Source organism: Oreochromis aureus, linkage group 17, assembly GCF_013358895.1.
Source record: "Oreochromis aureus strain Israel breed Guangdong linkage group 17, ZZ_aureus, whole genome shotgun sequence".
In the NCBI taxonomy this organism is placed as follows: Eukaryota; Metazoa; Chordata; class Actinopteri; order Cichliformes; family Cichlidae; genus Oreochromis; species Oreochromis aureus.
The window spans coordinates 20081937-20135468 of NC_052958.1; the positions used below are offsets into that span (position 1 = coordinate 20081937).

At 41.0% G+C, this 53532-nt stretch overlaps 2 protein-coding genes across 6 annotated transcripts; one reads left to right on the forward strand and one right to left on the reverse strand.

Moving 5' to 3' along the window:
• Positions 1 to 666: 666 nt before the first annotated feature.
• Positions 667 to 11910, reverse strand: LOC116318214 (F-box only protein 15-like). 3 transcript variants are annotated; one of them, XM_039600924.1, is made up of 10 exons: positions 11636 to 11910; positions 11416 to 11502; positions 9850 to 9954; positions 9280 to 9501; positions 8907 to 9083; positions 6748 to 6871; positions 3294 to 3370; positions 2837 to 2982; positions 1888 to 2006; positions 667 to 1180 (listed from the first exon to the last, which is right to left on the reverse strand). In XM_039600924.1, exons 1-10 carry the CDS (start codon positions 11773 to 11775, stop codon positions 908 to 910), a joined length of 1470 nt encoding a protein of 489 aa, XP_039456858.1. In that variant the 5' UTR covers positions 11776 to 11910; the 3' UTR covers positions 667 to 907. The 3 variants fall into 3 exon arrangements, with proteins under 3 accessions (XP_039456858.1, XP_039456856.1, XP_039456857.1); XM_039600922.1 differs by having other exon boundaries at positions 3294 to 3376; XM_039600923.1 differs by having other exon boundaries at positions 3294 to 3376; positions 11416 to 11499; positions 11636 to 11909.
• Positions 11911 to 19212: 7302 nt separating this feature from the next.
• On the forward strand, positions 19213 to 45533 carry dyrk2 (dual-specificity tyrosine-(Y)-phosphorylation regulated kinase 2). Of its 3 annotated transcripts, none has more exons than XM_031737174.2 (7): positions 19213 to 19352; positions 32537 to 32640; positions 38043 to 38385; positions 38499 to 38662; positions 39254 to 39643; positions 39727 to 39817; positions 40408 to 45533. In XM_031737174.2, the coding sequence occupies exons 1-7, from the start codon at positions 19313 to 19315 to the stop codon at positions 41052 to 41054; spliced, it is 1779 nt and encodes a 592-aa protein (XP_031593034.1). In that variant the 5' UTR covers positions 19213 to 19312; the 3' UTR covers positions 41055 to 45533. The 3 variants fall into 3 exon arrangements, with proteins under 3 accessions (XP_031593034.1, XP_039457090.1, XP_039457091.1); XM_039601156.1 differs by lacking the exon at positions 19213 to 19352 and adding an exon at positions 19393 to 19912; XM_039601157.1 differs by lacking the exon at positions 19213 to 19352 and adding an exon at positions 19873 to 19886.
• The last annotated feature ends 7999 nt before the right edge of the window (positions 45534 to 53532 follow it).

A 53532-nucleotide genomic window follows, 5' to 3' on the forward strand; every position in this document is an offset into this window, starting at 1 on the left:
TGAGGCGTACAGACGCCACGCTTCATCAAATTATTTGAACTGCAGGCCTCAGTCTGAGGGTTTGTCTGCACGCTCCATTCTGCCTCCTAATATCATTAATAAACCGACGAAGCAGGAAGATGTGATGGGAGCACCTGCTGAAGCTGAAGCAACAGCAATAGAAAGCCTCGTGCCTGACCGTGAAACCAGGAAGAGCTTTTTGTAGTTCTTTAAATGCAGCTGACGCTAAACCTTTGACCTCTTGAGGAAATAGAGAGATCAGATTGACTGTACTTATTTTCTCATGAGTAGAACACTTCCCCAGAGATGAGGGAAGCCTTCGATGAGAACCAGTGAATGATGAAGACGTGGAGGTCAGGGGGCATGTCATCTGAAGCTCCAGCTTTTTGTATGGATCTTTAGCGAGTTCTTCACACATTTATACTCCTACGTCCATCTGACTGGCTTTACAGAATAACCCTTTGAGTTTATTGCTCTTAAAGAAGTCTGAAGCAAAAGGAAGACGAGCTGGACTGATTCAGACATGACCTGGATAATCTGGCTGAACTCGACCTGTCCTCAGTCCTTCAGTTTTCCCCCATGCTTTTCTTCCACTGACTGGGATCCATAATTCCCAGTTTCAGTGATTTAGGATAAAATGAAGGGACACATGACAGAAGGTTTTAATGTAAAATTATATTTAATCTGCAAAGTGCTTCTCAAAAATAAAACAATTTCAATGAAATAATGTGCAGTTTATTCTACACATGAGATCCTGTCACATGACTGTGAGTCAAACCAAAGGTCAGAACAAAAGCACTCACACAGTCTCAATGAATAAAATTAACACCAGAATCTCTTCTCTGAAATTAAAATTCAACTTTTATCTTTTAATTCAAAACAGACAAACACAAGAAACTGGACCAGTTCAGCTTTTGTACTTGGTGCTGAAGTGAGCGTTGACTTTGAGGATGGAGACGTAGAGCGTGAGGCCGACGAGGAAGAACTGCTGCTGCTCTTTCAGCCAGACCAGCTTCATCTTCACCTGCCCCTCAGAGCTGCGGTACACCATCAGGAAGTCGGTGCCGCTGTAGTCGAACGACTGAGACTTCTTCACCATGGAGATGGTGACGGGGGTGCTGACGCACCAGAAGGGTTTCTGGAAGTCGTCCAGCAGGGTCAACGTCATAATGCAGCAGTTCTGAAGACAGAGGCAGAGCGAAACATCATGACGCGCTTAGTTATTCACACCAACATCACACAACAACATCACACTTTAACTGCAGCTTAAACTCAGACATCACATGTGTAAAACACGTCTGCACGAGTTCATACATTTGCACACATTTGGTTTCTTTGTCTGTACTGTGCAGAAGTCTTGAGCCAACCCTCATTTCTTTGTAATTTGTTGTTATAATAAGGTTTTTCCTTTGTTAGGGCAATTCACACCACACATACAACTCAGCAAGGAAACCATTTTATTTTATTGTACCTTTGGGCTCTGTCTTTTCTGTGACCAACAGCCGGTCACAGAAAGATCTCATTTGTTCCCATTTGTTTAGTTTAAAAAAAAGTTTTCTATGAAAAAAAGCCAAAGAAAACAGACTGATATAAAACTGTATTTTTGCACTAACAAGGTGATTCCCAGAGAGCTGTTAGGCAAAAACATCTCTCAGCAGGATTTGCAGTGAGTTTCCCAAAAAAAAAAAAAAAAAAAAAAAAAAAAAAAAAAAAAAAAAAAAATTATGAGCAAACTGGACAAGTGGAAGGTAAGGCCTTAAAAAACAAAAACAAACAAACAAAAAACCCACTAGCATTTCAAAATCCTATGTCACCTTGTTGAGAGGTAGCTCGAGACGTTTGCACAGCACTATAAATCTCTGAATTTTGTGTGTCAGACGGCTGTACCTCTACCGAGCCTTCCAGCTTCTCCCTCTTCCAGGGCAGCCGGATGCTTCCAGACAGCGATCGGTGCTGGGACACGTTAGTCCTGCTGATGACCTTCATCTCAGCAAGTCCCTGTTGAACTGACCACAGGCCAGAGAGTGTTGGTGATGTAAGCTTTTTCATTTACTCCTCAGTTGGTTGACTTTAGAATTTCCATAATGTGAATCCACCAAGTGTGACTATCTTCACTCCATGTGACAGGATGGAAGTTACCGATGTGGTTACACACGGTGGAAAAACAGTTGGCTTAAAAAAAAAAAACCCACACACCCTTGAAGGACAACAATAAATAACAATTAAAAAAAAAATAAAAAATTCATGATGTAACATTATAGCATAAAGTAGATCAGAAATCTGTTCACTATTTCTATTACAAATTATATCAGTAAGGAAGCTGACTAAATATTAACTGATAATTTATGGCAACGGGGTGGGATTAAATAAGTGTTTACTTCTTCCCACTCCCTTTCAACATGTAAATTAATCAGAATGTTCTTTGGGGGTGTTTTTGTATGTATTTTGTATAGTGTATATATATATATATATATATTTTTTTTTTTTTCTCTCTCTCTTATTTTCTTTTCTAAATGTACCTGTATATTGTTCACATGTTGAAATAAAAATTACCAACCAACCAACCAACCAACATGGCGCCCACCCCTAGTCTTTAACTTACATTATAAGAACAAGTCAAATGTATAACTCAATGCAGCACAAATGTAAGGAAATAGAAATGAGTGTAAATCCTAAGATCCGGGTCTAAAGTGCAGTTTCTTGGCTCGTTTTAATTTAAGAAAAAAAAAAAAAAGTTACATTTGCTCTTTTGTGAAATCTCTATATAAATTGTGGCACAGACAGTATACGGACTCCCTGCTTAACAGGGAATGTAATCTCATTACTCCATGATTACTTGTGCTGCAGGAGAGCCGGCGAAAGTGTCCCGACATGATCTGGGTCCTGGTATTGTGCAGGACGAAGTGCAGAGTGTAGCCGTGGAGACCAAATTTAGGGTCTGAGTCGTCCACGGGAGGCCGGTCCAAAGGTTCGGAATATGGGCTGCAGGAAGGGACAAATGGTCATTGACACAGAACTGAATATTAAACAAAGTTTCTCTTCTCTTAAATTTAAATCATGCTTTTTATTTGTTTTTAATGTCTCTGTAAAGCACTTTGAATCACCTTGTTGTTGAATTGTGCTATATAAATAAACTTGCCTTGCCTTAAACTCATGACAGACATACAAGTTTGTCTTTTTGTGAATCACACATTTAAATCAGGCCCATTTATTGTTAATATTTGACATCACAGGAAAGCCAGGGTACTGATGCTGGCCTCTGTTTTAAAGCAGGACCACTTCCTTAAACTTACCATACTGGAGATCCCAGCAGAATCTTCTCCACCAGCCTGTGGAAGTGCAGGCTGATCATGATGAAGGCCACATTGCCCTGCCCCTACACACAATCTTCTTTTACAATTCATTTTATTTGAATAAAAACATACAAGTTCATGTTACAGAATTAGAGGCTTCACTGCAGAAGAACTACTTAAAGATGTTCTGTTATTTTAGGGACACTAACAGGAAGAAGTGCATTTAAAAAACACAAATTCCCTCAGGAATTAAAACTAGGGGTGGGACTCTAAAAAAAATTTATCTAATTAGAGGCTTTGTAATTAATTAATCTTGAATAATTGTATTTCATCACACACAAAAATCTGCCCCAAAACTCAATTTAAAATTATATAGGGTTTTACTGGGCAATAGAATCAATAATAGTAAAAATTTCAACATAAAGTGCAGTTTCTCTTTAAAATAAATAAATAAACATAACAAGAAACATAAAAGGGTATTTGACCAGCTTCACCTTTAAACTCCGAGTAACCTTAGCCTAATGTACAAAATAATGTTTGCTAAAATGGTGTAATCATCGAACATTTTAGTGCAAAAACAAAAAAAGAAAAAACTAAGAAAACAACAACAACAACACCACCACCACCCCCCCTCCATTGGACTCACAATACCTCCATTCTCATTTACTGTTCTTCTCTTTCAGCCAGTTACTTAGACAAACTAGCTTGTTCACATTTTCAGAGCTCAGTGCAGTTCTCCTTTTTGTTACCATGTGACTGTTACGGTCGCCAAGCTCTAGAGGCTCTCCCCATGTGAGAGAGCTTTTTCTCCTCCTGTGTTTCAGGTCTGCCTCATAAGCCGGAGCTGAGATGTGCTGCAAATCGACAGACACTGCATAAAGACTGCTGTCTCGAAACACCACACCCCTTTTAATCCTTCCCTTTTCCTCGGGCTGTGAGCTGCAGTGGTTTGGGCAGCGGGTTGTAGCTGTGTATGAATTTATTTCTGTGACTAAAGGTGTGCCTTTACAGAGACATTTGTGAACCACAGTGGAAGCAGGTAGGGGTTCTCTGCTGTTTTTGTTTCAACCATTTTTTTCCCCTCATGTTTTGTGGCTAGTCAGGGAGCTCAGCCATTGTATTTTGTTTTCCAACCGATGGATCTTGGTTTGTCTTTTAGTTAGAAAGGGGGTGTTTTGTTGTTTTGGCCTTGGAGACCCTGACTCAGAGCTTCCCTGTGTTTTATTTAGGACCTAACTAGAAACGTTTGCTTAATTGTAAAACAAATCACGCCTTGCTGACGTTAACTCCATGGCAGTTAATAGTTTTCTTTTCCCTTTGGGTCACACCCCACCTCAGAAAACCTCTTGTTTGTAAGTTGGGTGTAACAGTGACCTGCAAGTGAGAACAGTCTCTCACATGGGACAGAAGTGGCAGGACTAATCAAATACTTGCGGGCCAGGACAGACAGCTGTGGTTGGCTCCCTGCGCGACTTTTCTCTCTCACAGATGGTGGGTTCTGATCCGTACAAACTCAGGGCTCTGTTACACAGGGTTTCCTCATTGGAAGCCGAGTCTGAAGACAATGAAAACAGGAGGCGGCTCTTTGTCTTTGCTGGTTCCTTTGTGGTGGCATCTTTAAACTGCTCCAGCAGCAGGGCCTCAAGGCTGGTCCAAACCTCTTCTGGCTCTCCCCTTGCAAGACACTTTAAATCCTTAAAGCGTGGGTCAAACACAGTAGCCATCTTGAGCCACTGATGGTTAAGCGTAGCTACATGTTGGGATAGGTCCTTTGTGAAGGCAGTCTTAAATTTCACCATGCAGTTTGAGTCATCATCAGAGACCTCCATGGTGTGATGCAGGTGGCAGAAAGCAGCTAAAACCCCTGAACCAGACAAATGTCTCACCTCTAAAAAGCTCAGTCACAAACCTGTAGTAGGCAGTTGAAAAAAGTAATTATTAAACTACACAATAACTCAACTATAGAGCTTTTTGACGAAACAGTAACAATAAGATAAAAAAAAAAAAAAAAGAAGTTTTATGTACCTCCATGGCTCACAGTTGCCAGCTTTTGGAGTTTTATCAGCTCTACCAGAGTTAAATTCACCAGTTTGTGCTTTTGTTTGTCTAAAGCAGTAAAAACAGCCTCTTGCTTCTTCGGTAGATGAGAAACCATATCCAGCATTGAATTCCACCGTATGGAAACGTCCTGTATCGGTGGCTCTTCCTGTTGGCCAAGTCTTGTTTGCTCCTGGTATAGTTCCTCCATATTAGCAGGGCTGTGTTTAAAGTGACCCACTATCTTGCGACATTTTGCTAATGCATCACTAAACCCACTATCAGCAAGGCTAACAGTGATGGTTCTTTGCAAGATGTGAGCAACACAAGGCATGTGTTGGAATGGGAAGTGTCTTGTTGCAGCCACCATAGTTCGTGCACCGTCTGTTCAAGTTGTGGTGACCTTTTATTGAATTTCCCATTCCCCTGCCACAGAGAGAAACTGCTCAGCGCAGTTTTCAGCGTAGGTTCTGGTATTTGTCTTCTCCACAGTCAGGGCAAAAGACTGTAGTCTCCATGTCCCGTTTTTGACATCAACAATATGTGCAGTGAATCCCATTTAATTAGAATTACTGACGGAAGTCCAATGAGCCCCAGTAAGAGCCACAAAGTCAGCTTTTTGTCATGCATCTAAATTTGCTTGTTTTTCTGTGTCATAAAGCTGTTGAATTTTACTTGAAATAGTGTTTCGGCACGGCAGTTGGAAAGTTTGATCAACTGACGTTAACTGTAGCACATTTTCTAACCCCTTATCTTCTACAAGTGATAGTGGTCTACAGTCCAGAGCAATCCATTTTGCAAAAGAATTTGTAAGTTTGTCTGATGCTGACTTACTAATTTTGCTCAAGAAGCCAGTCATTTTCATCAAGATTGGGCTACCGACACCTTTTGTTGGTACTCTGACAGCTAGCGCTAACAGCTCCCACAGTTTCTGTGCTCACTGCAACATGTTTTGCATTTAGATCACACCCTAAGGTTGAAGTGCTTTGGTGGTATGCAAACTCCTTTTTGCGCAGTTTGCACAAAACCAGGCTTTTATCAAGGCTTCCGTCGGGTAGTCTTTTGAAATGAAATTTGCCTCTGATCAGTCCTAGCAACACGCTTTCTTTTGATTCTTCCATTTTTGTAGCTGTGTGCATCAGTGTAATCGTATACCGTTTATTGACAAAAGTTCCACTTTGCTTGGAATGTAAAGTGCGATTAAATGTAAACAAATTTTAAACGCGTTTTTTCAAATTAACTGCAATTAACGTGTTAAATTCCCACCCTGATTTAAAACTAATTTAATAATCAGCAGATAAACAAACGTGATGTTAAACAGATGATGGAATGTGCGTTTAAACTTACAACACCTGCACTTAAAACTCCAGATCCACAAAAACATTTGTTCCTTTAAAGAGTTTTGTTAAATATTTACCGTCCAGAAGCCGATGACGACTCCCGGCGACAGACACGCAAGCCTGATCTTTCCATCTTTGCCGATGACCTCATACGGATGGGTCTCCATATCCAGGTTTAAAATCAGAGAGCGCCAGGCCAGCCTGGAGGAGGAGAAGAGCACAGCTGACCTGAGCATCAAATTTAATTACTGAAAGAATTCAAAAGGATGAATGAATTTTATTTTATTCCACAAGGGAAATTGGTCTACAATAAATAACACACTTTAAGTGAAAGTATTACAGGCCCAGAGTGAGGGCTTTATACTACCAGATATTTATATACACTCACACAACAGTGATAAAAAAACAAAACAAATAAAATGAAGACAGTTAAATACAAATAAGAACATTTAACATTAACAGAGCATTGCTTCCATGAGAGTGTTGACTATCAGTTTTCACTTTTTGTGATCAGTTGACGACTGCAGCTCACTGTGGCAGTTTTAGAGGTCAATGATGGTCAGTCGTTACTCTGGAACATGGTCGACCTGCTCCTTAATGTGGGTGGATACTCCATCTAACCATCATCAGAGGTCCACAACCCTGTTTGTGGACCTCTGAACCTCTACCCCTCATTAAATCCATCTCTAGAACTTCCTGCTAGCAACTACAGGACATCTCCAGACTCGGCTCATCCTCTCAGGCACTGCAGCCAATACCCTCAATCACACCTTCATCACCCCCAGCCTGGAGTGCCCTGCCTATCAAAGGCCTCCACATGCTGAACTTGGCTCAGGACTTTGCTTGGAGGTCTTACCTCCCTTTGTAAGATCCTGAAAGATGCAGGAATAAGTAGTAGGATTTAAGAGTGTAACAACAGAGTGAAATAGAAGATGGCAGCAATGCATCTACAAGGATGCCTGCTGCCGTTAAACGCCGAAGAAGCAGCAGCGTCCGGTATCGTAGCTGTGTCCAAATTCAGGGGCCGCATCCTTTGGAGGCCGCATTTGTATGCCGATTACGTTACTGCGACGCGACGAAGGCTGTCCAAATTCGAAGACTCCTCCAAATGCGGCCGACAAATTTTCCCCATATTTAAAGGCCGGGACAGTGTATCCTTTGTGGCCCAACCTATCCCAGAATTTATAGCGCGGCCCAGCCAATACCAGTTTCCAACAATGTCGGCTGCTACTTAGTTTAAATATTACTCTTATTAATCCTTCTGGGTCACAAAATAAACTTTTAAGATATTTTCAGGCGAGAATGTAGCTGTGTAAACTACAAATATCTGCTCGATTTATCAAGACATCACATATTTGCAAAAGCACTCCGATGTTTTCGGAGAAGTCTGTTACCCACCAGCTCAATAGCTAGCCGGGGGTTCAAGGCTCACTAAAGCCGTCAAGAACAATGGACACCCGGCACATCGTTTTCAAACCCCAGCGGTCTTTCGCTACTCAGGTTAAACATGATATACAAGTCACTCAGATAACTTAAAAGTGTTATTGTTTGGCCTTTTTCAGTGTTTTATTTGTTGCTGAGTAAATTGGTCTGACTGAGATTACAGAAGTGTGAGATGGTAGAGAATCCACTCCAGTGTCCTGTTATATTTGAGGGAGCAAGAAGCAGACGGCTGACTTTATTAAACTCCACTGAGACAATCTGCAAAATTCATTAAAAGTTTAATAAACTATCATAGTCTTTTTTTTTTTTAGTTAGCACATACCTTAAACACTTCAAGCTGTAAGGTAATGACAGTTATATAACAGCAGATGCACGCTGGTGCAATAAGCTGTACATTTTAAGTCCAATAGATGCATGATCTGATTAGTCGACTAATCCCAAAAATAATCTGACTATCGACTATCAAAATAATCGTTTGTGGCAGCCCTACTGTCAGTAAACTCCCACATCTCCTTTAAAATCCTTCTCCTCACCTATAAATCCCTCCATGGTCTTGCCTCTTCTCTTACATCCCATCTCAGATTCTACATTCCACAGATAAAAACTTACTATCCAACCCTCAGACTGGAGTCTTTCAGGGACAGCCTTCAGTGCTCTTGAATGCTGCCTGCTCACTGACACCTTTTACTTTTTTTTTTTTTTTTCTATATAAAACGGCCCTGGGTTCAGTTTCGTCTTATTATTATTCTTAAATACAGAAAATAACACCGAGATAGGTCTGTGGCCGTCTTACTTCTCCTTCCTGACTCCGTACAGCTGGATGCTGTTGATGTGTTGGTAGGACGGAAGGCAGCCTCCGCTCCAGTGGACGATCATGGAGGACTCCAAGTAGTACCCTCGGCTCTGCTCCAGCACGACCACCTGACCCCGCTGAGTGTGCAGCATCAGCTCCCAGCTCACATTCAGGTTCCTGCAAAAATCCAGTGAATAAATCTGTATTACAGACAGGAAACGCAGGCCGCCCCAGAGTTCAACCAGGAACCATTTTAGTGACTGAAACAACCATTTATCCAGTTATGGGTCACAAACTCATGAAACCGACTCATCGAGCCTGAAATAAAGAAACAAACACTTTTAGAATAACCTGGAGAGGCAGCAGCTTGTACCTGAGCACCCACTCAGTCTGCTGGGGCAGGCCGGTGAATGGGCCGATGTCTCTCAGCGCTCCTCTCCACTTGTTCATCTCTTGTCCAGTCATCATCCTGAAGTACATCCACTTCCAGCAGCCCGTCGATCGATCCTCCGCTGGCTCCATCTTCACCGCCACGTTCCCCACCGCTTTTGGCTTCCACCCAAACTCTGACATGTAGATCCTGTACCACATGAAGCTGCAGAGAAAATTTTTCTTTTGCATGTTTCTGCTGTTTGTGCAGCAGCTTCTAATCTCACCACCTGGTGGGTAGATGAATCCCGCCACCTGCTGGCTGCAGGGATGTATTACTCCAAGTCTTTCTATGTTCATGTTGCAGCTCAGCAGGTTTTGATGCCGTGAATTTAAAACATCCTCCCATTTTTTTAGGACAGAAAAGGATCACAGAGATCAGTTTGTTTCATTTAGTGACTATTTGAACATTATCAAAAAGTATTAAACACTTTCAGCATAGTTAGAGCCCTGCATCCAGGATTTACTGTTCAGGCCATCCGATGCAAGGCTGTGCAGGTGTGCTTCGTCTTACTCGTCATTGGCGAGCTGGTAGAAGAGCTTGCTGACATGGCTGATGCAGAACAGCGAGGACACATCCAGGTACGACAGAATCTTGAGCAGAATCTCAGACGGCAACCTGGAGAAAAGATGAGCAGAAAACACAGTGAGGCCTCAGAAATTTAGCATTTTTGTTACATGTACCTTTTAAAGGAGCCAGACTGTGCATGATTTTGCATGATTCACAGTCCAAATATCCTCAGTTATGTTATCCTGGGCCTTTGTGCAGCCTGGGAGTGGGCAGATTGATCCAAATATCTACAGTATTGATTCCATTATTGCCATTAGAGTCAATGTTAGCTTCAGTGATGGGAATAATGGCATTAAAAGTAGCGGCGTTACTAACAGCGTTACTTTTTTCAGAAACTAATTACCATTTCTATTGTTACATTGCAGTTACCGTTACTAACAAGAAAATGTGATGTGGACGCGTTACTATTTTTCAACACACAGACGACTGAAGCTGTGGCAGGGGAATGGGGAATTTACTGGGAGCTGAAGACAGCTTACTAGAAGCACACACGTGTTGCTGTTTGGCTGAGGAAGAATAAAGTAGTCATGGCAAAACCAATCACATGACCAGTTTAAGATGACATAGTTACAAGATGCAATGTCAACCCAAGATAACCCTGAGTGTCTATTTTTATGTTAAAAGTGGGGACTTTAAACAGCATACCAGTTTTTAAATTGTGTTGATAAAACCAGAGTTATGATAAAAAAAATATATGTGATGTTTTTTCCTGAATACTATCGTTATGTCTACTGAAGAGATGGGAAAAACTGCTTTCTAATGAAAGCGCTTGCAAGAAATCTCTGCTTGCAACCAAAAAAGGAAAAAACAAAGAGAAAGCAAGAGAGTGTGTTTGGAGATGTGAGAGATTTGTGACACTTAGCATGTTTGGAGTGTGTAGTTAGTGTGTTGTGAAGACGATCGTTTTGTTTTCTGTGTCAGAACAATGAGGTGACTGTTAAATGACACAGCTGCTGCAAAAAAGCCACCAAGACAGATTACAGTGTAAACGCTGTCTCAAGGTGGAAAACAGTACGAGTGATACACCACCTGCTGTCAGGCCTGCAGGTATCAGGCTTGTTAAGTGCTCCTCTGTCTTATAGTCGACAAATTATGTTTTGCAGTGGCACAAATAATTTCTGTGGCATCTTATTGATGCAGAACGCCTGACTGTTCTGTAAATAGTTTGAATGGTTATAAAAGGTTTTTATAGGTATAAGTTTTTAAAATTTACAATTTATTTTTGCATTTCATGTTATGAAAATGACTCTTAAAACATGTTTGTGGTTGTTACAGTGAAAAATAACTTTTTTCTATTCTGATTTTGTGTTCAGTCTGACTTTAGATCATTGTGTTAATACAGTATGTCAAAGTGAAAAACTAACTGTAAATTCACACATGTACATTTGTCCTGAAAAGAATGATACCAAAGAAAAGATAACTAGTTTCTAAAGGTGAAATGAAAGAAGTAGCCAGTAACTATAACTAATTACTGTTTCAAAATAACTTGCCCAACACTGGTTAGCTTACCTTTCCACCAAGTTCTCTTTGGAAACCGAGGACCTCACTTTGGGAAATTCTGCTTTTTCGTTGTCTGTTGGTGCTTCTGGACATCTACTTAAAAATGACGAAAAAAAGAATCATGAAATTTTTAATTCAATAATAAATTAACTGCTAACAAAGGTGGGGGGGACACCGGGGCTCATTCCCGCCACACTGCCTCGGGTTTGGGGGCTCTGAACTCGGCCACCTCCTGCCGCCGGTCTGTCTTCTGCTCGGTCGCCTGGGACCTGGCCTTCCTCTGCCGCGACCCTGCTCCAGAACTGGCTGGTTCCACTTGTTCAGAGCCTGGGGAAAACTGCGGAAAATTTCACTCTTTCTCTCCGCCATGATGGATCCGTTTGAAGCTGTTGGCCGCGTTCACAATGAGGCCGTGGCTTCCGGACAGCTCTCACCTTCACGATAAGAGCCTTACCACTAGATGGGAGCCACGCAGTGTTGCCAACTCCTCAGTAAGGAAAATCGCTATTGGATGTCCTAAAAGTCGCTAAATGACGGCATCGCCTAATTTGCATAATTGGTCATGCTAATGTAATTGTAACCTACGTTGTTGAAGAGAGAAATAACAACGTGGAACGAGACATAGAGTAAAGCACGTCCTAAATGCATTTAGAATTTATTTAGAACTACAAATTAAATTTCTTTTAGCAATTATTGTTTTTTTTAATGTCATAATTCCAACCCTGCACCTTTATCCGCGCTTGGACCGGCAAAAGTGACCCGGAATAGGCACTCTGGTGGAGTTACTTTGTGTGTGTGTGTGTTTACAAGTAGTTTTAAACCTTGTGATCCACAAAACAGCATAACAGTAAAAAGAAAAGAAGAAAGAAGAACTGACTGCGTCAGTGCGGAAGCAGCGGCTTCGCTCATGCGCGATTCATTTGCCGTTTGGGCATAGGTGTGAACATCTCCTGCCCTGATAGCAGCTGGGGGAGGACTACCCTCCACCTGTGAGCGCTTTGGCACGGGTGAGCTGCCCAGGACAGCACCGCTGCTTGTTGTTCACACCGAACGCGATAGAGGCGGCCAGAGCGTCAGGTTTACATGTAAAGTCAATAGAAAGAGCGCGATGACACGCGAAAATTCGGAAGCATATTTGCGTCGCGAAAACGCCAAAACCCGTGAAACGCGCGTCAGTGTACCATGTCTGGCGCGTTTGACTCGCGAAAAAAACCACGCGCATGAGTTTTTGTGTTGCATTTTGTGCATACGCGTGTTTCGCCTCTACCGCTCGAGTTGGAAAAATCTGAACTCCAGCGTCAAATCGCGCCGCGACAACCAATCAGGAGCCTGGTGACGTGGCTGTAGGTCAAAGGGGCATCCAGCCAAAGCCCTTCATTCTTCAATGGAGGGAAGGCTAATCAACGCCGGAGCTGTATGACACCAGCTGCTTTGTGTACCTAGACAGGAATATAAAGGACCGAGCTTGGAGGAAGATATGTGAAGAGATCGGGCAACCTGGTAAGTTCATTCATTTCTCTTTTTACATTTTTCACTGACCCGGGGAAGCCGCACAAAAGCTAGCAAGCCACCGCTATTTTCCCACTGATGTACAAATACCGTTCTGCTTTTATGCATGTTGTCATATAGGAATATGTTTTGTTTATTAATAAACAGCACACAGTGGTCCCGCTCATCCGTCACTGCTTCGCTTTTTCGCTGATTTTTTTTTTGCACAGTACAGCATTGCATTCTGCAGCCTGATTGACAAATCTCCTCCGTGTCGTGTCTCCTGCGCTTGTCAAATTTATCATGTTTTGTTTTGATAACCATCACATCCAATAGATAAAACAGCACAAAAACACCCATAACTATGACCCTCATTCGGAAATATACACCTGCACCGCGAGGGAAAAAGGCGCACGAAAGTGGCAGGCAGACGAAGACAAAACATGGCATAATAATACTTTTACGTTTTGCAATCTACAAAGGTTTGCACTTTGAGAATCAACTTGTGAGAACTGTGACTAATGTTCATGTGGGGGGGGAGAGAGTGTATAAAGCGCATGGCGAGGGGCTAGTTATTCTGACAACCCCTGCTGCAATAAATGAGGGACCACTGTATATACTTTCTCTATGATTATTGTATTCAACCTGTTAACATTTAATATTGTCTTGATAGAACCAACTGATTCTGCAGCAGAGCATCCCCTGTTGCTTCTCCCCAGTCCCTCAGCTCCTGCTGCTGCACCCACAGGTATGCAATTGTAGCATCAGATGTACAGCACGCACTGATAGCTTTTTACTCGGTGGGATTCCCTTGTGATCACCTTTACTAAATATCTACAACTAATCTGATTATATCCTGTTGTTTTTTTTTTTTTCCAATGTTGAAATTAAAATCTAGTAGCAGCTTTCTCATTTCTTTGTGTTTTGTGCTGTTTTACAGGCCCAGAGAGGAGGACAGCTTCGAGGCAGATGAGGGACTGGTCCCAGGACGGTCCATCGGCGGTGGAGCTGGCCATCCTGGTGTCCCTGAAGAGGCCACGCCAGTCTCCAATGGAGCATTTCCTCCTCAGCCTTGTTCCTGCTCTGGAGAGCAGCTGGGTCCTTTTTATTCCTGTCTCTCTGTAAATACTTATATTCTATATTTATGTTTAATGTTTTTCTGTTTAAGAATTTTAATATTATTTCAAATAAATTTTTATAATGACTAATGTCTCAGTTCTACAACACAGCAAATGTTGGCACACGACTTGACACATGTAGAATTTATTTCATATTATACTAATGACATAATATACTAATACAGTGGGATGCAAAAGTTTGGGCAACCTTGTTAATAGCCATTATTTTCCTGTATAAATCGTTGGTTGTTACAATAAAAAAAAAAAAAATGTCAGTTAAATATATCATACAGGAGAAACACACAGTGATATTTGTGAAGTGAAAAGAAGTTTACTGGATTTACAAAAAGTGTGCAATAATTGTTTAAACAAAATCAAGCTGGTGCATAAATTTGGGCATCACAAAAAAAGAAATGGAATAAATATTTAGTGTATATCAATGTGTGTGTCTCCTATGTGATATATGGGGTGCCTTTGTCTGGACGTGCTTCCCATCCAGAGCTCCACAGCAGAGAGGGAAGTTCCAGTGCTCCTGGAATCCCTCTGTGATGGACCGCCAGTCTCCAGGTGAAGGCACAGCCATGAAGTCGTCCACTAGACAGTCCCAGATGGCCGTCGCTACCTGGGGGGTGATCTGGCACACCGTGGACACACAGACTCTGAAACTGAACGCGATGGTCCTGAAGGAGTCCCCGGTGGCAAGGGACCTGGACAAAATTGTTCAAAATTAGTATTATGTGTACTGCAGTTACAAAATACATTTAAATTCCAAAATACTTTTGTGATGTCAGATTTAAATTACAAAACAAATCTTACATAAAACATTATGTAATTATAAGGATAATTACATAATATATATTAGATATAATATAAAACAGTCAGTTGTGTTTTGTTTTAACTTTCAAATATCATAATTTGATTGGTAGCAACTTTTACCACTACAGTGTGCCAATCACTCGTAATTCCTAGACATGTCAATCAGGTAGGAATGAAGTAAGACATTAATAGAAATAAAGAGTTGTATGTTGACATGTAGCCCTTTCCTTGCTTAAATCATTGTTAATATTTTTGAAAAATTAACCTGTGATAAGACATAGCTTATCAAGATAGAATATGCTAGATAGAACCATATAACTAAAGATGAGCCAAACTTCACAATTTCATCTAGCCCTCAGTTTTAAGAAAGGCTGGTGACCCCTGTTATAGAGTCTGACAGCTGCGAGGATTATATACAAATATTCAACTATACCAGAATTAAACCAGGTCTAAAATAAAAAAAAAAAAAAAAAAAAAAAAAAAAAGGAGTATCACTACAAAGATTACCAACAGTGGTCCTCATACCACAGTTTGATATCAGCAAACACCGAGAGCATACATTGATAGACACCACAGCCATGCTATCATTGCCAACACTGATAACAGAATAGATCGAATTAAATCGGTACTTGATGAGACCTTTCGAGTATCACTAGAAATATTATAAACAGTCGTCTCCATACCACAGTTTGCTATCAGTAAACACCGAAGGCATTCACTGTTAGCATACCACATCCATGTTAGCAGTATATAGACGGATGGTTTAGCATATATTAGCACAGGTATCAATAAAGGACTACCGTATTAAACACTTTTACTAACCTCAGGCAGATGGACAGGCGCTCTGCAGGTGGGATTGAGCGCCTGTAGTTGGTGTCTAGGCGGGCGATTCTGGGACCGACACGGGACAGCAGGTCCTCAAACTGGGCAAGTGAAAGACTGTGATATCGCTGAAATCGGCCGTCATCCAGGCGCTGCTCCTGGAGCAAGTGGTGAAACTCGCCAAACTGCTCACGCCTCTGGAGGACTGGACCCAGGTACGGCGAGGACGTCCTTAACGGGCTGCTCTGCTCTCCACAGTAAATAGAGAAGGGAGACTCTCTTCAAGCGCTAGCTCGACAGCTGCCATCTAGCAAAGATACCGTCTGGCACAACTTCCTCCCACATTTCCGGTTCACGTGCGTCAAAATATGCAATTTTGAGGCGCGATGGATTTTTCTTGGACACGCGTCGAGGTGTGAATGTATGGCTTGCCATATGAATGTACACGCGTCAAATTAGGGGCGTTTGGGGCATTTTCGCTCGCGTCTATCGCGTTCGGTGTGAACACACCCTAAGGGCGATACGCGCTTTCACGTCAAAAATTCGTCATAAATATTTCTCCAATAACACAAGAAAAAGTCGCCAGATTTGTCGCTAGTGGCTTTTTAGAAAAAAAAAGTTGCTAAGGGGGTCTGAAAACTCGCTAAATATAGCGACAAAGTCGCTAAGTTGGCAACACTGCAGCCAGGTGTTGGCTAAGCAGCTCCACAGATTCACGCAGCATTTCTTAAAGATTTACCATTACCTGTGCACATGTTTTATCCCAACAGAGATCGCTCTAACAGCCATAAGAATATTTTGTTTTACCCCTAACAATGGCATCCTTCACTTGGTTCTCTGACACCTGTGGCATAAATATACAAACTCCAGTCTCCGAGGGCAGGTGTCCTGAAACCTTTACATGTGTCCCTGCTGCCACACACCTGTATAAATTTAGATCATTAGCAAGACTTTTGAACTTGACTGCTGGCTGAGGTGGCATTTCAGCTCATCAGTGAATGAACATCGAGCAATAAAAATACTTTTTAAGTACATTTTTGCCACCTCAACATGCAGTTAAGTTCTATAGAGTCTTGCCAATGACCTACTAATTTTATTCAGGTGTGTTGCAGCAGGGACACATGGAAAAGTTTCAGGACACTGGCCGTCGAGGACTGGAGTTTGACACCCCTGATGTGCGTTTTCATACTCTTTCTCTTATTTCTCTTTACAAGTACCTCTATTGTCTATTCTCAAGAAAGTTGTATAAGTTCTATTGTGTTAATGCAAAGCTTGTCAAATCACTCAGGGATTCATATTTAATTTATTTTAGAAGTGTATAGCAGATAATCAGGAGATCCACTTCAATCTGATCAAACCACTTCTCCTGGAAGCCATGAATCAACAGCCATCTTGAAACAAATATGGGCACTTATTTGGACAGTTATTTTTGAATGATCCAAATTCAATTCCATTTTTAATGATGAGCAGTGTTGGCTTTCCTTCAAAAATGTGTTTTAAAACGATTCTTCTGGAAGTTCACTCTAATACATCTTTGCATAGTTCTTTGATGGTAACTGATACTGCTCTGCTGTAGGAAGCTGTTTTTTGTGAATGAGCTGTAGTCTGGGATCATGACCTGAATAGCAAGACATGGTCAAAATGAGTAAAGTCAGTGTCCAGAACATTAATCTAAAAAAGTTATTTTAAAACATGAAATATAAATATTTGCTTCTTCATGGATGTCTGATATAGTAATTGTGCTAATTTGTGAACATCATCCAGTAAAGTTTTCAGGGTGCTGTGATGGCTTTCACTATTTTTTACCAAAATTATCTATCAGTATTGAGAATATTCTGGGTGTCGTCCCAGTCTGCTGAATTGACCTATTGTGTGTATGCATGTGTTACACAAGCATGCTACACTGTGTAATTTAACTAAAAGCCATGAAACCTGAGATCACACATGCACACACACACTCACGTAGTGACTGAACAAACTTAATTGTCTACACAACACTGCCCAGAAGCAGCAGCAACAAACCTCTCTTTGTCAGTCACGTAAACATGTTTTTGGTCTCCAAGCAGCTTCATAAACACACACAGCCTGTAAAGTGATGATGTCCTCATATGGAAGACTGCGGATGATGAAGAGCGTCGCTCTCTTCAGCATCACTGACAGCTTTCTGGGACTTACAGCAAAGGAAAACAAGTGGCTCAGAATTACTTGGTGAGTACATGGGCATCACATTTACTAATGTTCACTGTTCCTGTGCTTTTTCATGGATCTATTTTTAACCTCTGTTTAAAGCTGCACATCAATGTACATGAATAGATGCAAACTGGGTGCAAATACTCCAGCTACAAAATGAATCCAAAAAGGCAGAACCAAATAAAAAATGATGACCACAAAGAGTCTCTTTCAGTCTGGCTGTCTCTCTTCTCCTGTGTAAAAGACACAGTGGCTGTGCACAAGGCTGTGCCCACTATCTCATAATTTGACCAAGATTATTTTCAGATTTGTTTCTAATGTTCTGCTTACATGATTAACATTGCACATTTCTGACACTGTCTTTTATGACAGAGCTGTAGTAGACTGCAGCACTGCAACATAGACAGTGATCACTCATGTAAAGTGAAAGTAGCATACAATAATACACAATGTATCTCATGTACTATACCTACCAATAATATGGATTATACACAACTTCACATAGGAGAACAATACATTTATGTTGTATTCATAATACACTCAGAACATTATTGCCACAGAGAGAGAGAGAGAGAGAGAAAGTACCAGGGGCAGAAGGAACAACTGGAGCAGATGTGGAAGGTAAAGTCCAAATAGGATCAGAGGTCTCTGTCCTGAAGAGCACAGGCCTAGTAACAGCTAAGATACTGCACCAAACCCTCAAACTCCCAGGACGTTAGATTTTTTTTAAATTATATTTGCAAAAAATAATACCAAAAATACTAATTAAAAACATAAACAAAAAACAAACAAAACATAGCTATGGACACAAGTTGTTTATTTTTTTAAAATTATAAATAATACATAAACTATAAATGTTAATTTTTTTTTTTTAAGATGATGATGAGAAGACGAAATAACAGTCATAATAGTGCATATTTTTATTATGTTAAATTAAATTGAATTAGATTAGATTAAATTAATGTTTTAAAATGAATATAATAAAAAATATTTAATATTATCTAATATTATTTCACATTTTATATTTCTTTTATACATTTTATATATTACTTTATACTCTACATGATCTTTTTACATTTTATTTGTTTTTTACATGATTAATTACTGTATTTAATAATCATCATCACCAACGTATTATTTATCATTTGAAAATCTAATATAATCCGTTATTGTTATTATTATTATTATTATTATTGTTATTATTATTATTTATTGCTGCTACTACTACTGTAACATATATCGGTGATTTAACAGTAAAATATTATAAATAGCAAAATCAATTGATTATTATTTGTTTGTTTGTTTATATGGGAGCGCTAATGCGCAGGTATTTCAGTTGTTTCGGGGTCTGACGGAGAGGATTAGAGAGAGGAGGAGAAGTGGGAGGAGTAGGTAGAGGAAGAGGAGGGGTGGCTAATGGAGGAAGAGGAGGTGTCCTGCACAGTTGCGTCCAGAGGAGAGGAGCGGCCGCCATGTTAACCAAGAAGCCCGGAACCTCGGTTCTTCCGACGGGTAAGCATACCCTTTGTATCCGACAGAAGGCACCTGAGCCCGGCCACGATTGAGGAGATGCCCCAGTGTTTCTCTGGCTGTCTTTAACGGCAGGTAGTGAGTGAGACACGGAGGAGCAGAGCGGGGAGGGCTGGGAGCTGTGCTAGCTAAGTGGTTCCAGTACGAGCAGCCCTCCAGGCTCGCCCTTTTCGGTCTCTGCTCATTAAATTAAGCATAAAAGCTGGGGGCTAGCTGGACTGACAGCGGGAGAAGTGAAGGAAGGAAAATCAGCTCAGTCCGTCAGGTTTATTTTTAGCAAACAGATGAGAAGTGACAGCAGCAGCAGCTTTTCCCACAGTCTCTCCCTGCTCCGGTTAATTCCTCCTCCTGCTCTCCGTCAAGCTGCCTTTGTCACCGAGCTACTCCTCGGTGTCCTGGCTCTCCTGGTGCCCTGTGTGTGATGTTAGCTTTGCTGGTTTCTGTTTTGCGTGTTTTCCGTTGCTGGGTAATTCTTGGCCTCCGGCTCCACAGACAGAAATAAATCTTCGGTCAGAGGTCAGTTGGTTTGCTCCACATTAAAGGTATGGTTTCCCCCTCCTATCACTTCCTAACATCTTATTTAAGGAGCTTGACAGCCTCACGCTGATCCTATTGGGGAGCGTTACAGCTGATATTCTGCCTTTATATTCATAAAAAGATTCAGTGGCTTTGTGCTAGCATGGAAGCTTTCCATACACTCCTGGTGTCTCTGAACCATTAAAACAAGATTTATTCGCTCTCCAAAGGTCTGACGATTGTGCTTGGTTTATTTTTTTTAATCATATGTTTAATTTCAATAAATACTTTGATGGTTGGAGGCAGTTTCATTTTGCATGATGAGCCTGATTAGTATATTAGCATTGCATTAATGCTGTTAGTGTGAGGAAGTCACAGCAGAAATTACTTGTGGTATAAACAGGTTAAAGGGCGTAGCCATCCATTTGTGCGTGCACTGTTGTTTTGAAGCCTAAAGGTTGGCCATAGTGGTTGTTTTGAAGCTTTATTAGCCGTAAACTCCTTTATTTACACCGATGGGCTAATTTTGGCTGGTGTATTCATAGACTTTTGGACATGTTGGATATTTGGATGGTTTGTGGTCTGCTGTTTTAAAGCCACAGCTTTGGCCCCTTTTGACGTTTTCTCGAAACCGGATGTGGGTTAGAGCTGGGAAATTGTTAGCTTGGTTAGCTATTTGGTTAGGTCCTTTAAAGACTACGTTAAACCTTTAGGTTTATTTTAAAGGACATGACCCTATTTGGAGAAAATTTATAATATGTACAATTTACTGTCTTGTTAAATAGGGTGTTGAAAAGGCATTTAAAAAGACTAATGAGTTGTTAGCTGATGTTAGCGCTTGCTAGCATCATTACATTAAATGGAGTTCTAACTTTTACTCATGGAAAATCTGTTTATATTCATATATTTTTAAAAAAGTTGGAGATGTCTATCTTGTGGTGTGAATAGATCTGTTCGGTCATTATGGGGTTTGTCAAATGTTGGAATGAGCTAGGAAGTTGTTAGCTAGCCAATGTAATTCACACTGTGATATAAAATGGTAGTCTAATCTTGGCTAGTGAAAAATGTGCCTTAAATATACACACATGGTTGTAAAAGCTAATGGTAGCCACAGGAGGGGTTACATAGGGAACTATTCAGCAACTAGCTTGGTTAACAAGGTGATAACGAGGGTTACTGGGTTTTGGAAAACAGGCTTTATGTTTTGCTTATTGAGGTTTTGGAGACTCTTGACCACTAACCATGTGACTTAACTTGTCCACCATTCTAGATGTGTGATAATTAAGGGAAGGGATCAAGTGAATAAGTCCCCAATCACTCCAGTTGTGAGGTGGAAAATGAATATAATGGTTGTGAGTAATTTGTGGAGGTTTATGGCAATCACTGGAAAAATGATTGCTAAAGTCAGTCGCGTAGGTCCCCTGGCAACTCGCCTGTTGCTAGGGTAAAAGACATGGATTCCCACGACTAGTGAGCAAAAAACTTGTGATTGCTGCGGTCACAGTTTCAGTGGAAATGAATTGACTTGTGTACAAATGTCATCCAGCTGCTAAAACACTGAAAAGCATTAAAGCTGAAAAGTGCGACACAAACGCAAAGGTAAACGGAGGTTTACCTTTAAAGTAAAAATTACACCTTTAACTTCATTTTTACTTTTCTTTGTTTTTTGTCAGTGTTGTAAATCTAACAATTTCTACAGTCTCTCATAGTATAAGGCCTTATACATACACGCACTGTACGTACCTATGCATATCTCAATATACGTAGTGATAGAAGTAGCGATACCAAATGACAACAACATCAGGAAGAAGAAATACGAGAAGCTTTAGAAGTACCAAGGGCTCAGAGAAGAGCTGGAGAAGGTGTGGAAGGTGAAGGTAACAGTGGTCCCAGTGGTCCCAGTGGTAATGGGAGCACTAGGTGCAGTGGCTCCAGCAGATCCCAAGAACAATATCAGAGATCTCTGTCCAGAAGCAGTGCTAGGAACAACTAAGATACTGTGTAGGACCCTCAAGCTCCCAGGCCTCTGGTAGAGGACCCAAGCTTGAAGGCCCCCTCTCACTACCCGCAGGGGCGAGAGGGGAATTTTTTTTAATACACTTATATATAGGTATATATAAATAAATAATTTATAACATTAATAAGAGGTCCAAGAATGGATCCCTGTGGAACACCTGTAGTAATTTTGTTAATGTAAACTGAACGTGGTCATGATCTGCTGAATCCACTTATGGCATCTGAGGATAACATAGGGACATGTTGTACCAGGTGAAACGAGTATTTCTTGTTTTCAGGATTTCCTCTTATTAACTTGGCGCAGTGGTAGTAGTTCTTGTGACTTCCTTGATTGGTGTTGGCATATACCTCCATTTTGGTAATAATATCTAGGTTTTGTTCTGCTGCCTGTTTCTGTTTGTTTTTAGATAAAAACCCAACTATTGTTACTGTTAAGTTGTTTTTCATAAGTTTATTTCAATCTGTGTTAACCCATCTTCACTCTAATTCTACAATAAACATATTTAAAAGAAATATCACGTGCTTCATGAAATAAGTAACAGATAATTTAACCTTTTTAGGCCTCATATATCCAGCAAGGTGTATGTCAGGCGGTTGTGCCAAATTTATTTGAAGCTTGTCTTGTGGATAATGTAAGGGTGTTATGTGTAGTAGCATGAAGTATATGCTTTGCAATGTATCATACTATCTTTAGGAACTAAGACATTGCAGTTGAGTTCGATTGCACATTGCTGTATTCAGTTACAGTGATGTAAACAGAGGCAGACAGCCAGATGTAACATAGCTCTGATATTATTGCTGTCATTCGCTCACAGCCAGAGATGTGCTGTCAGTAATGAAGTTTAGACAGTGACTGATACAGAGTATAATTACTCGGTGATCACAGTCATGTTTTTGTCATTTAAACTCTCAGACTTGTAGCAAGCTTTCCCTGCTCATCCCTCATCCTTGTCTAACCACCTGCTTTATAATCAGTTCATTAGCTGCTTGAATCAGAGTCTGTTTCCTGCTGTGTGCTGGCAGTTTGTGCTGGTTTATGCACCGTTTCCAGATCTGTGTCCCAGTTTCTCACTGTACACCGACAAGCACAGGGTGGATGTCGTAATGTTGACACTACGTGCTGACAAATGTCTGTTAAACTGGCTCTGCAGCAGCAGCACACGGGGTTTTAAAAGGTGCTTTTGAGAGGAGGGCGGAGTTTGCGACTGTCTCAGTTATCTGTGTCAAAGCAGATGGTGCCTGGTTATCAGAATACCCACATTCAGAGAGTTTCTGTTTTTGAAAACATCACAGCTGCTTGTTTACAAGCAGTGGTGATCATCACTCTCGCAGATAGATCGACAAACCTCATTAATGTGGGTTTTTACCAGCTGCTGCTAATTAACAGTGATTCTGAAATGGAAAAGTTTGGATGTCATCGGGCTGATTTGGTCTTGTTTTCCATTTGAATGCACTGCTACTGAAATGGTCACATTTTAATCTCTTAATTCTTGTTTCTCAACATGTGTTTTCCCAGTTTCCCCATCCTTATCTTCGTGTATCTGAGTGTGACATTTATTCAGCAGTGTCTGTGCCATAAAGTGACTAGTTTTGACTTATAAAGGGCAAAAATAGGTGAAATTGTGAAATTTCTGATATTAATATTCTTGGTGATTTTACCCAGAAATCCTGTTTAAAAGTCCAAACAGTGAAAATATGGCTAAATTTGTGGATTTAAAATAAAAAGATGTTGCTGAAAGGGAAGTGAAAAGTTAAAAAGGCGAGGCAGCCTGAATAAGTGTGATGACGGCATCCGATTTCCATAATTAAACAGAAACATGAATACCCAGCACATACCTGCCTTGTGAGCAGATAGGTAGATACTTTAGTCTAGCTCTCGGTTGAGCCGTCGCTCTTTAAAAGTCGAGTTTGGATGAATTACAGTTTGAAAAGTCTCAACATGTGTGACTGAACAGCAGCAGTATGAGTCAGTTTACATCTTCATGACTGAAACAGTTTGTTTACCCTCCTGCGTAGTAATGTTAGCACACCACCAAAGGAACAGCAGCATGTGTTGATTAAAAATATACAAGTAATTAATGGCTTTATTGCAATTTTCACACTTTGTAAAGCCACCCAGGTCCCGTTGGACCATTTGGCTGAGCACTTTTGGTCCCCAGGCTGCATGTTTGACACCTCTACATTAGTGGATTGGCCCGACCAGAGCCCTAACAGCCAATCAGTAGCTTCAAAACTGAGGGACTTAAGGGGGTCTTCACTTTGACTCCACAGTTGTATGTTGTGCTAAATTTGGGTGTCATTAACACCTAGCCATGTGCGTCTGTCACACACATGAATTTTTTGTTATTTTTATGATACTTCACTCACTATTGTTAGAAGTAGGGAATAGTGTAGAGGTTCAACTAAATGTCAGTGAGTCATCTACAGGACCCTGTGAGGAACAGCATGCTGTGATTTTGGGAGCTTCGTAGTTTTTTTTTACCCACATCTTTTATATCTCCAGCACCTCTGCTGGCTTGTGACATTGCTGAGCGTCACAGTGCTGACTTTCCCACTCGACCGGTTGAGCAGCATGCCAAGCATGCTCGCCGACTCTCTGGCATTTCCAGCTCGGTGTTGAGTTTGCATTCAGAGCACTGCTTTTCCACTCCGGTAGCATGCATTTGTTGGGCTCGCAGGGAGGCTGTGTGCGCCTTCCAGTACAGATCCCTGTTACACTATCAGTACGTGTTGCAGGAGGCCCTGCAGAGTTGATGAAGGGCTGAGAGCCCAGCAGGACACTGGATGGTCTGAGTTAGAGCCTGAGCTGGTCTGGAGATTTAAGCTCTGCTTTTTAATGCTTTTATTGGCTGATAATTTTATTTTTCTGACTAAAGCAAGGACTTTGAGCTTCTTTCAAATCTGTTAAGTAAAAGTTGTAGTAAAGATTAGGAGTCAGATGATTTCTGTTTTTTCAGGCCTGACAGACACACAGATTATTAGTAATCAGACACTGATAAAAAATATACACTGGCATTCAGTATTAAATCTAATTGTCGACATTCAGAGTAAAAAAAAAAAATGTTTGCCAAGTTTATTACAATGAACTGCAGCTAAACTAAAACGGTTTCCAAGTCAGCTTCAGAAAGTATCGCTGTACAATATCTGCTCTGAACATTTGAAAAACACTACCCATCTTATTAAAATAAAACTGATACTGAAACAAATAAAAATCCAAACTGAAACGGGCAAGCTTGAAACAGAGTTGAAAAAGCAAGAACTTAAAACAAAATGGTAAAAGAAGAAAGGACAGATTGTAATATCTCTAACTGTCAGTGTAAGCATGACTGGTCCGCATGTAGTTAAAACAGAGCCTGCGGTAACCATCAGTGCATTTTCCTCTTATGTTTCATACAGTATAATAAATGTATTTCAAGCTAGGGCTGGGCGATATGACCCAAAATTCATATCTCGATATTTTTTTAGCTGGATGGCAATATACGATATATATTTTTTTTTTTTTTTTTTTTTTTTTAAATCCATAAAGTAAGAACAAATAGAGAGTTCTTAGTCAAAGCTGTGTCCCAGATGTCACACAGGCACTTTTATTAATATACAGCATAGATGTACATGAAAAAATTACTCAAAAATAAATTATGAGCATTTATTAAATAATAATGCTACATAAATAAAAGAAAACTGTTGTTTTTGTGCATAACAAAGAGCTCACAATTGTGCAGTCAAAATGTAAACTAAAAGACGCTGAGCATAATAACAAAGACAGATTTCACAGCAGCTCTATTCCCAAGTTCTACTGCGTGACTGACAGCCTTGAGTTTGAAATCCGCTTCGTAACCATGTCTCTGAACTAGGGCTGCCACGATTAGTCGACTAGTCACGATTACGTCGACTATCAAAATTGTCGACGACTGATTTAATAGTCGACGCGTCGTTTGAAGCTTTGTAAGATCACAAAAGACGAGGAATAAGTAGTAGGATTTAAGAGTGTAATAACGGACTGAAACAGAAGATGGCAGCACTGCATGTACAAGGATGCCAGCTGTTACGTTACCTCGAAGAAGAAGAAGAAGAAGCAGTGTCCCAGAATTCATAGCGCGGCCCTGCTCAGTTTTCAACAATGGCGGCAGCTAGTTAGTTTTAATATTACTCTTATTAATCTTTCTGGGTCACAAAATAAACGTTTAACATATTTTCAGGCGAGAATGTAGCTGTGTAAACCTCAAATATCTGCTCAGTTTATCAAGACACTGCATATTTTCAAAAGCGCTCCGGCGACGCGGAGACGTCTGTTACCCACTAGCTCGATAGCTAGCCGGGGCAAGGCTCACTAGAGCCCGTGAGAACACCGGACTCCGGCAAATCGTTTTCAAACCCACCACCGTCTTTTCGCTACTCAGGTTAAACATATATAAGTCAGTTAGATAACTTAAAAATGTTATTGTTTGGCCTTTTTTTTTTTTAGTATTTTATTTGTTCCTGAGTAAATCAGTTTGGCTGAGATTAAAGTTATAGTTTATACACGGCCGAATAAACGTCAAGCAGACAACTGATTATCAGAAGTGTGAGATGTTCGAGAATATACTCCGGTGTCCCGTTATATTTTAGATAGCAAGGAGTTTATTAAACTTTACCGAAACAATCTGTAAATCTCATTAAATTTAATAAACTATCATCTTGTCTTTATTTTTAGTTAGCACATACCCTAAACACTTAAAACTGTAAGCTAATGTTATATAAGAGCAGATGCTGCTGGTGCAATAAGCTGTACGTTTTACGTCCAATGGATGCATGATCCGATTAGTCGACTAATCGCAAAAATAATCGGTGACTAGTCGACTATCAAAATAATCGTCTGTGGCAGCCCTACTCTGAACAGGTGCCATTTATGGTCCTTATACACACACAATACGGTAATATTCCGTTGAAGCACAGTACGTATTACTCTGCGAGGCTCCTCGGTAGCCATAATGCTCCGACAATCCATCAAGCGGTGCAGCTCCGTAGCTTACCAAAGTCGTACTAAAACATTTGACAGATTTTCGAGCGCCGTGTACCACATAAAATCGTTTCGAGGTCAGTAAACACAACCAGAATTCATACATAAGGCACACGGGATTATAAGGGGCACTGTTGATTTTCAGAAAAATCAAAGGATTGATTTTAAGTGTGCCGTATTTTCCAAACAACACGGTAATAACGACGCCTGCTAGCATGCTCTACTAAAAATAGTGGTTTGTTGTGTATCTGACAGACGAAAGCTAAACCAGTTCCACACCACTGAAGTTGCAGCATTTTTACAAACCAGTTCTGGTTCATCCTTTTCATTTAACGATCCACTTTCGCTCTTCTCATTCTGCGTCGCCACCATGTGCGTAAGTAAACATAGGCACTGCGCACGCACGTTTTACCCATATTCTATTGTGATATTTCATTTTCCTGTCGTTGCCCAAAATTATACCGGTATTACCGTGAATGGTATGATATGGCCCAGCCCTATTTCCCAGTGAGGTATATTTCTGTCTGTGTACATGCTGTCATAATGTGCAGTAAGGGCTCTCTTTGCTCTGTTGTTTCTCCATGCCGCAATGCCTTGTATGCGTTTTGTTTACAGTTTTTCTCATGCCTGGTTGTTGTTGTTCTTTGCTTTTGCTCATTTCTTGTTATTTTATGAGCCAGATGTGATTAAATATGGCTGAATCTGTCACTTTTACATGATGGACTGCTTCTTCTTAGAGAAAAGTCAACGATAACAGTAGTGTTAAAGCACTTTCATTTTCCACTAAGAAATAAAATACCGTATTAAACTTTAAGCTGTTTATTGTGGCTGCCTGCTATCTTAGCCGCTAGCATGACCTTCCATTCTTGTTGTTAGCGTAGCCTTGGCCACTGTGCTCCTTTTCTCTGTTTGTGATAATGCCTTGAGCTTGTTCAAATTGTTTGTAGCAGGAGGCCAAGGGTAGCCCTGGCAGGTATTTCTTCAGGTTGGGTGTGTCTGCCGTAGGGGCTGGTCTCAGTCAGAACAGGTTGTTAAAAGTTTGAGACGCTTCAGGGACTGACGCTTCCGTCTCCACAATAAGGTGCATTCCTCAAGTATTTTTAGTGCAACCTTCATGCAAGTTTGCCACTACTCAAATGCTGTTGTGACTCAAACAGAGAGGATGTCATGTTTATTAGCATCTTTGGCTTCAAACAGCAGCTTCGTTCATTTACTGGAGCTTTTTCAGACTGTGGACACTTCTGCAAGGTAATTGGGTTTTACTCATGACAGGTAACGAATCATGTGGCTCTAAAGAAAGAGAGAGAGAAGCGGTACATCAGCACATTTTAAACCTGCTCTACTTTGCTCCCTTATTCACAAAGGGTCCAATGTTTTTCCGCTGGATATCCTTCCAGACACAGACCCAAATGGATCTGCATCAACTCCTGGGATTGAACCGGAGATCTTTTGCTTGCTATTCTGATAATTGAATGATTTGCAGTTGGTTTGGGGGTTTCCACTGCATGCTGCTGTCAGTACAGTCAGGGTTGTTGTGGTTTCCAGACAAATGTCTGTTTGCAATATTCGATAGAACTTATCTACATCTTTTTTTTCTATCCATGAATCTGCAGGGCTCTAGAGTGCGACCAATTTGGTCACAAATGCAACTGAATTTCTCAATGGTGTGACCAAAAAATATCCTAGGTCATACCAGTGCGACCAACCGTTCGAGTACAAAAAAAAAAAAAAAAAGTCTCAGCAACTCTGAAAGTCTCTGTGTGGCCAACAACAGACACCCATTGTGCCCATATGGTGGTCTAAACCAATCAGAGATGGTGAAGGGCGGAACCTCTCAAATGCCCATGTCCAATTTAAGATGTTCAGTTCGAAGCCTTTGAGTCACTTTTAATTTTGACTTGCTTTTCATTTTATATATCTTGAGATATTTTAAGTTTAAATCTCAGCTCAGTGAAGCACTTTAAGCACGAGAACTTTTTCAGCACTGTTTTTTTTTTTTTTTTGATTTGAGTTGAGTAGAGTAAAGTTTGACTTATCTGACTGTTTGTTTTAGCTTAATGCACATGTATAATCCGGTGCACCTTATGTCTAAGGTCCAAAAAAATACTGTAACTTATCTTTCTTGTAGAAATCTGCTCCAAATAAAGAACTTTGTGTTGACAAGATTGTTAGTTAATCATTTAGAAATCAATATTGTCTCTATGGACAGCAATTTAAAAAAAACAAACAAAAAACAAACAAACAAAAAAGTGAACATGTAAAGCTGCGGTGTTAAGCGATGCGGTTGAAGAACTTGGGTGCAAAAAAGTTCTGTGGTAAAAAGTTAGTCTAGAGCCCTGATCTGACCAAAGTGTTTCTGGCTAACTGATTAAAAGTTTTTCTAATAAAATGTCATCAAATAAGCAAAAATGGCAGATTTTTTAATCCCAGTGTGACATAAAAGTTTTAGTTTTGGACTAACAAAAGTTTTCAGTTTTCTTCATCGTCCTGTGGCATGCCTTTGTGGCCTTGCCAATGTGGTTTCGCCTCACCCTCCATGTTATCCTCATTAGCGGGATTAAGTTTGGATTAGAGGCAGAGAGCAGCAGTACAGACCATCTGCCTGCTTCAACTTGCACCGACACAGGAAGTCGCCGGACGGTGGCCTGCAAGGGTCTTCTTTGTTTATCCATTTATTGTTTCCATGACAAGCCAGCAGAAGATTCTGATTTTCATTTCCAGCTGTTCAGAAAATATTTTAATGATCTGGAGCCTTTTGATTACAGAAATAAGCTCACAGACACGACTCAACATAGTGGGTAGGATAGCTCACTGATCAGCCATCTAAAACAGAGTTTGGGCTGTTTTTGTTGAAACCAACTTTACGTGTGAAATCTGATAAATGCTGATTTTACTTCAGAATGAGGCTTTAAAAATATTTTATCCTGACAAAGTTGAGCCGCTACAGGTGATATTTCCCAGGTAGCACATGGAAGTATCCTGGCCCACGTCCATCTGTGCTGCAGGCATTTGTGTCTATAACCTCCTGAAACACAATCTGAAGCTCACAGCGTAAAGCCCTGATTGGCTGTGCGGAGGCGAGAACAGTCAGCCGCTGAACTTCTCTTTGTTGTTTTGTTTTCATTTGTTAGTCACGTTTCCTGTGAACGACCCAAAGTGGCAGAGAAGATATGAAAACTTTGTTGTCAGACACCTTTTTCCTCTAAACTCCTTTGAGTCCTGTCACCTTTTTCGGGGGTTCAGATCGGAGCTGTTTGAACTCTGCGTATAAACCCTGTGCAATCAGTATGTGGTAATGTTTGGCCTGCTCTTACTTATATCACTGGTTCCCCTTTAAAAGTGATGTGAAAGTGACTGCTTTGCTCCCTCAGAAGCGATTCTTAAGTTAACAGACTCTGCTGGTTGCTGAGTTTTGATTTCCTGCTTCTCCTTTTTCACGTCGTCACTGTGAGTCGGGCTGTGAACCATTGACAGCAGCAGAAGCTGATAAAAGTGTTGTTTAAAGTCCAACACGCTTTATCACCCAGCGGCTGTTAAACTTTTGGCTCTTCAGTTAAGATACTCGTCCGCTGTGACCTCTGACCCGTGCGTGGTGTTGCTGTCGTCATGTTGCTATTAAAAAAGGTGAAGCTGCAGAGGGAGAGGCAAAGAGGTAGGAACTGTATTGGAGATTACGAGGCTAAATTAAAACCTTCATCCTCCTTAGACTCTGTAGGACTGACTCCAGAATGAACAGGATTGCTTTGGGTCAGTCCAATCCAGGGCTATTTGAAGGCAGTTAGCAGGACAGTCAATGAGCTGTTTACATGCAGACTGGTAGCTAAGCTTTCAGCTACTTCAAGCTTTCTTATGCTGTATTTACATGGTACTGTACAGACTGCAGTGTTTCCCACAGGTTTATTTTTGGCACATGTTATGTTTGTGTATGTGTCAACACAAAGCTTTTACACATTGGTCACGTTTACATGTTTCAGTTCATCAAACTAATCTTGGACAAACATAACCCAGGTAAATACAAAATGCAGTTTTTAAATGATTATTTCGTTCATTGAGGGGAAAAATGTATCTAAAGCTAACTCATCTCATGTGAAAAAAAGTAATTACCCCCTCTAAGTCATAAATTAACTGTGATTAGTCACATGTCTGATTTCTGCCAGACCTGCTGAATCATTAAATTGCTTAAATAGAACCTGTATGATAAAGTGAAGTAACCTAAAAGATCTCAAAAAGCAACACATCATCCCAGGATCTAAAGAAATAGATACAAAAGATCTGCTGGTCTTCTGCTGCCACAGCCCATCTGCTACAAGTTTCAACATATTTTGCATTTAGAGATGCTCTTCTGCATACCTTGGTTGTAACGAGTGGTTATTTGAGTAAATACTGCTTTCCTGTTTGAACTTCAGCAGGTCATCTTGACCACGTCTATGTGCCTAAGTGCTTTGAGGTGCTGCTTTGTGATTAGCTACTTGGATAACAATTAAATAAAATTGTTAAATAAAAATAAATGTTAGAAGCAGTTTACTCGCAGCAACTTAACTGCAAAAACCAGAAAAACATCATCTTTGTTACCTTGGGGCAAAGCATGAAAAGGGTTTTTGGTGCAGTGATTAGATGGTACAGTACAAACAGGAAAAATACATGAGGTCAAAGACTACAGCGTCACAGAAAAAAGCTGTGGAGTCAGATTTCTCTTGTTCCAGGAAATAAAAAAGAAGATTAAGAGTTAAGTTTATTCTTACAGCTCTTATCAAATGCAGATAACTTTCTTTAAAATCGAGAACTGGGGCATGTCTAAGTAGGTAAAAGGCGTACAGGTCAGGTGTACGGTGTTTGGGTGTCATAAAGCGCAGCAGATGGCGAGACATGACGACACTGGTGAAGGAGCTGATGAGGCTGGAGGTGTTGGATGAAGTCATAGTCACTGTGCCGATCGGCACAGGTCAGGCTTGGATGTTTGAAACTTACAGCGGGCTTTTTGGCTACTTATGGACATTTTGTTAAAGAAATGAGAAAATGATGAAAACTGAGCTAATCCAGATTTAAAAATAAGTAATTAAATTATGATTTTTTTTTTTTTTTATGACAGTTTTTGCAAGAAAAGTTACAGATTAACTTTTCTTACAAAACCTGCATAAAAATCAGCAGACCTTTACATATGTGAAGCTGCGTCTGGAGAATGTTTACAGATATTGTTTAAAGATATTTAGTTAATAATTGTAGCTCCTGTGCTGCTGGAATAACTGGAGGTTTTTCCATTCTTCCCATTCTTCCACCATGGTGTGAATTCAGCTCATTTTATCTTCTTAGACAGCACAGTGCAGAGTCGGTCTAAAACATCTTAAAAACCAGTTTTATTTTTCATTTTTGAGATACTGCCCGATAAAGGTTGTGTAACTCACCAGGTTTCCCATCTATGATTTTAAAAAAAAAAAAAAAAAAAAATCCTTCTTTGCTTCCTCCTAAGGCTAAAACACTCAAATTCAGAAACTTTTTTTTTGTCTGTGTGTCTGTGTGTGTGTCTCCAAGCGGGACTACTTGAAACACAGTCATTGGTTTTTATGATGTAAAAGGCCTTAAAAACACACATGACAATAACAAAGCTGTCATATAATCATATTTTCTCACTCTCTTTCAGGCAAAACGGGCGAGCCGGTCTACTCTCCCGGTCACAACGGCTCTCAGGCCACGTCGCCCGCCGCCCTGCCCCCACTTCGCAACAGTAACCACCATCATTTGACGGTATGGCTGCATGCTGCTTTATCATTTATTACTTTCACTTCTTTGTCATTGTTGTGTTCAAAATAACACATGTGAAAAGCATACAGCGGATATCAGGCCCAAGTATCTGGACTTCTTCCTCTTGATCTCAGAATCTTTAAAACTTTAGGCTGCTTTAGAAGAACTTTGAGTAGTTTGCTTATTTAGGTTTAACCAAAATACACAAACTGTGTGTTGTGTGTAAATGTGCTTTGATAAAATTAGTACTCCTCAAACTGTGTTTTCTTTTACCAAAATACAAATATTTTTCTTCAAACTAGGACAATTATGCTTTTCCTTCTTTTAACGTTTGAGGCCACAGTGTTGCTGCACTTCTAGTATGCACTTAATTATACAAAAGCTTTCAAAGACCCGCCTGGAAAAACAAACAGAAGAAGAAAAAGACTGAACCCTGCACGCAGCAGGCTGTCAGGGAGCGAGGGGAGAGAGCAAGCCATGCTCCGCCCTAATTGGCTTTATATGAACGCAGGTGAGACTAGGGCTGGGCGATATATCGAGATTTTTAAAAATATCGATATATTTTTATACGAGATAAGCTGTGACAATATCCTTTATATTGATATAGTCTATGTTACGTTATAATTATACTTGTGGAACCACAAGTTTGCCTCTCTTTCGTCCACTTTTGTCTCTACGCAACGTTACTCGGCCTCGCCTCTCTCCTTCACTGAACACAACTCCCCCTCCTCCCCCATTGCTTCACCTGCAGGCAGCGACAAGATGGACACGGCAAATCTCCGTTAACGAGTTACTGCGCATCACCCCGTGCATGGGGCTGGACAGCGTCAACGTGTTAACGAGCTAACCACGCTAACGAGCTAGCCACGCTAACGCCATGAAGCCCAGAGGGGCTGCACGGCCTAAAATCCTTTCATTTTCTCAAAAGTTGACAGCGTGCCTTATGTAAGAATTCTGGTTGTGCTTGATGACCGCGAACCGATTTTATGTGATACACGGCGCTCAGCAATATGTCAAAAATGTTTTAGTACGACTTTGGTAAGTTACAGTGCTGCACCGCTTGATGGATTGTCGGAGCATTATGGCTACCGAGGAGCCTCGTGGAGTAATACGTACTGTGCTTCAACATAACATTACCGTATTGTGTGTGTATAAGGACCATAAATGGCACCTGTTCAGAGACCTGGTTACGAAGCGGATTTCAAACTCCAGGCTGTCAGTCACGCAGTAGAAGTTGGGAACAGAGCAGCTGTGAAATCTGTCTCTTTGTTATTATGCTCAGCGTCTTTTAGTTTACATTTTGACTGCACAATTGTGAGCTCTTTGTTATGCACAAAAACAACAGTTTTCTTTTATTTATGTAGCATTATTATTTAATAAATGCTCATAATTTATTTTTGAGTAATTTTTTCATGTACATCTATGCTGTATGTTAATAAAAGTGCCTGTGTGACATCTGGGACACAGCTTTGACTAAGAACTCTCTTTTTGTTCTTACTTTATGGCTTTAAAAAAAAATCGAGATATATATCATATATTGCCATCCAGCTAAAAAATATCGAGATATGAATTTTGGGTCATATCGCCCAGCCCTAGGTGAGACTCAGTAGCCTGTCAGCACAGAGGATGAACCAGAGCAAAGGCAGGTTAATAATGATGATAGAGAAAGTTAAAACAAAGATGCCTAGCAAGGTTTCGAACAATGATGGCAGCATGCAGAAGTCATTCAGATTGCTCTAAATGCTCTATTTTATATTTTTTTATCTGCTCTGTGTGATGTCACGAAGAGGGAATGTCACTAATACAGTCATTTGAGTACCTCAGAGTAGTTTATATCCTCTTTTACTGTGTGTGGTTCTTTTTTTTTCTTCTATTCTCTTTCCGCTCCCAACAAATCAGGGTTGATTGCTACCCCTCCAACAGTGTCTTCCTGTTAAAAGGGAGTTCTTCCTTTCTACCATCACCAAGTGCTTGCTCACAGGCAGTCACCTGACCATTGGGATTCTTTACCTTACAATACACCTGGAAATTAAAATTGAGCAGTCTACTGAGCTGAATAGAAGCTCCACTCTCCTCTTGCTGTTCAGATCATCTGTTTGTGGGAGGCAGCCAATCAGGAGATTAAAGGAAATGGATGAACTACAGCAACGCCTACTTTAAAATAAATAACTGTGAAGCTGTTACCAAGAAGAATGTGAATCTGATCCAGTTTAATTATAAACATTCAGTCTGCTAGTGTGTCTCAGGTTCATGGTTTCATTCTGATAGTCATCAGCTGGTGAATAACAGAAAAAGTGATGAACAGATTAGCGGCAGTCATTCTGCTCAGACCTTTGTGGTCAGCAGCTTTGTGCAGGTCGTGATTATTGAGTTTGATTCAGATTCTGCAGCTCGGGGTTTTGTCCCGTTCATCTCGGCTCATCGTTGGCAGAAATAAGCTGGTGAAATCATCTCTGTCGGTGTTCACGTGTTAGCGTGCTTTTAGCGCCAAGAAGCAGCACTTCTGTGCACCAGCCTGCTGTAGCCACATGGCTAATAATAGCTTCCTGTGACAGGATGCTTTAAACAGCTAAATGGTTTATAGGCTGGTGTGAAGGACGCACACACAACACTAATGCTATAAAAGAAATAATGCATCATTTATTTGCTCTGTTTATTTTATCACCACTTTTGTACGCGATAACAACGTCAGTGGAATCTCTTACCATACATTAACATTGATGTCCAGGATGGCAAATCAGAGGCTTCTTATCACTTGGAAAAAGACACGTTTAATCGAGGAGCAAATATTCATTGTCTGAAATTGATCTTCCAGGCTCGAGTAATTTACCTGCAGTAGCTAAAGCTGTTACTGATCTCTGAAAACACTTATTTCACATCCACATTTAGACCAAACTTTATTTTGTGCACTCTGAGGGCTTTATCAAGCTCACATCCACACCTACATTCAATCAGCAATCTCCAGTTTATTTAACACACGATAATGGTCACAGTGGTGCCATCTACTTTGTTTATGATTCACGGTTGTCACCAGAACGTTGGTCAGCAGAGCTGTGCAGTGCTTGTAAAAGCTGCTTTGATTACATACAGTTAATATTAACCAGCAAAGCGATACCAAACTATAGTTAAGGTCATGTGACATTATCATAGCTAACTAAACCTGAAAAGTCTAAGTATGGTTAAATGTTTTGGTTCACTAAAATAAAAATATGATAAAGAGTACTTACTGAACTAAACTAAAAATATGTAGTAAAAATTTTGTCGTGTACTTTGTCAAATTGGTTAACACAAACAACCTCCATCCTCTACGTGACGTTGTGCAAGTGTGTTTTATTGTTATACCAACAATGAAACCATAAAAAATAATAATAACCAGCTCTGAAACTGATAAGAATAAAACTCAAAATATTTTCTTTTTACTTACTAAAAAAATCAAAACAATTTTTTTTTTTTAATTTTTTTTTACCTAACCTATGTCTGAGCTAAAGATTGCAGATGATCGTTGGCGTTTTTATTTTTTTCTGTGTTTATTTATTTGCACATGCTACTGCTCAATCTGGACATCTTCAGGCTTTTACATACTAAAAAAGTTTAAATTCAAAACGGTTGACATGTAATTCAATTTTTTTTAAAAAGTATGCACAGAGGTAATGATTCATTCATTCTCCTAAATCTTTTCAAATTATCCGATTTCACACTGATTCTGCATTTCAAATGAACGTGATGTTCTACGTTCATTTGAACGAAGCTGCACCGCTTGATAAATTGTGGGAACATTAAGGCCACCGTAGTCAGGAGCCTTGAGGAGTTATCTGGGTTCAAAACTCCTTCCGCTTCAGGTCCAAAACAATGCGGCATCACTGAGAGTTAAAAACTGTCTAAATTCTTTCATCTTTAATGAAATGATCAGCGTTGCTGCTTTAACAGGCGTAACAATTAAGTTTAACATCCAGGCATCCATGAAAACAGAATTTATGAAATTTAACGGAGTTAGAAGTTAGCAGGGATTTAGCTTGCTAGTTTCCACCTTAACATGATATAGCATGTTCTGACTGAGGAATTTCTGAAAAAAAATTAAAACATACAGCTCTGCTATCACTTCTGCCATAAATGAAGACAGGAAACTAAACAGCAGTGACTTTTGTAGGTTTACTGAAGTTGGACTAGCTGGTATATAATGATGTGTGACGTCAGCGGTCCCCAACCCCCGGGCCTCGGACCCGCATTGTATATGCTGAGCTCTAAATAAAATTAGAGCTCAGCATATACAAATTTTAATATACTGCAATAAAATTCTTAATGAGTGCAACCTAATGACAAGTGAACCCCGGAAGAAATAAAGTCTTATATTGGGGCAAATTCTTTAATCACATTTGACTGATAATTCTGTACGGGCAGTTTTTATGTCTCAGTAACGATTGAAATGAACAGAAATTTTGATTATTCTTCAAAATAACTGCCAGAATATGTACCTGGAAACGTTTCAAGATGGGTGTCCAGTGGCTAAACTTTCACCTGAAAGAACTCATTTCCCAGCCCTCTTATATAAAACCATTTAAAAACATAGAAATGTTACACTTAACTTTTTTATGTATGGTTAATAATAAAAAAAAAATCTGCAGATTAATGAATAATGGAAATCATTTTCTGGGCCACAGTGAAAGAATGAAGCAACATTTGGCTGACTGAGTCGAGGTGTAGTCAGGTAAGGGAGGAGTCAGCGGAGCCAGATCTTATATATCACTGTAGCTGCTGACACATTCACACAAACGGTTTGTGTGAGTGTTTCATCTCCTGATTGTCATCCTCATGTTTGTGCCACCGTGTCCTCAGCTGCCGGGTTACAAGAACACACACTTACTGTGTTTTTGTGTTAAGCACCGGGTCTTTGAACCAAGCTGCTCTGCCGTGTGTGTGTGTGTGTGTGTGTGTGTGTGTGTGTGTGTGTGTGTGTGTGTGTGAGTGTGTGAGAAAGCACCTCTGTTATCTGAAAGGACCCAGGTGTGTTGGTCACCACAGCAACGGGGAGTGACTCAGTGAGCGGGAAACAAAGGGAGACAATGAGCCGGAGCCGCCTGTTAATCAGAGGGGGATAATTTCCCTGACACAGTTCATCTTCCCGGGAATCGTTTTTGTCTAATTCACTCATTTGTGGGTGTTAATTATCCACGTTTCTCTGAGAGCGCATGTCCAGGTCCATATTTAGATGACACGCATCAGAAAGCGAATCATTAAAAGGAGAAAAATAAAGTCCCAGAATGTATTAAACTCAAACCAAAGACATAAGTGTTCATAAAGTGGCCACCTGCTCGTTACTGCTGTTAAATAAACCTCTGTTTCCTCGGCTCAACTTGCAGAGGACTCACTCTTATTTTTAGCCAATACTTCCCTCTGTTTTCTGTCAGGGAGGCTCTAAAGTTGCGATGTCGGACGCCGTCCAGCTGTCATCGCAGTCGCAGGGCCACGTCACTCAGCTCTACGAGGAGAACACCAACAAGCGCCCGGTGCTGACCTCCCAGCCCAATGGGCTGGCTCCAATCAGCTCGTCCCGACCGGGTTTGCCGCTGCCAGACCGGCAGACCTCTGCGTCAGAGCCTGCCCACCACCACCGCCAGAGCAGCGCAGCCTCCAACAAGTCGACGGACAACAAGCCGAAGGTCAACCCCATGACCCCGGAGCAGGCCATGAAGCAGTTCATGCCCAAAATTTCGTCATTCGAGCACCACGAGGTGTTCAGCTACCCCGAGGGTGAGCATCCCTGACCACTCCGCCTTCAAATGGTCATTCCAATTGATTAGATGTCGGGTGCATTGGCAGGAGAGAACCACTAATAACTGATCAATCATCTGCTTCCTCCTCAGTGTATTTTGTTGGCCAGAATGCCAAGAAGAGGCAGGGGGTCATCGGTGGAGCCAACAACGGGGGCTATGACGATGATCAGGGGTCTTACATCCACGTACCACATGACCACATCGCATATCGCTACGAAGTCTTGAAGGTCATCGGCAAGGGCAGCTTTGGACAGGTACGATTGCTGACACCCCCCCCCCCTTTTTTTTTTTAAATTTCCCTTTTTAGTCTGAATTTTTTAGTCTTTTTTCTTTTTCTTTTTTTGGATTATTTTTGTTGACTTTTTATTAAATTCTGTTTGTGGTAATGTTTAGTTCCTGACTGTTTAAGAGTGATGACAAGTTTTAGCGTCTTTGCAGTAATAATTTATAACCTTAATGCCTGCTGAAGTTTCCAGATGATGATGATGTAGTTTGTAGTAAAGACAGTAGAGATGGTCATTACACAGCTTAGCAGCTGAGCTTTGTTTGGTGAAACATGTCTCATTATAAAGGAAAGCTGCAACAAAAGGAGTTTTTAGTCATCAGGTTGAGTCTTCATGTTTAATTTTAGGATAAGTTTTTTTTTTTTTTTTTTTTTTAATAGAGAAATAGCAGTTGTAGAATAGAACCAGGAAAACCATGAATTTAAAAAAATATCTTTGCATACTCTTCTATTTTGAGACTTTAGTTGGTATTTTTTTCTTTCTTTCTTTTTCTTTTTTGACACCAAGAATATCTGATCTAAGATTAATGACGGCGTGATGCTCTTCCTTTTCCTCCTGCAGGTGGTGAAGGCCTTCGACCACAAGACTCAGACCCACGTGGCTCTGAAGATGGTCCGCAACGAGAAGCGCTTCCACCGGCAGGCGGCAGAGGAGATCCGCATCCTGGAGCACCTGAAGAAGCAGGACAAGGATTCGAGCATGAACGTCATCCACATGCTGGAGAACTTCACCTTTCGAAACCACATCTGCATGACCTTCGAGCTCCTCAGCATGAACCTGTACGAGCTCATCAAGAAGAACAAGTTTCAGGGCTTCAGCCTCCCGCTGGTCAGGAAGTTTGCCCACTCCATCCTGCAGTGTCTGGATGCGCTGCACAAGAACCGCATCATCCACTGCGATCTCAAGCCCGAGAACATTTTATTGAAACAGCAGGGACGCAGCGGCATCAAGGTCAGCAGCTGTAAACGAATCCGAGGAAAACCCCCTTTCTTCACTTCAGACCCTTCAAACTGCTTCTCTCTCTCTCTCCCCAGGTCATAGACTTTGGTTCCAGCTGTTATGAACATCAGAGGGTTTACACCTACATCCAGTCCAGGTTCTACAGAGCACCGGAGGTTATTCTGGGTAAGAAAAACACTGAGAAAACTGGGAGCGTTTCCTTTCCTGTATGGAAGACAGTAAGTGCCAAAATGAACTGGCACATTATAAATTACTCAATAAAGGAATAAAAAGCCATTAAATAAAAAATAATATTAAAAATATAGAAGAAGACTGAATTTAGGGAAACTGATTCAAACATTTTAAATACATAGTAATAAAATATATATATAAAATTACTTGTATTTGATTTTTTAACTTGTCATCATTTTTGTTGAGCTCTGACAGCAGAGCGTTTTATTTTCACTTTTAAGATAAAATACAGAATAAAAGCTTGTTGTCCTGACTTTAAATAAGAACCAACCAGCGATTTAAAAATACAAACAAACATTTCTCTTTAAAATTAATCAGCGTCAGGTTATCTTTGCAATTTAATAATAGATATAGTCATTATTACTTGCGTTCTACTGATGTTTCAGGAAACTCTGAGTAAAGCAGTTCATCACAGGAAACAGTCTTTGGACTTCCTGAACGTGACTGCTTTACTTTCTGTTTGACCGACTAGCCAATAATGACACAGGCTGGATTTGATGGTGACCCTCTTTCCTCTCTTCCAGGCTCCAGGTATGGGATGCCCATCGACATGTGGTCTCTGGGCTGTATCCTTGCCGAGCTGCTCACCGGTTACCCCCTGCTGCCGGGTGAAGATGAGGCTGACCAGCTTGCCTGCATCATCGAACTCCTGGGAATGCCCAGTCAGAAGCTCCTTGACGGCTCCAAGAGAGCGAAAAACTTTGTGTCATCTAAAGGCTACCCACGGTACTGCACCGTGACCACGCTACCTGACGGCACCACAGTGCTGAACAGCGGGCGCTCGCGGCGGGGAAAAATGCGCGGCCCCCCGGGCAGTAAGGACTGGAGCACGGCGCTGAAGGGCTGCGATGACGCGCACTTCATCGACTTCCTCAAACAGTGTCTAGAGTGGGACCCGGCACTCAGGATCACGCCCAATCATGCGCTTCGGCACCCGTGGCTGAGGAGGCGGCTTCCAAAGCCTCCGTCAGGAACCACAGCAGGAGAAAAGACCTCATCGTCCAAACGTGGCACGACCACCACTGATGGCGCCATCACCTCCATCTCAAAACTCACCACCACCTCAACCACCACGTCGTCCTCCTCAAAAACCAGGACTAACTTAGCAGCTATTACGGACGCCAACGGAAACATCCAGCCGAGGACAGTGCTGCCCAAACTGGTCAGCTGAGAGTGAATGCACCCCACTCGCTGCGGGGAGGACGGCAAACCAGCCAGAACTGAATAAAATGGTTTTGTCCAGTTCGACAAACGTTTGGTTTTTCAGCGTTGTTGGGGTGCGTTCAGAATAAACACGACATGGAAATGAGCGGATTGGCTATTCCGCCGCACAAAACTCAATTAGATGAACTTGCTTGCGTTCAGGAACGCCTCAAATCCTCAGTTTTACATTTTGAGCAGCAAGACACGAAGTGACTGCACTTTGTTTGGACCCGACTGCGGCGCCACTCAGACAATCAGAACTCACTATACCGCTCTGTAGCTCCAAACTCAAACACATCAACAACATGGTGCTGACGGGGGAACAAGGCTGTTTTTAAAGTGTTTTTAGTACAGAATCTTTTTAGCTGGTTTGATTAATCAATTTAATAACTTCAGTCTTACAAGGTTATATCCAAACACAAGGCCCTACAATGAAGGAGGTTTATGTGGTTCACTGACAGTTAAGTTTGATATATCCTTTTAATTCTAAAGGTATAGTTGTGCAGTGATTAGCTTTCTAGTCTTTGTTTTATGTCAGAGTGAAAAAAAGTTTGGTTTCAGTTAGGGGTAGATTGGTGGTGTTTAAAAGCCCAGCAGAACCACCTCCCTGCTAGGTGGCTAACTTTGTTAGTTAGCTTTTGTTTTACAGCGTAGCTAGCCTTTTTTTACCGTGCTAGCATAGTGCCTGTCAGCTGGCTAACTGCTAGCTGGCACTGGTTGTTGTTAGACAGCTACATGTTTCTTACCTGTCCCTTTGCTGGCTAGGGTTAGCTTAGCGAACTTTAAATCTGTCAGCTAGCTATAGCTGGCTCCATGTTTGCCTTTTTTGGCAGTCTGGCAGCTAGCCTTAGCCTGTTTTTAGCCATAGCTCGTTAGCTCTTCACTGCCCAGCCTTACGAAGCACAGACAGAATGAAATTTTTTTTTTAATATCTACACTTTGTTTTTTGATGGGGATAAAATAATGCCTGAAAAGAAGAATGTTTGAAGTAAACAAGCACCAGTTTTTTTCCTTTTGTAATGAATCAAAACTGAGCACTGAGGGCACGAAATGGGGTTTGAGGGATTACCACAGAGGAGCTGGTTTAATAGTCACGTTATAAACTTTAAATCAAAGACCATGGATTAAAAAAAAAAAATAGATTTAATGTTGTAAACCAAAGGGGACAGTGAAGAATTTTCTTAAATAGCCATTTTAAATAGTATTTAATAATAATTTGTCATTGTACAAAGAAAATAAAAGATGATTGTTAACCGTTACGCGGTAGACGTTTCACCTGAGCCCAGAAAAAAAAAGTTCTAATCTAAAATTAACTTGTACACAAATCCTCATGAGCAACAAAATGGGTGTGAGCAACTTTATTTGATTTTCAGAATACTATAGGTTTACTGAGCTCCTCCATTGGTTTTTCTCAAAGTATGGCAAGGTTGTTTCAAATCACAGCCTTTAGAGCCATTTGGAGCATGATATGTAGTGAATACCCTTTTTTTTAAAAAATGGAACAAAGAGAATATTTAAGGAGCATCTACATCGGGATGGATCGAGCAATAACGCCTAAAGTTCAACTTTTTTTTTTTTTTACTTGCGACAGTCAGTGAGTGATTAAAGGTGAATACCAATGGGACCTAAGCATGGTGAGCCACTGCGTCTGGCCCTGAATGACGCGGTAAAATTACAGATTAATTTAGATGTTTATTGATTATATAGATCCAAAAAGAAGTACATTTGTTGATACGTGGATCAGAGTTCATTATTGAAAAAATTATAATGGGACGGGAGATGATTTTTATTTATTTGCGACACGTTAATATTTATTAATCTAATCTATGTACTACGTGCAGTTTATACTGTATACTTGAATGTGTGTGTGCTAGTCGTATGTACTAGTGCGTGTATGCGCATTCGCAGTATAAAGGGTTTTTTTGTTTTTTGTTTTTTAAAGCTTGTTCCCTCAACCCTGCATACACACACACACGCACACACATGCACACACATGCACACACACACAGCTGTATCTGAACGCACTCTAAAACTTAGGAGGATGACGACTAGGAGAAAAGCTGGCCCACAGTTGGCCGTGTGTGCCATCGGCCTGGTGATGTAATGTAGCACGCAGGAAGCGGACGATGATGCCGCGATGCTCAGAAGGAACAAAAACACACAGACACTACCTGCTCCACCCATCTCAGGGGAAGCTTTGCCCCCCTTCTGGAGGAGGAAGAGGAGGATAAAGAGGGGGGGTCCTCTCTGATGTTTGTTTTTTCCGAGGACTTGATTGGGTTTTTTTTTTTTTTTTTTTGTCTGTTTGTTTGTTTGTTTGTTTTTTTTTAATTCAGTGAGATGAAGTGCAGAGAGTTGTAACTGTGTGCCTTCAGTATCTCATTGCCATGTCACACCCACCGCTCACACACACACACACACACACACACACACATATTCTTAAAGAGATGATGTCATGGCATCAACAACAAAAATGAACAACAAAACCTCCCAGGAAGTCTGTCAGCAACCTTTGGTGACACTCACACCAGCATGGTGACATTTAATGGCTTAGTCTGGAAGCTGATCAGTTCCTGGTTTTTTGGGGGGGGGTTTTCTTTCAGTAAAGCCCAAAGACACCTTGTGAACCCATGTGACCTTTGACCTCTAAACCCCAGCTTGTCTTCACTGATCTGATACAATGGTTTTGTGGTCAGTGGAGACTCAAACACACGTCTTTAGCACAGTTTACAGAGCAAACAATAGTGCAGCAGAAAGCTCAAACTCTGGATACAAACACCAAAACGTCCACATTTGACCCTGTGGAAGTGTTCTTGTGAAAAATCAGTCCGGCTTTCATTTCCATCTAGGAAAACAGCTGTTTTGCTCAAATCTCAAGCCCTGGATACATTTTAGAGGTTTTACTCTTGATTCTTACCGGTAATTCTTTTGACTGTAAGCAAGTCAGATTTATAGCTTTCTGAATAGTCCCTCTGAGTCTTGACCCACTATAAATGGCAAACTTCCTGCCATAGGTGAGACCATATGGGGCCTGGAGTTGTGAATGAATCAAAAAACTATGTAGTAATCCTAAATGAGTACACGTGCCACCATATTTCAGTACTTGTATCCACCTGTGAATGGTTCCCCCGTTATTGCTATCTGCTGCATTACAGAACATGCCAACTTACCAGCCAAAGTAGCTTTAAGCTGACCTGTACCGACATCCACAGGTGTGTGTTTGTGTGTATGTGTGTGTGATAAGATGATTTTTTTTGGGGGGTGGGCAGGGGGTGTATAACATGGCTGCACAATGTATAGACACATATCAGCCCACTGTCGCCATGTGTCCCCGTGGTACAGACCGGTGACACCTGCTGACGATAGGGCTAAGCTAACACTAGCCGTTCGACTGCTAGCGCCCGGCCGCTAGCTGCTGCACTGACATTTGTTTTCTTTGCAGTGATGCTAACACTAGCCTACTGCTAAATAAATGCTGGTAGCACGTTTTTACCTGCTAGCGTTGAGCTCTGCACAGAAGTTGCTTGTGCAAGCTGTTAGCATTAGCATTAATGTGGTTTTAAAGGTGTGGGTTTTTTTTTTTTTTTTAATTTTAAATATTTGTACCTCAGATCGCTCAGTTATTACTATTATTATTATTATTATTATTATTATTATTATTATTATTATCATTAAGATTATAACCGCTGTCAATGTTGTGACTAACACCCAGGGCATTTGGTTGACTCTACCAAAGTGCATTCCTTTACAAAGCTAGCTCAGAGCTAGCTGCTCAGATAGACACGCAGGTAGGTAGGCAGGAAGTATGAAAGAATGCAAAGGGAAAGTGGACAGAAAGGCGATCGAGTGAGAAGCAGCCGTTGTCATTGAGATCAAAAGAGCATGAATTGCAATGTTTTGTTTGGTTTTTATTTTGTTTGTTTGTTTGTTTTTGGGTTTTTTTAAAAAATATTGTCACTGGCTGCAGTCACACTCATGATGTTTGATTTAAATAACCTCCGGTAGCATTCAGTTGGGTTTTTTGTTTGATTTTTTTTTTTTTTTTTTTTTTTTTTTTTTTTGGACAGCAACTATAGCCTGGCTATCTTGCTAGCTCAATGCTTCACTAGCCAGTTAATGTACAATCCCATTAGCCATTTAGGTTCTCTTCGGGAGTCTTTGCAGCCAGAGGTTAGCGGCTGATAGCGTGAAGCTGCGCTGTATTTCTGTGATATTTGCCAGCTGGTTTTTATTGTGGATTTTATCTGTAAATAATGTGCAAAGTGTTTGAATAATACAGTTTTTTTTTTGGGGGATTAAATGCGCTGATGTGCCACACCGCGGCCAGTTTTACAATGTACTGTATGTACTGTACAGAACACAGAAGTTGACTTTTCTAGTGAGCCTTTGTTAAATTTTATTGTGGTGCAAGAAAAGGATTATTAATAAAACAGTTTTATTGTTCATCTTTATGCGTCTGTCTTTTTGTGAGTCGGAGTGTAATGAATGAGATAGATGTGCCCACTTTTTAATTGCAAACAAAAAGTGAAAAAAGGCACAAAACATGAAAACACTAAGAGTTATTTAGAAGTTAAACAAAAGGTAGTACAGCCCCACAAGGTGCACAAGCACACTGAGACTTTACAGAGGTTGTCAGACAGAGTGGAAACTCTGGCGTAACAAAAAACAGCTGAAAGTATTCATGGAAAATGAGGTGAGAAATGGAAACTACAAACAAAGCAGTTAAGAATAAAATTTGAGTTGCCAATGCAGGAAAAGTCTTGGATTGGCCTCCCCAGAACCTGGACCTCAACATTATTGGACCAATGTGGGATCATCGTGACAGAAAATGGTACAAAAGGCAGAAATGTGCAAAGAAGAGGTTTGAATGTCCTTCTAGAAGGCTGGACAACTGAAGACATCTGCCTAAGAGTCCAGGTTGAGTTGAAGAATAAATGGTCATAATAAATTCGTTTCAAGCTAGCTAGAATTATACAAACTTTTTATTCCAGTCTGGAAACATAACAATTCAGCTTTGAGTTTGAATGTTTCTCCTCTTCTTCCATCTCAGGTAGAAATCCATCAGACACTTAATGACTTGCAGGAGACTGTGGAGGAAGCTGGGAGATTAGAAGGGGGTTACCATGACAACACAGTCTCCAAGGTGCTAATGAATGCAGAGTTTTCAAGGAGGAGGACGTGACATCATATGTGACAAGGAGCCAGGAAACAGTGAGGCACGCTGTCATGGCAACCAGCTCGGCATTATTAGCGCTGTTTAGATTAGCACCGACAACACAAGGTGTTAGAATACAGTACACACAGGATGTGAAGGTGTCACAGGTCTTTATTTACAAATAAATTTACTTATGAGAATCCATGAGCGCCATGTAAAGGACAGATGCCAAGAAGGAGCAAGTTAAGAGAAGATTTACCCCTCTACTTCATAATATCATTCATCAGATCCTCTGTGCTGTGGCCTTGTAGAGACTGAACAGAATTATTTTTAGAGCCTGTAGTTACTGGAGGTCCTTCACACAAAGTAATAGTTTTCATCCAAAATGCACCTGATATTAATAATTAATTGAATTTTCACGGCTACAAATGATCAGAAAGCTCAAAAATCACCATTATTGTTGCCTAAAACAGTACGATACTTCTCATGTTTTACTCTGTTGAACCAAAATATGTAATTTACCTTCATAAAAACCTACCAAACCTCCAAATTCACATTAAACAAGAGGATCTATGATAACTAATCAACATTGGTTAACCATTTACTGGCTGTTTGTTTGTTTTTTTGTCTGGGAAAAAATGAAACCAACATGCTTCTTCGAGTTCTTTAGTGCCTAAAATAGTAGAACCTTTGGCAGTATTGGTTGATTCCCCAGTGAAGATTTTGATTGGATGCCGATCACAGCGGTCATCTGTAATTTGTATTGAAGAAAACTTACTTTTCAAAGTAAAATGTGATTCTCAACATTACTTTAAAGGTTATCAATTCCAGTTTCAAACTTCACACCATGCTTCTGCTTGCGACAACTGCCTGACAGGACAGGTGTTTAACAAAATAAAGTTCATAATGAAAGTAATGGGCGTTCTTGATGGGCGGAGACAAACACCATCATGTGATGACAAAGTCTGAGATGATCCATCCACAACACGAGGTGAGTCATTAATAGGTTGTTGCACTGTTTGGATTTTTTCCTATGAAAGAGTCGTGATCAAAATCTTAGGGATTCCTTTGTTTCTTTTTGTAATATTGGGTCTCAAGAACACTTTAGGCTCAGTTTTTAAAACCTTAAAGGCATTCTTGGCATGAACAGAGCTGTAACTTTCCGGTAACAATCGATGGGTGTGTCCAACAAGGTGTAAAGATTAGACGTTTTTCCCATCGTTGCCTCCCTTGTGACTCAGCAGAATCAGGAGCATGTTCACTGAAACCACAGCTGTTCCTGCCCTCTGGTAGCTGGAGGCTTTTTTGGGGATTTTCACACCACACAGATTATTGATGTCAAAATGCTTCCAGAAAAGATGCATTTAGACTCTGTAACCTGCTGCTGGGTGTGGGACACACGAGACACATTTCCACAGAACGAGGAAATCTGCAGCACAAACAGAAACTGTCTTTGTTGGGTTGGAATTTAACAAAGGGCACAAAATTTCTTAAGTGTGAAATATTTATTTTCATCAAGTAACAGTATGTGTTGGTTTTTGGTTGTTACAGGATTTCTTGTTAAGAACTTTCTAATCTGAAACAGGCTGCCTGACAGTAGTAGTAGAGAGTAGTTGGCAAGTTAATACCGACTGATGGATGCTTGAAGTCTAACAAAAGCTTAGTTATACCCAGTGAGCTCTACAAAGGAAATGGCTATGGAGCCAATCCTTTTAACCAGCTGTGCACACAATGTCCACAAACGATCAGAAGAAAAACACAATGAAGTTCAAATACGTCCACCAATAGACAGGGCCCCTTTTCAACTCATCTCCCCAGAGTCATGTTCTCAGTCTTTACAGTTGGCTGTATTCAAAAGTTCCCAATGAAATCAGAGGTTGGTTACACCCATTACTCCGATCACTCATTAGGTGTTTCCTTAGCCAGCCTCCCAATAGGTGCCCACATAAGACCCAATTGCTTTATCTCCTCTTCAGCTGCCTTTCTCTATGTCTGCTTTGGTCTTTCTTGTCTTTGTTTGCCCACCTCTCTAATGGCATCCTTGTTCATTCTGAGGATGTGGCTGGTTCATCTCCAGGTCTTTCACAAAACACCCATGTAGACTCTTTAAAAGTCAAATTTGAGATCATCACCATGTCCCCAGAAAGCGTGTTTGTCCCCATAATGATATTAAACACACACACGTGTATGCTCATCCATACACATTTCCTATTTTCGACAGTTCTTCTTTCTCGCCTGTCATTAACAAGATAATTAGTTTTCCATGGTAACGAAGTACAACCATGTGATTGGAGCAGCTGTGCTCCGTTTAAGGCTGCAGGGGGAGATTAGCAGGAAGGACATGGCTGCTAATTATAGCAGCTGTAGCAACAGGCTAACATGCTAACGACTCAAAGAAGCCCTGCAGGAGCAGCTGCTGCCTGGCTCAAGGGCAGGTAATCAGAGAAGCCATAATGCAACTGGAAGTCATTCAGAAATCATTTATTTTGTGGAAGTTTTAATGCTCGGTTTTCTCTTTATTTACTTTGAAATGGACTCAAGTCAAGGTGTACTCTGGATGTTTGAGTGGTTTCCTCATAATTCCAAACTTAACGTGCATTCTGGATAAACGTTAAACAGTTATATCACCATGTGGGAGGAGGTGCTGCTCAAAACAAACTAAAGCATGTGAAAGGTCGACTCTTTGCTCACTGACAGCAGGCTGATAACTTAAATCTCATTTTTCTTATTGACTGAGCACCATTTTCTTTAGTGTTCAGAATAAAAACCCAAAAGACAATTTTGGGTCTTGGGCTTGCATGTTTTTTCCAGGTTATATATACCTTCACCATCCACTTTCATAGGTACACTGTGCTAGTACCAGTTTAGACACCCCCCCCCACCTTCAGAGCTGCTCTAATTCTTGGTGGAAAAATTCCTCAGAGATGTTTGCCCATGTTGGCATGATAGCGTCACACTGCACATCTACTATGCTCCAAAGGTGCTTTTCTATATTTAGATCTGGTGACTATGAAGGTCATTTCAGTATAACGAACTCATTGTCATGTTCAAGAAACCAATTCTGAGCTTTGTGACGTGCATGATTTGAGCATGGACATGATCAACAACAGTACTCAGCAGCTCTGGTGTTTAAATGATGCTCAGTTTGTACTAAGGGGCCAAAAATTGTACCAGGAAAATACAACACACACCATTACAATAATACATTTTAATAAATGTCACTACAGTAGATGTCTTTCTAAAAGTGCTCTAAGTTTAAGAAAGTGATTCCTCCACTGTGTAGAGCAGGTACTTAATCGACCTCTGTGGAAATAATGTTTATCTTTTTAATAGTGTTTCATCCTCCCGTGTACGATCCTGTGGCTCCTCTGAGAACAACAAAGCCGAGATGCTTGACTCGCTGATATAATTCTCAAACACACCTAAAAGCAGACAAGCTGCAAGCTGAAGAGGCAAAGGCAGTACACTCAGGATCTTTGTTTTTATTATTATTATTTCAAGTTCAAGCTGGGATGTCTTATTATTTGTCACTGCATTAGTAAAACAGGAACAACTCCAACTTTGATGCTGTTTAAAAAAATTCTGACAAGATGATCTCACAACAGAAATCAAGACTCAGCATTTCCAATCTTCTGTTGCCCTGTTTTGGTGAGTCTTCTAGGCTCAGTCTCCTGTTCTTATTTGACAGGAGTGGCACCTGTCAGCCTTACTGAGTCCTTTGATGCACTATCAAACAAAAGTGTTTGTTCGTGGGATTTGGTATCACAACGCCAACGCCAGTCAACACCTTATACAAATACCGGTGGCGTCACTGGCTTTGAAGAACTACAACATGTGATTCCCAAAAATTGAGTAACAGAGAATTACTCTCATTTTCATCTTTTTTACCACATGGTTACTGCAAGATAAATACTTAAATTAATAACTGATTGTCCAAATCTTTGCAGGTGCTGTTGATCATGTTAGTCATTGACTGACTCATGGATTCAGTTCCAATAGACGTCTCTGGTCTAAACGGTTCATTGGCACATTGAAAACTTGGGAACGTTTATTAATGACTCACCAGGAGTCACATTTTTCACACCCTGACAACCTCAAAATGAAGTTATAAAATATTAGTGATTGTTAATTAAAGGTTCTCAGGTGTGACAGGTGAGTTAAGAGGAGCTCGGTCTCACCCTGAGTGACGAGTCTCTCTTTGCTGGAGGCCACAGGTGCTTGACAGGATCAGGATGAGAAGGAGGGAAGTGACTCACCCTCTCAGCTGTCGGATTAATCTCCAAAATAAACGTGGCATTGTTTACCTGGACCCGCCCACTCCGCCAGATCAGCCAATCAGAGTTGGTGGTAGTCAGACAAGCAAAGTGAGAGGTACAGGTGAGTCAGCAGGTGCGTGTTTGTGCATTACACAGTGCAGCTGGCATGCATAAGAAACAGAAGACAGCAGTGACGTCACAGCATTCAAAACACTACTGAAGCGAATGGGAAAAACACAGACTGTACAGTTCCATAAATAATGACTAAGCCCTGTTTTACTTACTTCATTTATGGTGAAATATGTGATATTTTAAAGTTGACTCAAAATGCTAAGAAATGACCTAAATGAAGTTATGTTTGTCCATTTTAATGTTCATTCTAACCCTCTCACTGCTGATATTTTTGGACTTTCTTCTGTTCATTGCTCAATCAATTCTTATCGAAACATCACTGGACTGCATACCACACTGTTCAGTGTTTACAGCCTTTAGTCTGGATTAACGGGCAGCTTGCAAGACACATGGAACTGTACACATGTTGATTATCTTCCATGTGCGACAGAGGAGCCTGAAACCTCCGTCACAGTTTCCCCGAGTGGCTGCTGAGTCAGTGAACGTCTCTGAGCTGGCGAGCAGGGATGTGGTGTTGGAGGTCAATCTGGACTCTGTTGTTTTTGTTTCGAGCCTGACGAGCCAGACGCGGCTGCGGCAGGAACCAAATAAAGAAGAGTGTCTGTGCGTCTGTTTAAAACTGGATGTGGCTCAGGACTCGGCAGGAGGTCATGAAGGCCACGCAGACACACACACACACCGGTAATCTGATAGGCTTTGACTTGCTGAAAAGGATTATGGGTCTAAATTAATATCACCTACTGTACAAATGTTAACCCAAACAGACGGCATACTCAACAATGCAGCAGCTGTTCGTGCATGACGTTCATGGCTCGCTGTAAATTCTTTTGTTGTCTCTGTTTCCACCTCTTTTCAACTGCTTCAGCTTTTAGGCCTTTAGATTTGGGTTTCAATCCAGCTGTTTTCAGATACTTTGCATGAAATTATCCAAACAGCTTTTGGCTGCGGTGAAACTGTCTGAGTGTTAATGAAAGTGCGATTGGAACAGAAGTGGCAGATAATGACGTCTACTGAAACTTATGCTGCTGCTCCGGAAAAACCAGAAGCTAAATAAAAACATCAAATTTCTCTGTGGAGCGACGAGGAAGCTGTGAACTACCCGACATGCCATTCCTGCATCATGTTTCTGCCCGGACGAGAGACAAATAATCTCATCGCTGATGTTTATCAGAAAGATTACATAAAAACTACTGGGCACAAGTTTCACACATGCAGGAGAGGGGGAGCTTTATTTAACATGATAAAAAATGGCACTGGCCTTGGTGTAGGTCGTGCTTTTTAAGCTATATGGAGCTGCTCACACATGAAGCTCCCAGCATTCAGTGTGTGTGCTGATGTTAATGCCAGACAACGCTGGCAGCTTTATCACACTGCACACCTCAGCATAGTATCCTGTTACAGCACCACGCTCTTTAGAACAAGCTGTTTCTTCACAGATCTCTGTAAAGGCAGACTGCATGGCTAAGTGTTTGATCTTACACATCTGTGGCAAAGATTGGGAGGCATGGCCGAACACTTTTGTCCATATAGTGCAAGTGTCTGGTTTTAACACTTATTCTAATGTCCTCTCCTTCTTCTACAGTCAGTTTGATGTTACCCAGTTGGAGAATTAGTTTTGCCAAGCCTTTTATCTCATTAATCGTAGTTTGTATAACTGTATTAATTTTTATTTTTTCATAGTTTTTTTTTTTTTTTGCCTGTCCTGTTTGGTTCTTTAGCCATCAGAATTGTTGTCTGAAGGCCAAGAAAAATGCCCAACGGATTTACTTTACCAAGTGGATCATCACGTGTTGGTGATGCCGTATTGGTCCATATGTTGTTCCATTTGTTATTGTTATTGTTATTTATTTATTTTATTTTATTTTACTTTATTTTCAGTTGTTACAGACGGGACACACATGACTGGGGGATAGGAAAGGGAGAAAGAAAAACAGGGGAAGGGGGACAGTGAGAAAGGGCACTTAAAAAGAAAAAATCTCCTGGATCACCTGTTGAGAGAAGAAAAAAGAGAAAACAAGCACAAAAGAGAGCAACATAATAAACACAACACCATCGCAATAATCTAGCTAAGTGTAAATAACAGTAAATATTAAATATTGAATGTTGTTGTGCAGCACGCAGGACCGACAATGCACAATGTGCTTTGAGGTAGCAGCTAAGAAAGGTGTAGTTTGTGTCTATTAACACCCGTGTGTACACCTGTGTGCACCCCTGTGTGGATCAGCGCGCTTGTGTTTAAAAGGTTTCTCCATGTAACAATCTGCAAGAGGGTGTGGAGAGCCATAGCCCCGTCCATCAGGGCATGAAGCAGGCATGGAGGAGATCCAGGCCCCAGACATCCAGAGGCCCCCAGAGTGCGAGAGCCCATGGAGGACCATCACAGGGGCAACCGTGCCACCCTCCTGGGAAGAGCTGAGGAGAGCCCCAGACGAGGGGTCACCCAGCAGCCACGGAGCAGAAGCCAGAAGGGGCTGCAATGACGTGCCCGTGAGCTCTGCCAGGAGCCAGCTGTGCCAGAGTGGACCAAGCCCCAAGCCCACAGGCCTGAGGGCCACCCAACCCTGGAAGGGGCCCAACCAAGCCACGGGCGCCGGGCCCCGCCAAGCAGCCACCGGGAGTGAGTCGATACATACCTGAGTGCCCAGCCCTGGACACCAAGAACCACCAACGCACCGACGCCTGAGGGCATCAGCCACTAGCTGGGAGTGTGGTGGGGGGAGATAGGCCTCCACACCTTGGAGGGCCTGAGATGTCCCCAGAGAGATGGAGTCTGAGACCCAACCTGACATATAGACACAGACAAGGCTGTATCCAGACTAATGTGAACTATTAGATGGTTTCTATATTGGTTAGAATTAAGATTATTTTTATTTGTCCAGGTCATGAGGACCATTTTCTTGGTC

What these genes read in the sequence shown, in the direction of transcription:
- LOC116318214 (XM_039600922.1), bottom strand. Translation starts at nt 11,775, where the DNA reads ATGGCGGAGAGAAAGAGTGAAATTTTCCGCAGTTTTCCCCAGGCTCTG. An exon ending in TACCAGCTCGCCAATGACGA is followed by an intron (nt 9,502 to 9,849) that starts GTAAGACGAAGC and finishes TTTTCTCTGCAG; the next exon opens with CTTCATGTGGTACAGGATCT. An exon ending in TCGTCATCGGCTTCTGGACG is followed by an intron (nt 3,377 to 6,747) that starts GTAAATATTTAA and finishes GATTGTGTGTAG; the next exon opens with GGGCAGGGCAATGTGGCCTT.
- dyrk2 (XM_031737174.2), top strand. Translation starts at nt 19,313, where the DNA reads ATGTTAACCAAGAAGCCCGGAACCTCGGTTCTTCCGACGG. An exon ending in GTAACCACCATCATTTGACG is followed by an intron (nt 32,641 to 38,042) that starts GTATGGCTGCAT and finishes GTTTTCTGTCAG; the next exon opens with GGAGGCTCTAAAGTTGCGAT. An exon ending in AGCACCGGAGGTTATTCTGG is followed by an intron (nt 39,818 to 40,407) that starts GTAAGAAAAACA and finishes CCTCTCTTCCAG; the next exon opens with GCTCCAGGTATGGGATGCCC.